General features: G+C 46.8%; 1 pseudogene; it reads left to right on the forward strand.

The window, feature by feature from the left end:
• Positions 1–1,690: 1,690 nt before the first annotated feature.
• On the forward strand, positions 1,691–41,443 carry LOC148161597 (acrosin-like; annotated as a pseudogene).
• Positions 41,444–72,089: the final 30,646 nt, after the last annotated feature.

The raw sequence follows: 72,089 nt of genomic DNA on the forward strand, positions 1-72,089 counted from the left end.
CGAGCCATCCCTATGGGGCCTGGTTCCGGGTCCTGCAGCCCCAAAGTGAAGAGAGGTGAGGCCAGGCAGGAGCGGGGAGAGGGCAGAGTGGACTCTCCCTGGGGACCATGGCTCCCTGGTCAGTGCCGACCCTGTTGTGTGCCGGCCCCTAGGGCACCCAGATTCCAGCTCCCAGTCAGGCTCCGGGAGGGAGACCAGAGCGTGGCTCCTGCTAGCTCAGACGTGTCACTCTGTCCTGTAGCTACAGCCTGTCCCACCAGCTGGACTCCCCTCCTAGTCGGCCAGCTCACCTTCACGGTCAAGAACAGGCCATCATGAAGCTCAGGGGCAGGTGCGTGGCTGGGCAGGCAGGGGAGGGCTCGCTCTGGGCTCAAGGGGTCTCTGGCTGGTCTAGCAGGGGTTCTGGAGGGCTGGCCTTCCAGATTCTCTGCTGACTAGCCCTGGGTTAGGGTGAGGGTTAGGGTTAGGTTGAGGGTGAGGGTGAGTTTTAGGTTTAGGGTTAGGGTTTATGGTGAGGGTGAGGGTGAGGGGTGAGGGTTAGGGTTAGGGCTAGGGTTAGGGGTAGGGGTTAGGTTTAGCGTTAGGAGATGATGGCTCCTGATACTCAGGTAAAGATATATAAGACCTACTGGATATTCAGTTGAAGGGCATGTGACCTCCTGAAAGTTATGTGAGCTGAGAAAGTGTGACATTCAGTTAGCGAAGTTAGTAGGAGAATAAAGCTCATTTGACAATCTGAAAACTCATAACACTCAGGAAGAAGCTATGAGGTGTCCTGACACACAGGTAGGCGAGGGACAACCTGTTGATGCTCAGATGGTCTGGTGGAGAACTTACACTCAGGGAGAGGAGGGCACACTGCCCTTCATGCAGGTGGAGGTGTGACCTCCTCACACTCCTACAGGAAGGTGAAACTTCTTAACATGCAGGTATGTGAGGTGAGCATTTGTCATGCTCCCGTCGGTGAGATGCCGTCCCCTGACAATCAGAAAATTGAAACCTCAGGATATTCAGGTTATTGTGGTGAGAATTCCTGACCCTCAGGTATAGGAGACACATCTTCCTGCATGTAGGTCCCAGAGAGGAGACCTGGAGACACTCAGGTAGGAAACCCCAGACCCTGTGATACTCAGCAGTGAATAGAAAGGTGGGCTTTGTAGTCCTAAATTAGAGAAATTCAAGGTGGCTCTTTGAAAAGTGTGCTGATAGTATGTACTTGGAAGAGGGAAAGACAATTTGCCCTACACAGGGTTAAGGATCGATTAATCTGGAGATCCCGACACCCTGTGACCATGACATGCTGCATCATCTTGACACAGAGGGACAGAGCTACCCCTCAACCCATGATTTGTAACAGGAACTGTGGTTGCAGCTTGCATGAGGGGCAGACCCTGACACTGCACAAAACTGGATCCTCAGATGATACAGAGCCTTCAAAGGGTAACTGGGAATGAAGATCCTGGCCTTGGGACAGAGGGAGGGGGTTGCACATGAGCCCCCATCCCCCGAGGGGTGCAGAGGAGCCTGTACAGAAAGCTGGCATCTTGTTTCAGCCTGGACCGGTTAAGCTAAACGGCTCCTGCCTGGCCTGACTATTGGGGTGGGGGAGGGTGGTAGCCATGCTGACTGGTCAGGAGGCCACAGAGGTTTGTGAGGTCACTGGGCTTCCAGGCCGGGCTGGGGCAGGAGTATGGTAGAGATGCTGCCAACTGCCCTTCTGCTGGCCTTGGCAGTGTCTGTGGTTGCCAAAGATAACGCCACGTGTGAGTATGTGTCAGGGACATGTCCGGGGGGTGGAAAGGGTGTTTTCTGAATACCAAACCCCACCCAGACGCCCTCTATCCAGGGCTAGGAAGGAGGCCAAGCTTGGGCCTTAGTAGTCCCCTGGGTCTCACGGGTGTGACCAACATCCCCAACTCAGACCATCCTTGCTCCCAGCTTCATCAGCCGAGAGACCCCAGGGCTGACCCCGGGCTCCTATGCCTCCCGTAGCACAGACGCTGGGGTCCTTCCCTCACCTAGAGACTGACCTCACTGCCTCTTGCACATCAAGTCCCAATTTTTAGAAACCCCTTTCTTCCCACGGATAGTGAGGTGCTCCTCCTGTGGCTGACCCCAAAGACCCCAGGGTATTTTCATGGCATTCTTCTAGGGTCGGGCCTCCACCTTAGACTCTGACAGACCCCAAGTTACCCCCAAACTCTTGTGGCCTCTCCCCAGTTCCCAGAACTTCCACCCCGGAACCCGCTGCTCCCCACACCTGGGATCACTGGAACTGCTGTGGCTACTCTCCCTCCTCCTGCCACCATCCAACCCCACATCGCAGCCCCAACAACCCTGTGGCTGTTTCCTAAGTCTCCCGCCCAGAATTGGCTCTAAAGACCTCAATCCATTACACCTCTCTCTCACCTCCTCTAGCCTCCCCCCTGCCTTGGGATCTCCCATATTTCTAAGGCCCTTATCATCCGTCTTGCTTCCTAGCGCGCCTTCTTTCCTTGACTTGGGGCTTCACCCACAAGACCCCAGAACTCATACTCCTCAAAACCAGTTCTGAAGTCTGCAGCTTCTGGCTTCCCTACCACCCTGACAGCACCTCTCCTCAGCAGCTCCCCCTCGGACCCTCCACACTCCCGGTTGCCCCATTTTGCCCAGCCCCCTAGCCCTGATTCCCCCATCGTGCAGCTGCGAGTACAGGCTGTGCCTCTTCTTGGTTTGAACTGTGCCCCTGGTCTCTCCCCAGTGCCCCCTGTGGGTTATGGTTCAGGCAGAACCCACCGGGAAGTGGAACCCTCGGGCCCTGGCCCTGGATGGTCAGCCTCCAGGTATTCATGTCCCATAATAACCGAATGTACCATGCGTGCAGAGGCACCTTGCTGAACTCCCATTGGCTGCTTACGGCTGCCCACTGCTTCGTCTCCAAAAAGTACGTGTGGGAGCACGTGGAGGGGGGTCTTCAGAAAGGCTCTTCCCAGAAAGGGACATTCTCCAGGGCTCCATGTGCACAGTCTCCCCGGGGCTCTGGGCTTTGTGGCAACCAGACCATGAGTGGGTGGTCCCAGGCCCTTGCTGAGGAGGGCTCTGAGGATCATGATCACCAGAGGTTTCTGTCAAGTCCGTCCTTTCTGAGGATGACCTGGCTTGCCTCTGTGCCCACAGAAAAGTATATGACTGGAGACTGATTTTTGGAACAAGGGAAATTGTGTATGGGAATGAAAAGCCAGTGAAGCTGCCTCAACAGGAGAGATATGTCGAGAAAATCATCATTCATGAGAAATACATCCCCAGTTTAGAGCACGATGACATCGCTCTCATGAAGATCACCCCTCCCGTTCCCTGTGGGCAATTCATTGGAAGGGGCTGCCTGCCCCAATTTAGCACAGGCCCACCTCGAGTTCCCTAGGCCTGCTGGGTGTCTGGCTGGGGATTCCTGAAAGAGAAAGGTGAGTATGGGAGGGGCTCTCACAGGGGTAGGGACACGGCAGGTCATTTCCTCAGTGGTCTCTGAAGTGCAGGGGACATATGTGGTGCCTAGTGGTAATGTCCACCAGAATGCGGGACACTGTCCCCTTTTAGAGCGAGAGAAACTGGCAGCCGAGTCCCCTGTCCACAACCTCACCACTGATGGCTCGTGCGGTCGCTGGGTGGAAGGGTGCATGCAGCCCCAGGAGAACCTGGGCATTTTTCGAATGGGGTATGGGCTGTGGCTCTATCTGGGGCCTGGAACCCCAGTTGCTACCTTCTGGAAATGGGGGATTGTCCCCTGAAACGGCACTTGGAGAAGAGCTCAAGATGGGGTTTTGTGGTTGCGGGCCAACTCCTCCCCTCTCTGGACATCCATTTCCCATCTGTGAGTTGAAGGGACATGTCATGTGCTCTCTGAGCTCTGAGACCCCAGAACCCAGCCCTCCAGACCTCAGTGAACCTCTGCTCCCCACCCTCGCTGGTCACAATGCGAGAATCCACCCCCCTCAATCCGAGTGACTTCGTTTTCTCTGGAGAGAGGGGACAGGGTTCTTGGCAGGCCAGCAGTGGGCAGCAAGGGTTTGACGAGTAGGTTAGGCCTTTCAGCTTTCCACAGGTGACCACATGGACTTTTTACCCAGTCACACTGGGGATGAGAAGAGAGACTGAAAGCTATTCTGTCCGTTGATAATGGAAAACTGAGGGCTCCTAATTCCTGAAATACTTTACCTGTTTTAAATATTTTCATTATTTCAAAAATATTGTTGGATATGAATTTGTGCTTAATATAATGCAAAATGTTATGGTTTAGAGAAGAAAGAATCAAAAATGTTTACTAGAAAAAAAAATGTTCACTAGCCCCATCAAGAATACAAGGATGTTCCAGGGTCATGCTTTCTTACATTAGAAGTACACACTGGTACCAGACTCTGGCCCTATCTCACTGTGACAAGGTGGTCTTCATCCCCTTTGTCTTTAAACCTGGGATGACTCATATGTGATATAAGACCAAATAAATCTCAAATACTTAACTCTATATTCTTTTCACATAAATCACTTAAGCAATATGATGATAACATAGCCACCTATGAAATACTCCCACTTGAGTAAATGCATGTCAGATGCATAATAGAATTCACACTACATAATCATCAAACTGAAATGTATCTCTTTAAATATAATTGCATATTTTCCTTTTCAATATATGTTGTAGGAAACTCATCAAAGCACTCTAATTTCTTTTTTTTATTATTAATTTAATTTTATTATGTTAGTCGCCATACATTATTACATCATTAGTTTTTGATATGGTGATCCATGATTCATTGTTTTTGTATAACACCCAGTGCTCCATGCAGTATGTGCCCTCCTTAATTCCCTCCACCGGGCTAACCCATCCCCCCTCCCCGCTCCCCTCTAAAACCCTGTTTGTTTCTCAGAGTCCATAGTCTCTCATGGTTCAACTCTCCCTCCGATTCTACTCCCCTCATCTTTCCCTTCCTTCTACTAATGTCCTCCCTACTATTCCTTTTGTTCCACAAATAAGTGAAACCATATGATAATTGACTTTCTCTGTTTGACTTATTTCACTTAGCAGAGTCTCCTCCAGTCCCATCCATGCTGATATAAAAGTTGGGTATTCATCCTTTCTGATGGCTGAGTAATATTCCGTTGTATATATGGACCACACCTTCTTTATCCATTCATCTGTTAAAGGGCATCTTGGCTCTTTCCACAGCTTGGCTATTACGGACATTGCTGCTTTGAACATTGGGGTGCACATGGCCCTTTTTTTCACTACATCTGAGTCTTTGCGGTAAATACCCAGGATGCAATTGCTGGGTCATAGGGTCGCTCTATTTTTAATTTTTTGAGACCCTCCACACTGTTTTCCAAAGTGGCTGTGCCAACTTGCATTTCCACCAACAGTGTAAGAGGGTTCCCCTTTCTCCACAACCTCTCCGACATTTGTTGTTTCTTGCCTTGTCCATTTTTGCCATTCTAACTTGTGTAACGTGGTATCTCAATGTGGTTTTGATTTGAATTTCCCTGATGGCTAATGATGATGAACATTTTTTCATGTGTCTGTTAGCCATTTGTATGTCTTCTTTGGAGAAGTGTCTGTTCATATCTTCTGCCCACTTTTTGACTTGATTATTTTTTATGGGTGTTGAGTTTGAGAAGTTCTTTATATATCTTGGATACCAGCCCTTTATCTATAGTGTCATTTGCAAATTTCTTTTCACTTACCTCAGAGGACTCAGCCGATTAAACACCTATCAGATAGCTGAGTGATTGTTACTGTGAAGATTCTTTTCCCTCCACCAAGACAAGACTCTGAAACTAAAGAAGGTATTTCCTACTATATACAGCAAATTTCTCCAACCACATATCCAGCCCAATGCAATCACATCACTGTTCATGGCTGACTTCCTCCCAGCTGGAGGGTAGACTCCCAACCTTACTTAACAAATGCCTGTTTTTCTACCACACGAGACACAGTTTGCATCCACACATTTGGGTGTCTGAGCCCAAAAACCATACCAAGGGAAAGTCAGGAGATCACTTTAGATACAGATGCCCCTTTAAATTCACACAAATAATGACAATATAGACATGGAACAGTATCTGGTTTCCTTTGATCACGTCCTAGGAAGGGAGTAAGAGCAGATGTGTCATGAGGAGAACAGATTAGATAAATCAGTATATCTGATGACATTCTTTCAGGCACACTAAAACCTTGCCGACACATCTGTCCCTTGAATCTTGGACAAAACATCAAGACGGTGGGCTAGAATGTGCCAGCCCTCATTTCCCACAGACACTCCATAAAGCACAACATATGGACAAACATAGTTTTGTCAGAACTCCAGAAACCAGCTAAAAAGGTGCAAAAGCCACGTGAATCCTTAACCAAGAAAAAGTCCTTACTCAAAATGTTGGGAAAGTTTGTGGAATTGTGCCTCCCCTTGCCATACCCCCAGCTGGAGCAGTGTGGTTTAGTCAGGAGGACACTTCTTAATTCTCAGTTCCATCATTTAGACAAAAGAAGAACATACTTGCTTATAAAGTACTGACTTGTGGAGGGATCTCCATATGATTTCTGTCTGTCCCTGGCTCAGAACAGTGATGGGTAAAGTGGCATAGTTGGAAGGCCTCTGATGGCAGGGACAGTTGCAGTGGATCATTAAAGCAACAGTGAGCTACAATTTGTGGGGGAAGCAAGACATTAACAAAGAGACATTTAATACAAATCCAAGAATTCTAGAAAAAAAAATGCAGGGATGAGAGTCTAAGGAAATTTAAAAGTGACTTGTGTGTGGAGAACTTGACCAAAACACACAGAAGTCCACCTTTACTTCTTTTATAAGATTTGAAAAACCAAACCTGAAAATTATTATAAATACATATTAATGGGCCCACACATACAAAAATCTCATCTATGATATCAGTAACGTAATGTATTGTAGAAGTCATTTTTTTGTAATCCACATGTGTTGTGGACTGAATTGGGTCCCCTCTTAATTCATATGTTGAAATCCTAACCTCCATTATTTTATAGTGTCTGTATTTGGAAATAGTACTTCCAATAGGCAATTAAGTCAACATGGATCATATGGGTCACCTTCATCCAATATACGTGATTTCATATAAGTGGAGTTTAAGATACAGACACTTTTAGACTTACAGCCGTGTAAAGACAGACAGAGAAGATGGATGTCTACAAGCCAAGGAAAGGGTTCCCAACAAAATTCAACTCTGCCAACCCCTTGACGTCCATCTTGTAGCCTCCAGAAAAGTGAGAAAATTAACTATTATTAATTACAACCCAGGTTGTGATACTTTGATATGGCAGCCCCAGCAAACAAATACACTATGGTAATGACAAATAAAGTATCAATAAACTACAGACAAAAGGAAATAGGAGGTAAATAAAAGCATCCCATTATTAAAAAAATCAACAAAATGAAGGCATTAAAAAAGGTAATGAGGGACAGCAATAGCTATAACAAGAAAACACTTAACAAAAAGGCATTGAGTTATTTTCCCACCAGTAATCCTATTAAATGTCCCATTCAAAAGATACAGATTGACAGAATGGAATGGATTTAAAAAGAGAAAATAACTATGCTGCCTACAGGATACTCTCCTTAGTTCTAAGGACAGACGTTGATAGATTGTTAATGAAACAATAAAAAAAAATAGACTGTGCTGAAGTAGAAACCGATTGAGATCAGTGGCATTTACACTAAATTCACACAAACATGAAACTGTAAGAAAGCAAAAGGACACATAACAATAATAATGACATTTCACAATTATAAATATATGTATACCAAACCCAGAGATATTAAATATATATAGAAATTTTGGCATGATTTCTAGGGGAACATGGAACATTTTCCAAGATAGACCTTATATAAGAACAATAAACATTTATTAACAACATTTTAAGAAGGGTAAAGTCATACAAACTAGCTTTCCTTATCATAATGAGATAGAATTAAAAATTGGGGCAAGGGCAGCCATAGCAGGTATGACTGCTATTACTGCCCACTTTGGGAGCCTCAAGGCACACGGCAAGGATATCATCCTTCAAGTAGCCCCTGCACATGAGCTTAAGGCAGGCATTTTCCTGACTGCTGTCACCTTCCAACTTCTAGCACATGTTGGAGCAGGCTGGTCCCTTCACAGCACAGGGTCAAAAACCTTCTTGGTGTAACAAGCACAGTTGTCAATTGCAGCCAAATGGACTGAAGGAAACTCTAGTCAGTCATGATAGTAAAGTGCACACAATCCACATAGAGACCTCCTTAGAGTACCTGGTTCTGGTGAACCGGGGCATTGTGCTGCTGGACAACACAGGACCTCTTCTTCAAAAAGCCATGACTGTTAAGGTCAAGAAATGTAGCTTATTTTCCAAATACATAGGAAACAAGCACAGAGGGTTACACATAATAATGAGATGGAGGAATATATCCCAAAAGAACAAGGGCAAAACTGCATCAAATTGCTAAATGAAGAGAAATAATCGATATGACTGTTATAAATTCAAAGTAATGGCTGTAAGATATTCATGGGATTTGAGAAAAGACTGTAGGCTCTCAGTCATACAAAGACAGAACATATTGAAAAGAGACCCAGACTTAGATAAAGAACTCAGGAACTGAAATAAAATACAGTAGAGGGAAGCAATAGCATATAAGATGAGGCAGAGGAATGGATCAGGGAGCTAAAGGAGGATTAATGGAAAACAACAAAGATGAACAGCAAAAAAGAAAGAAAATAAGAATAATAAAGTATGTGACAAGGTGAAGGGAACTCAGCGTATCATCAAGATTGATAACATTCACTTTATAAAGAATCCTGAAGGAGAGAGAGAAAGAGGGGCAGAAAATTTATTTGAAAAAATAATAGCTGAGAATTTCATTAATTTGGGGAAGGAAAGAGGTATCCAGATCCAGGAGGCACAAAGAAACCCTCCCCCCAAAAAATCAAAGCAAGGAGGTGCAAACAAAGACACCTCATGGCAAAATAGTATTGATAAAGTGAGAATTATCTTAAAAAGCACTAGAAAAGAAAACTTGCATATAAGGGAAATGACATAAAACTATCAATAAATTTCTTAGAAACTTTGCAGGCCAGAGAGGTGTGGCATGTTACATTAAAAGTGCTGAAAGATACAAGAAGACGTAAAACAATATATTTTTGCACACAATATAGGAGTACTGAAATACACAAAGCAACTCTTAAGAGCCATAAAGGAAGGTAATCACAGTAATACAATAGAGGACTTCAAGACCTCACTCACATCAATGGATAGATTATCTAGCCAGAAAATCAACAAGGAAACAATGACTTTGAATAACACGATGTACCAGATGGACCTACCGGATATATTCAGAACATTTCATTTAAAAAATATTGGAATACACAATATTTTCCAGTACATGAGGCATTCTCCAAAATGGATCCTATGTTAGGCCACAAAAAAGTCTCAAATGCAAAAAGATTGAAATTGTATCATGCATTTTTCTCACCACAATGGTATGAAACTAGGAAGCAATTGCAAGAAAAAAAGATGGAAAGAGCACAAATACATGGAGGCTAAATAACATTCTACCAAATATTGAATAGATGAAACAAGAACTAAAAAAGGAAATCAAAAAATATATGGAGAAAAATGAAAATAAACTACAATGATCCAAAATCTTTGGAATGCAGCAAAACTATTCTAAGAGGAGACATTATAACTGTACAGGAATACATCACAGAGCAAGACAAAGATCAAATAAAAAACATAATATTACACTTAAAGGAACTAGGAAAACAAAATAAAAACCAAGCCAGTAGAAAGAAAAAAAATAAAGATTAATCAAAAACAAATGAAATTTAAACTATAAACCAACCAAAACCCAAGAAGACCAAATTAATGAATCCAGGAGCTGTTTTTGTTTTGTTTTTTAAAATTTTTTATTGTTATGTTAATCACCATACATTATATCATTAGTTTTTAATGCAGTGTTCCATGATTCACTGTTTGTGCATAACACCCAGTGCTCCACGCAGAACGTGCCCTCTTTAATAGCCATCACCAGGCTACCCATCCCCCCACCCCCCTCCCCTCCAGAACCCTCAGTTTGTTTTTCGGAGTACACCCTCTCTCATGCTTGGTCTCCCCCTCCGATTTCCCCCCTTTCATTCTTCCCCTCCTGCTATCTTCTTCTTTTTATTTTTTCTTAACTTATATTGCATTATTTGTTTTAGAAGTACAGATCTGTGATTCAACAGTCTTGCACAATTCACGGCATTCACCATAGCACATACCCTATGGAATGTCTATCACCCAGCCACCCCATCCCCCCCACCACCCCCACTCCAGCAACCCTCAGTTTGTTTCGTGCGATTAAGAATTCCTCATATCAGTGAGGTCATATGATATATGTCTTTCCCTGATTGACTTATTTCACTCAGCGTAACACCCTCCAGTTCCATCCACGTCGTTGCAAAAGGCAAGATCGCATTCCTTTTGAAGGCTGCATAATATTCCATTGTGTATATATACCACATCTTCTTTATCCATTCATCTGTCGATGGTCGTCTTGGCTCTTTCCACAGTTTGGCTGTTGTGGACATTGCTGCTATAAACATTGGGGTGCACACCCCTTTGGATCCCTACATTTCTATCTTTGTGGTAAATACCCAGTAGTGCAATTGCTGGATCTCCCTTGGGTGGGCAGAGGGGCGGGCCCTGGTCCTGCTGGGCTTCACGCTGAGGATGCAGAGAGAGGACTGAGGGACCCTGGACCCCCGCCCAGCCTCAGTCTGGAAAGGTCCGGGGTGGCAGAGGGGGGGGGTGTTGGGAACACGTGGTGAGTCCTGACTTCCGCATCCGGGTCTCAAAGACCCTGGATGCCTTGGCAGAAGGAGAAGGGCCTCCCTCGTTGGGCAGAGGGGAGGCCTCATGTCCTGCTGGACTTTATGGTGAGGATGCAGAGGGAGGAGTGAAGGACCCTGGACCCCAGCACAGCGTCAGTCAGGGAAGGTCCATTGGGGGGAGGGGGGCTGATTGAAACACGGTGAGTCTGGACTTCTGAGTCCGTGTCTCAGAGAGACTGAGGTGAGGCCCTGATGAAAGGAGCAGATGCTCATGTGGGCAGAGGGGAGGGCCCTGGTCAACCATTGCTGGGGGGGTGGCTTGGGGAGGCCAGGGATAAACCCGGCAGGAGAACAGAGGGGAGCCCCGCAGAAGCCCACCCATGATGTCAGTCTAGGGAGCCCCCCCTGGGCGGGATGGGGACACGTGGCCAGTGCGGCGACTTCTGCATCTGGGTCTCCCGAGAACCTGGGGTCCTTGGTGGATCGAAGGAGCAGGGCCTCGCTCAGGGGGCAGAGGGGCAGGCCCAGGTCCTGTTGGGGTTTACGCTGAAGTTGCAGAGGGAGGACTGAGAGACCCTGGACCCCATCCCAGAGTCAGTCCCTAGAGGCCTGAGTGGAGGACGGGGACACCCCGATTGTGTTCGTGCGTGCGCTTGTGTGTCCCCCACTGGCCCATCCGGGTGTCCCAGACACGGGATGCTCCGGTGCCCAGGAGCCGATCCGCAGGCAGTAGGGACAGGCAGAGGCATAGGCACCCAGGGAGTCCTGGTGGAGATCAGAAGAAGGCCCGAGAGACCTAGACGCCCCAACTCAGCCTTGGGAAGCCCTGGGCTTCGTGGCCACACGTGTTAGCCACAGACTTACCCCGGTGGGCTCAGGGCAGGGAGGGCCTTGGTGATGGCAGACCAGCTTGGGGACAGCAGCCAGAGTGGCCTAGGACCTGCCAGGGCTCGAAGCGAGGACCCCCAGGGGACTCCCCAGGGAGCCCGCGGGACCGCGGCCCTGCTTCAGCTACGGGAGACTCCTGGGATGGAAGAGACCACACAGTGCGTGGCCACTTTGGCCTCAGGGCCTCCGAGAACCCCTGGCCGTTTGGATGGAGCACTGCCTCGAGTATGCGGGTGGGGGGCGGTGGCCCACGTGTTGCTGGGTGGCAAGGCAAGGACCGGAAGGAGGACTGCAGGATTGGGGACAGAGAACAGATTCGGTCCCGGGAGGCCCCGGGGCCAGATGGGCACCTAGGGCGTGCCCTGACTTCCCAGCCATGTCTCCTAGAGCCTGGGGTCTGGGTGGAAGGAGCAGGCTTCAGGGCCGCCCAGGCTGAGCCCGGTCCTGCGAGGATGGAAGGGGAGGACCAGAGGGAGGACTGATTGGGCCGCAGTACGGACAGGCCATGGAGGAGGACCCTTGTGGAGGAGGAGCCCACGCCTCCTGTCCGGGGGTCCACATCTGGCTGTTAGAGCCTGAGGGCCTGTGGTGAGAAGGAGCGGGCCTGGGGTGGGGCGGGCCTGTGTGTGTGTGAGGGTGGAGTGCGGGGTCGGGGGGGTGGGGCACAGGTCCGGTTGGGAGTCAGGGTGAGGACCCTGGGGGAGGACTGGCCATACCCCCTCCACCCCATCTCAGCAAAGAAGCCAGGGCACCGGAGTCTGGCTGTGCCCGAACCAGGGAGGATCGGTCAGCGGGGGCCCAACCTGGCACGCATGCTCACTTGTCTCATGGGCCAGAAGGCGGGAGTCCTCGGGGAGCTGAGGTCTTGGTCTGAGGGGCACATGCCTTCTATCTCACGTTGGGGACCTGGAAGAAGCGCAGGCCCTGGCAGGAAGAAAGAAGATTAGCGTCCTGGGGGCCTGAGGGCATCCCCACCCCAGGACAGAGTGGCCCGTCCCTACGACCAGCCCTTTGGGATCTTGCTGGGGGCTGAGGGGGTGGATGGAGACGTGGCCGTGGACGAGGACGTGCTGGCTCCTCACCCTCTTCTCGGAGCTCTCAGGGAGGTGAGGACCATGCTGGGAGAGGTCGGGGTCAGGTCATCTGGGGAAGCGCACCTGGGAGACACACAGGAGTCTCTGCTTCTGCCAAGAATCAGTGTGGGGACACCCGAGGGAGGAGTGAGTGACTCCCCACCCACCCCTCGGGACCAGGAAGGGATGGCCCAGAAGTCTGTGCAGCCCCTACCTGGAGGTCCTGGGAACCCTGGGTGGGGCCTGTCAGGCTGAGTCCCTCCTCCTCTCCAGATCCTTCCTCTCAGGATGGAGAGGGCCCGGGCCTGAGGGTCTGGACTCCGGTAGCAGAGGAGGCAGGTGCCCTGGCTCTGGGTCTGGCCCTGATGGTGGGGGGCAGATGAGAAATGAGGGGATGACTCCCACAGCAGGATCCTTAGGGCCCAGGCATACCCTGTGGCTGCTGCCAGCCATGGGGAGACGGGCGATCGGTGGGCCAAGTTATTTCAACTGACTTTTCCTTCTGGCGTCTCCCAGAGATGAGGCCTTGGCACCAGGAGGGTGGCCTCCGGTCAACACAGGGAGTATTCCCAGGCCTTCCGTGGGGTCAAGGTATAGACGGAGAGGTGCGCCCATCCCAGCACAGATGGCACCCGAGCTTGGCCATCCCTGGGATCCCGAGACGAGCCCTTAGACCTCTGGCAGGCGTGGGCAGAGGTGGGCCCCCTGGCTTACCTTCTGTGGGGTCTTAGGGCTGGGCGGTCTTGCTGTGACCCTGTGGCCTCAGGCTGCAGGGCTCCAGGCCCTGCCAGGGGAAATAGCAGTCCCCTGAGGGGCCAAGGAGGGGACCGCCCAGCTTGGATGGATGGGGACCTCACAGAATCCGAACCAGCCCTCCTGCCCCACTGGGGGCCGTGGGCCGTGCTCTGTGTCTGCACCCTGAAATGACTCCTTTTCTCCTCCAGGGGCTTCCAGAATTCAGAGTCGAGGCCTAGGTCTGAGGCAGGAGCCTCTAAGGTCCCAGAGCAGGGGAGGTGCAGGTGAGTGCCAGTGAACAAGGTGAGGTACTTGCTCTGAGCATGGAGCTAGGCGCTCGTCCATCCCACCCCAGAGGGGACCCCTCAGCACCCAAGTCCGACGCAGCGCACTGTCAGCTCCGGGACTTCAGGCCTCTGCTGCCTGGGCTGCACCCTGAGGAGCCATCCCACCTCTTTCTTCAGGTTCAGCTCGACACAAACACCATGCCCCTGGGTCAGAGGAGTGAGCTCTGGAAGCTGGAGGAAGACCCGGGCCCGGCCCAGGGCCTGGTGGAGGCACAGCTGTTGGGGGCTGGGGAGGAGAAGGTCCCCCGCACCCCCCCCTCCTTCTCCACCTTGGCCTCCTCCCAGTCCGCCGCCCCATCTGGCTCCTGCTCTGCCCTCTTTCTGGTCCCCTCGGAGGAGGGGTCTGCTGCTGGGTTCCAGAGTCGTCCCCAGAGCTCTCTGAGTGCCTGCCCCTCCCCCACTGCCCAAGCAGCCACTGCCTGCAGCCAGCCTGACCAGGGATCCAGCAGCTCCTGACCAGGGCTCCAGCAGCTCTGGTGAGGAGGGCGCCAGCCCCCGCGAGGAGCCCGAAGAAGCCCAGCCGGAGCTCCAAAACCTACTCCAGGGGAAGCTGGCCGAGCTGGTGGAGTTCTTGCTCCTCAAGTATCACATCAAGGAGCCGACCAGCCAGGCAGAGATGCTGGAGATCGTCGGCCAGGATGCTCTGGATGCCTTCCTTGTGATCTTGGGCCAGGCCTCTGAGTGCTTGCAGCTGGTCTTTGGTATGGATGTGAAGGAAGTGGACCCCAGCAACCACTCCTACATTCTGGTCCCCATCCTGGGCCTCACCTATGATGGGATGCTGAGCGGTGAGCATGGAGTGCCCAAGACTGGCATCCTGGTGGTGCTCCTGGGGGTGAGTCTCCTGCATGGCGACTGTGCCCCCGAGAAGGAGGTGTGGGAAATGCTAGGGGTCATGGGGGTGTATGCCGGCCAGAAGCACATCATCTACAGGGAGCCGAGGGAGCTCCTCACCAAGGTCTGGGTGCAAGAAGGGTACGTGGAGTACTGGCAGGTGCCCGGCAGTGACCTTCCTGCTATGAGGTCCCGTGGGGTTCCAGGGCCCACGCCGAAACCAGCAAGTTGCAAATGCTGGAGTATTTGCTACAAGTCAGGTGCGGGCAGCTGGCTTCCTCCCTGGCCCTGTCTGAAGGGACTGTGAGAGATGAGGAAGAGGGGGCCTGAGCCCTGGGGTCCGCCAGGCCCTTTCCAGACTTTGCTGGGTTCGGCAGCCTCTCCTGCAGGGTGCTGGGCATGAAGTGAGGCCACTTGCTGGTTCTTCCCTGTGTGTGTGTGTGTGTGTGCCCGTGAAGACAGAGCCCTGGGCGTTTTAAGGAGTGCAGGGCCACGGAGGGTTGGGAGAAGAAAGCAGGGCAAGGAGCCTCCTGCGGGTGGGGGGGTTGTTTCCTGGGATGACTCCCACATCCAGAGCTTGGTGTCCTTGAGGAAGCTCTCCTGTGGGGTTCCTTGCCATAGAAGGTTTCAGCTGCTTCAGGGGCTGATTGTGTGAGTACCATCCACTCTGCAGCATTTGTTCTTACCCAGTCCAAGAGTTAAGAGTTTTATCATGTTCTTGGGGTGCCTGGGTCCTCTGTTGGTTAAGCGTCTGCCATCGGCTCAGGTCAGGATCTCAGGATCCTGGGATCACACCCCACATGGGGCTCCCCGCTCAGTGGAGACTCTGCTTCTCTCTCTCCCCTGTGTGTGCTTTCTCTTTCTCAAATAAATAAATAGCTTTAAGAAAAAGTTTTTCTTCATGCCCTGGACACCAGCCTGGACACCTTGCCTACTTGCTTGGGCTCTCGACCGAAATCACAGGCCATTGGCCTAGGGATGGGTTGGAAAGGTGCAAGAACGGAAGAAGCAAGGGATGGGGGTCAGAAGCTGAAGAGATAGAAGTTTCCTGGTTCTTGCTTCTGATGCCTTCCCGACCATCGTTGTGCAAATGCCAAAGGCAAGCACGCGCACACAAGCGTGGGGACAGGGGGCAGGAGGGCCCAGGTTCTGTCAGGAGTCAAGGTGACGACCAGAGGGAGGAATGAAGGACCCTGGACCCAGTAGGGAATGTCCTGGGAGGCCTCTGGGTGAGACAACGGTGACATGAGGTGTCTCCTGAATTCTGCTCTGTGTCCCAGACACACTGAGCGCTTGTTGTGAGGAGTGGCCCTCAGGAGCAGGGATGAGGGCACCGGCCATCCAGGGAGTCCAGATGGGGAACAGAGGGTAGGGCTAAGGGACCTGAAGGACCCATCTTGGGGAATCCCTGGACTGTGTAGCCTGATGCGACGTCCACAGTCTTTGCCCGTGGCTCTCATGGCAGTGAGGGCTTTGGTCCGAGGGAAGAGGCCTGGAGACAGCAGAGACAGCATCACCAGTGGTGCTGCGGCTCATGCTGAGATCCCTGAGGGAGGGCTCAGGGAGGGACCTGGACTCCAGAACAGGGACAACGCACTGAAGCCTGCCCCTGCTGTCCGCCCTGGGAGGCCTGTTTGTGCCAAGTCCACAGGCGGTGTGTCAGCACGTCCGCATCCTGGTCTGACAGAGGCTGGGGGCCTGCTTTAAAAAACCGGGGGTCAGGACCTAATGGAGGAAGACCCAGGCCTGGCACAGGGCCTGGTGGAAGCACAGCTGTCGGGGGCTGGGGAAGAGGAGGTCCCAGCAGCTTAGATGAGGAGGGTTCGAGCACCTGGGAGGAGCCGGAAGTCACGCAACCCTCTCTCCAGGACAAACTCCACGTGAAAGTGGCTGCCCTGGTGGAGTTCCTGCTCCTCAAATACCGCAACAAGCAGCCGACCCGCCAGGCAGAGATGCTCGAGATCGTCAGCAAAGATTACCAGGATGACTTCCCAGTGATCTTGGGCCAAGCCTCCGAGTGCATGCGGCTGGTCTTTCTCATGGCCCTGAAGAAAATGGACCGTAGTGACCACTCCTACAACCTGGTCAATGTCCTGGGTCTCATCTGTGATGGGATGCTGAGCGGTGAGCATGGCATGCCCAAGACCGGCCTCCTGGTTTTGGTCCTGGGGGTGAGCCTCCTGCATGGCGACCGTGCCCCCGAGGAGGAGGTGTGGGAAACGCTGGGGGTCATGGGGGTGTATGCCGGTCAGGAGCACATCGTCTATGGGGAGCCGAGGGAGCTCTCACCAAAGTCTCGGTGCAGGAAGGGTACCTGGAGTACCGGCAGGTGCCTGGCAGCGACCCTGACCGCTACGAGTTCCCGTGGGGTCCCAGGGCCCATGCTGAACCAGCAAGGTTCAAGTGCTGGAGTATGTACTCCGGGTCAGGCGTGGGCAGCTGGCTTCCTCCCTGGCCCTGTCTGAAGGAGCTGTGAGAGATGAGGGAGAGGAGGCCTGAGTCCCAGTGGCGGCCAGGCCCTTTCCAGGCTTTGGTGGGGTCGGCAGCTTCTCCTGCGGGGTGCTGGGCATGAAGTGAGGCCACATTTTGGTTCTTCCCTGTGTGTGTGTGAAAAGAGAGAGCCCCGGGAGTTCTAAGTAAGGCAGGGCCAGGGAGGGTTGGGGGAAGAAAGCAGGGTGAAGAGCCAGCCTCTCTGGGGGCCTGTTCTCTGCGATGACTCTGACATCCAGAGCTTGGGTTTCTTGAGGAAGCTCTCAAAAGTTGTTCCTTGGAGTACAAGTTTTAACCAGCTTCGGCAGGTAAATGTGTGCGTGACATCCACCCCACAGCATTTGGACTTACCCAGTTCAAGAGTTTTAAGAGTTTTGTCATGTTCTGGAAATAAGGTGGGAGATCTTCCCTCCTTGTTTGGGTTCTGGAATGAAATCACGGGGCATTGGCATAGGAATTTGTTGGAAAGGTGGAAAAATTGAGCAGTCAAGTGACGGGGTCAGGAAATACGGAAATAAAAGATTATTCATTTTTGCTTCTTACTCCTTCTCGTCTGTCATTCTGCAAATTAACATAGATGCATGCGCCTTCACTCACTTAGTTCTTCAAGAAAGGAGGAGAAATGACATCTCAGCACAGAGGGAGCCCTGCTCACTGGCTCCTTGATTCCCAGACATGGGCTGAGCTCTGCTCTCTGGAAGGCCCTGTGTGTGAGCAGTGAGGACATTAGGAAAAGCAGCACACGTTCCACCCTTAGGGGACAGTCTAGCAGCTGCACTCATGGCAGGAAAGTGGGGAGAGGTGCCCTGAGACCTGCAGAAGAAGTGGAAGAAAGGTGAGGTGGTGCGTCTCCCGGGGCAAGCACTGCAGTGGAAGTGCCCCTGGCCTGGGTGGCTCAGGGTGTCGGGTCACCGTGCTCCCTTCTGTGCAGCTGATCACCGTGAACCCGGGGGGTGACAGTGGCCCTACTTGGAGACAGGGTACCTTAGAGGTGGGAGCAAAGTCTGAAATGGATAATTGCTCTGACATGTTCCTTCTGGATCATGGACAAACCAGGGAGAAATCTCCTCCTGGGGCAGGAAAAGAAGATATCCTGCACTCTCATCCCAAGGCCGTTTAACACAGTGCACAGACTAGGTGTTTTATATCCGTCATCTCCAAGTATTTCTGGAGAAATACAGTGATATTCCTTTGAAGTGGAGCCCAGAAGACTCTAGACTGGCACTCTTGTCCTGACCATGCAAAGCCAGAACCCACTGCTTAAAAAGTCATTTTAGTTTGATTATCTGGAGTGTAGTTTGGACAGCTATAAGTAAGCAAGGTCTAGGTTTTGGTGGGGGGAGAAATGAGTGAAAGGAGTGGTTTGGTGGAAGAGCAGCTGGGAGGGAGGGAAGGAGCTGGTCTTTGACTCACATTCTGGGAGCTTTGTATTGTGTCCAGCTGGGACAGTTCCCTCACACCTGAATGCCACACATATTCCCATATATCTCATATATATCCTCTGATTTAGAAAATGGATTGAGTTTTACTTATGAAGCACCCTCTTTGGCTGATTAGCTATTCCATGTCCTATTGAGCTGCACATTCTCTAACATGACCTCGGTAACAAAAAAAAAATAAATAAATAAAATAATACCCCAGAGGAGAGAGTGGAAGGCCCTGGGATCAAAACACACTTGAAATCACTGCCATTCATCAAAGTTCCAATATGTGCCAAGCACTGTGCAAGGTGCTTTCCATATATCACATGCATTCCTGCAGTCCTGCAAGACGGGGCTTATCAAACCCACTCACTTAACTCACTCACTTCAGAAAGAACCTGAGGCTCCTGGGACTTAGTCATTTTCCCAGGATCACATGGCTAGTGAGTGACAGGGCAGCGACTAGAACCCGAGTCTGAATTCATGTAGAGTCCACGCTGTTCCCACCCACTGCAGCCTGTGGCCAACCTTCCGAGTCCTACATCATTCCTGAGGACAGCATGGTGTCTTCCAGGTGACAAAAAGAAGGATGCTGTGGCTAAGGTACTAAAAAACCTGTTGCTAAGGAAGGAAGGTGACAATAAGAATCAAACAGGTTTTGGGTACTGTCTGTGGGCTTTATTAACCTAGAGTTCTTCTGCCTGAACCTCAGAGTTCTTTGAGAACTGACTGCCCAGGCGCTGGCATTTTTAGCAGACCTAGCACTTTCCCGAATTACAGCAGCCTTTCCCTGGTATTCCCCCGTGTGCTCTTCTGTCTCACTCTTGAACCTGGCCTGCTAAGGAGCTCATCACTGGTCCCCATGGAACAGCTAGGAATCACCTTCTCTCCCCCAACATAGAACCTTACTCTCTGTAGTAATCCTCTGGTCACTAAATGAAGAAGTGAATCCTCCCTGCTGGGATCACAGAATCGTTTGAAAATTAGATGTCATCCTGTACTTGAAAGTATCTGTCACACAGGAGGTGCTTGAAAATTTCAAAGAATTCCAAGGCAAACTGACCTCAAAAACTCCTCCCCTGGGATGCCTGGGTGGCTCAGTCAGTTAAGCATCTGCCTTTGGCTCAGGTCATGATCCCAGGGTCCTGGGCTCGAGTCCCACATCAGGCTCCCTGCTCAATGGGGAGCCTGCTTCCCTCTGCCCGCTGCTCCCCCTGCTTGTGCAATCTCTTTCTCCCTCTCTCTCACTGACAAATAAATAAGATCTAAAAAAAAAAACTCCTCCCAGCAATAAAGTCAGTCATAACAAATTATAAAGTTGCATTTTGTTAAGCCCCTACTGTGTAACAATACATGGGAGAAACTTTAATGTTCATCCATAGTGTGTCTTGCTTTCCTTCCAGAATACAGGGGACACCACCTTGCCAGTCCCCTTGTAGTTAGGGAGGGTTGTGTGATGACCCTTTGCCATGGAGATGTGAGCAGAAGCATTGTTTCTCACGTCCAGGCGTTTGCGAGCCAGTATGTCCACTCCATGCTGTCTCCCTTGATTCACCAGCAAACATGGTGACCCCGTGTTGAGATAGGGGAGCCACAAGATGAAAGCAACCTGGACCCAGGGTCTAGGAAAAGCAGAGGGCCCCTGCCAAACTGTATCAGAATTTGTGTGCACAAAGATGCACTTCTGTTGTGTTAGCCCTTCAAATGTCACAGTTTGTTGCATCAGTTAGCAGTTACTTTCATGCAGCCGCTTGTTTTGTTAGGCTTCTCTAGCAATTTTACTTAAGAAGGTACTAGTGCATATCTTCCTATTGCAAAAAAACTTCTAGAAATACAGATGAGTCACAATATCCCCTTTTCAAAGTTCCTCCACAATTCAGCCTCCTCCTCAGAAGTCACCATGACTAACAATCTAGTGTGTATTTTTATTTTTTTAATTTAAAATATTTTCTTTTCTTTGAGAGAGAGAAAGAGTGTGTGATGGAGGGAGGGGCAAATAGAGAGAGAGAGAGAGAGAGACCCTCAAGCCGGCCCCATGCAGAGCCCGATTCGGAGCTCGGTCTCAGGACTGAGATCATGACTTGAACCGAAATCAAGAGTCGGACGCTTAACCAGCTGAGCCACCCAGGCGCCCCTAGTGTGTGTTATTCTAAAGGTGACTATGGCTTTTTCATAGATATGCTCTACAAATATATTGTTTTTATTCAACCTAACCCGTAATACTGTGCATATTGATCTGCCACTACCTTTTGTCACTTAATAAAATGGATGCAGGATCTTCCAATAACAGCACATATACACCTACCTCACTTTTGAAAGTATTCCCTGGAATGTTAAAGTTTGTATATACCATAATTAATCACATACACAATTTTTTCCTGGTGGAAACAAGTTGTTTTCCCTTTATCCTATGACTAATAAAATGAAAACAACATCTTTGACCTGAATCCTTGGGTAGATATGAATGTTTTCTAATAAGATACACATACTAACACAGACATTGGGTTAGAGTGGAGAGGATGTGAATTGTTTAACATTTCATAAATGCGTCTGAAATTTTATTCCACAAGTGCTATACCAGTTTGCATTCCCATAATTAATTTCAATAGCTCCAAAATTGCAATACTTAGGTATAAATCTAATAAGATATGCACAGGATCTGTATGCTGAAAACACAGAATGCTGATAAAAGTAATCAAGACTTAAATAGTAAGTTCAGAGATATACTGTGTTCATGGACTGGTAGACTCACATAGTGAAGATGTCAATTCTCACTAAATTGATCTATACATTCAAAACAATCCAATCAAAATTCTACCAGGATGTTTTTGGATATAAACTAGCTGATTCAACAAGTTTATGGAAAGGCAAAGGAAATAGTATAGCGAAAACAACTATGAAAAAGTAGAATAAAGTCAGAAGAATCACACTACTTGATTTTAAGATAAAGCTATGATAATCCAGGTGGTGTGGTATTGGGGGGCGGAGCAAGATGGCGGAGGAGTAGGAGATCTAGATTTTGTCTGGTCTCAGGAATTCAGCTGAACAACGATCAAACCATTCTGAACACCTACGAACTCAACAGGAGATCGAAGAGGAGAGTAGCAACAACTCTCTGAACAAAGAAGCAACTACTTACTGGAAGGTAGGACCTGCGGAGAAGTGAATCCAAGGTGATATTCAGGAGGATAGACGGCGAGGGAGGGGCCTCCACTGGCCGCTTCTGGCAAGTGATAGAGCTGCGGAGCACAAAATCGGAACTTTTAGAAGTTGGCTCGGCGGAGGGACGTCGCTGCAGGGGCTAAGCAGGGGGTGGAACCCTCGCGGGACAGTGTGGTCTCAGGACCCTTGGGGTCAGAGAAAGACCGGGGGTGCCTGAGTGCGCCAGAGCTCCCAGGTATCGGAGCGGAGAAGCTGGCTGCAGAGACGGAGCTGAGGCGCGGGCTCTCAGCTCGGGGTTGCCATAAACTGTGATCCGCGGCCCAGTCAGGCCACTGCTCCTCCAGCAGGGACCCAAGAAGCGGCAGAGCTGGGGAGACTCCCCTTCCTTCCCGGGCAGGAGCGGCGCGGGAGCGCACCGCAGGGATCTGCTGGGTTTGGAAACTCCACACGGGGTCGGGTGCCAGAGATAGCAATGCTCGGTCACAGGCTGGATGAGCACGGAGTGCGGCCGGAGACCAGGGAGTTGGGAGTGACTGCTTTTCTCTGAGGGCACACTGAGGAGCGGGGCCCCGAGTTCTCAGCTCCTCCGGGTGGAGATTGGGAGGCCACCATTTTTGCCCTGGTCCTCCAAGGCTGTACGGAGAGCTTGCAGGGAACAAAAGCTCCTGAGAGCGAACCTGAGCAGCTTCCTTAGCCCGGACCGAAAAGGGTGGGGCAACTTAGCCTCCGGCAAAGACATTTGGAAACCACAGTAACAGGCCCCTCCCCCAGAAGACCAGCACAAACAGCCAGCAAGCCAAGACCAAGTTTACCGATCAAGGAGCACGGGAGAACTCCAGCGCTAGGGGAATACTGCACGTAGAATTCATAGCTATTTTTTACCATGATTCATTATTTCATCAAAGTTAAATTTTGTTAACTGTTTTTTTTTATTTTTCTTTTTCCCTTTTTCAACCAACATCTTATCAATCCCTTTTTAAAAAAAAAACATTTTTTATTTTTCATTTTTAGAGTCATATTTTGTCCTTTCATAGTAGTTACACTTATTTTTGGCATATATATGTAAGTTGTTCTCTCTTTAAAATTTTGAGATACAGTTTCTTCTAACAGATCAAAATATACCCTAAAACACTAGTGTATGGCTTTGTTCTAGTCTCCTGCCTGATCACGTTCTCTCCCTTTTTCTTTTTTTTTTCTTAAATCTTCTTTCTTTTTTCAAACAACTTCTTATCTATTCAAGTCCTTTTATAAAATCTTTTATAATTTTGATCTTTACAGTCATCTTCCATCCCTTCATTGTGTCAACCATTATTTTGTACATATGTCTTTCTTCCTTTAAAATTTTAGGAGGCACTTTTTTTTAACAGACCAAAATACTCCCAAAATCTAGTGTGTGGCACTGATCTATGCACTAGCCTGATCATATTTGATCATATTCTGCTTTTTTCGTATTGTTCTGTTTTTTGTTTTTATCTTTTTTTTTCTCTTTCTTTTTTCTTTCTTTCCCTTTCTTTTCCCCTGGTTTCAGGTATTTTCTGATTTGTATACAGTATATTTGCTGGGGACGTTGTAAACCTGTTAGCATTTTGTTCTCTCATTCATCTAGTCTCCTCTGGACAAAATGACAAGACGAAAAAAATCACCTCAGCAAAATGAACAAGAGGTAGTACCGTCAGCCAGGGACCTACTCAATACGGACATTAGTACGATGTCAGACCTAGAATTCAGAATCATGACTTTAAAGATACTACCTGGGCTTGAAAAAAGCGTGGAAGTTATGAGAGAAACCCTTTCGGGAGAAATAAAAGAACTAAAATCTAACCAAGTCGAAATCAAAAAGGCTATTGATGAGGTGCAATCAAAAATGGGGGCACTAAATGCTATGATAAATGAGGCAGAAGAGAGAATCAGTGATATAGAAGACCAAATGATGGACAATAAAGAGGCTGAGAAAAAGAGAGAGAAACAACTACAGGATCACGAGGGCAGAATTCGAGAGATAAGTGATATGATAAGACGAAACAACATTAGAATAATTGGGATCCCAGAAGAAGAAGAGAGAGAGAGGGGGGCAGAAGGTATATTGGAGCAAATAATAGCAGAGAACTTCCCTAATGTGAGGAAGGAAACAGGCATCAAAATCCAGGAGGCACAGAGAACCCCTCTCAAAATCAGTAATAATAGGTCAACACCCCGACATCTAATAGTAAAACTTATGAGTCTCAGGACAAAGAGAAAACCCTGAAAGCATCTCGGGAGAAGAGATATGTAACCTACAATGGTAGAAACATTACATTGGCAACAGACCTATCCACAGAGACCTGGCAGGCAGGAAAGGACTGGCAAGATATCTTCAGAGCACTAAACGAGAAAAATATGCAGCCAAGAATACTATATCCAGCTAGGCTGTCATCGAAAATAGAAGGAGAGATTAAAAGCTTCCAGAACAAACAAAAACTAAAGGAATTTAGAAACTAAAACAAAGACTGTAATAAGAGATGAGGAAGGACACTATATCCTACTTAAAGAGTCTATCCAACAAAAAGATCTAACAATTGTAAATATCTATGCCCCGAACATGGGAGCAGCCAATTATATAAGGCAATTAATAACAAAAGCAAAGAAACACATTGACAACAATACAATAATAGTGGGGGACTTTAACACCCCCCTGACTGAAATGGACAGCTCATCTAAGCAAAAGATCAACAAGGAAATAAAGACTTTAAATGACACACTGGACCAAATGGACTTCACAGACATATTCAGAACACTCCATCCCAAAGCAACGGAATACACATTCTTCTCTAGTGCCCATGGAATGTTCTCCAGAATTGATCACATCCTAGGTCACAAATCAGGTCTCAACCGGTACCAAAAGACTGGGATCATTCCCTGCATATTTTCAGACCACAATGCTTTGAAACTAGAACTCAATCACAAGAGGAAAGTCGGAAAGAACTCAAATACATGGAGGCTAAAGAGCATCCTACTAAAGAATGAATGGGTCAACCAGGAAATTAAAGAAGAATTAAAAAAATTCATGGAAACCAATGAAAATGAAAACACAACTGTTCAAAATCTTTGGGATACAGCACAGGCAGTCCTGAGAGGAAAGTATATAGCAATACAAGCCTTTCTCTAAATCCCGGAAACAAAAATATCCCTCAAAAGGGGAGCAGATGAACAAACTGTGGCATTTCCAAACTAGGGAGCCCAAAGCAGTGATAAAAAGTCATAAAGTTAGGATAACACCAAACGTGAATGGATTCCAGGCGTATTATCCCAAATGAAACCAAACAACATCACCGGTCACAGCTGTAGGAATTCCCTCATGTAACCAAATGCCAATATATCCAAAATGTAAAACACAGGAGTGAATGCCATGGGCAGGGATGGGTAGCATGAAGGAGATCTTTGGGCTGACAGAGTAGTTCCATATCTGGATTATGCTGTTGAATATATAAATGTCCATGACAAAGTGACAGACCTAGACATGTCCATCATACCACACTGTCAGTTTCCTGGTGCGAATAGTGTGCTGCAGTGATGTAGGATGTTACCTTGGGGCAAAATGTGCCAAGAGTGCCTCTGCGATGGGACATTTCTGTACTATCTGAATCTCTAAATGGACCTAAATCCCTCCCTACCTATAGGATCGCTCTACCTGTCAACACACCTCAGCATAGTTCCCTAAAGCTATCAGTCCCACCCTGGCTCCTGGAAGCTCCAAGCTTCCCCAGGACCCTAATGTGTGGGTGTCAAGCAGCAGTGTAGGAGGCAGGAGGAACCTGGTCTGGTCTGTGACTGGGCAGGTGCTGGGCTGTGATGTGCTGTACCTAAGGGGCAGAGAAGGCCAGGTGTGGGACAGGACAGAGGCAGGACACAGACTGCTCTCCTGAATCTGCTGTTCTGAGTTTGGGAAGGAATCGACGGGGCAAGGACCTGGCTCACAGCCTGCCCTCCCTCCTCTGGACAGCATCCGTCCCCTGGCCTTAGAGATCCCCTCCCCAACCCTGCCGTCTCCTGCATCCTGCTCACACAGCCACCCCCCCCAACGTTGCCGGCATTTTACAGGTGAAGAAATGGTGGATCAAGGAGTCAATTGCTCTGCTACAAACCCCCAAAGTGGGGTCCTAGCACCTCCAAGATCCTGCTGTGTCCAGAAACATGTGTCTGGTAAGTGGGGTCTGAGCAGGTAGCCACTAGAGGTTAGCAGCTCTGGGATCACACTGTGATCCACTTCCCCATCAAATCCAAGTGACCCGGACTGCAGCAGCCTCCCCACTGGCTCCTGAAAGCAGCAGCCCTCCTATAAGTTCAGACACCATCCATCTTAGAGATACTAACCTCTCTCATCCCAAGTCCCCCTCATTTTGACCTTCCCTAAAAGACAGCTTTTTCATGGCTCTAATCAGCTTACGCCCTGGTGCTATGAGCAGAGTGCCTTGAGCTCCACCTTGATTTCCAGAAACCAGGATGTCTAAAAGTGTTGATGGGGATAGGAAGGATGTGTTCAGGGTCAGCTCTGCATAATTCACTTACACTTTCTCAGAGCTGTGGAGGCCACTGCTCACCAACTGGAGAATGTGATGACTTAAAAGGCACAGTAGTGAGAATAATCCAGGCTATACATCACAGTCACACGGGCTGTTTCCTGTACTTATTCTGAAATAATGTTTTTATTTTTATTATTTTTTAAAGATTTTATTTATTTATTTGAGAGAGACTGAGAGATAGAGAGCACGAGAGGGAAGAGGGTCAGAGGGAGAAGCAGACTCCCTGCTGAGCAGGGAGCCCGATGTGGGACTCGATCCCGGGACTCCAGGATCATGACCTGAGCCGAAGGCAGTCGCTTAACCAACTGAGCCACCCAGGCGCCCTGAAATAATGTTTTTAAGTTATTTAGGCCTCTGAAAAATATTAAAACTCTCACTCCTGGAGATGACCAAACTTTTCCAAGCTCCGCATTTATGGCATCTTGGATGGGAGTGTGCAGGGACATCACCACTTGGATGCCGTTGCCTGGGAGGCAAAAGCTTCCAGCAAGTCCTTGATGTACCCAAACAATGTCTCTACCTCATAGACCTGAGCCTGCTTCTCACCCCACGACTTGATTTGTTTTTCTATGGTCTCCACCACTCCTTCCAGGATGGAGCACCTCTCCTTCATCTGGAGGACCTTTGCCAATGTGTCCTCTGTATTCAGGGCCTGGGGTCTCTTCTAGAATTCCCTCCAGTCCCCATCTCGTCTCCTGATATGAGTTCTGTTTCAACCCCCCACCTCATCTCCTGCTATGAGTTCTATTTCAAACTCTCCAAACTTTTGGTTTGACTCCACTTTTTGGCTTGGTATCCTTTCCTCTTGAGGGATATTCCCAAAAAGATGAGGGCTACCCAGGTGACAAGCCACAATGACCTTAAGCTGAAGTCTATCCCAGGGAACTGGTGACTCACTTGTCCTGGGGTCGCCTTAGTTAAAGGGCTTCCAGTCAGTTTAGTGTTCTAGGGACTTCTTGGCGCAGTGCAGAGCTGAGATGGAGGAGTCATGACCACAGGGCTCCCAGCCAACCTCTGTCCTGGGGACCCAATTGTCCTGTGCTCTATGGGGTGGAGGGTTTTGGGTCAGAGGTCTCCTGCTCAGGCTGATGTCCGAGAGACTCGGCACAGTGTCAAGCTGAATCAGAAGGCTTGGCGACCCAGATCTCCCAGTTGGCCTGGTGTTCTTGCGACTCAGTTGCCAGCTGTCTCCTCAGTTGAAGGGCCCCACTTGGAGGGAATCCAGTCATCCTGTTGTTCAAGTGAGTCCTTTGCCCACTGCCAACCTGAGTTGGAGTGTCTGAAGGTTCCTGTTTGGCCCAGTGTTGTGAGGACTCAATTGCCCTCTGCTTTCTTGGGCTGAAGAGCTGCCAGAGAGAGGACTCCCACTCAGCCCAGTGTCCAGGGCACTCCTTTGCCCAGTGTACAACTAGCTTGGTGGTGTCATAGTCTCAGGGCATCTATTGGGCCTGGTGTTCTGGGGAATTCGTTGCCGTTTTCTCAACAGCAGTAGAAGATTCCTCTTCTTTGTCCTAAGTTCCAGGTAGCTCCTTTCTCTGGTGCTGAGTTGGGTAGGGGGGCTTTTGGACTTAAGGCTCCTGCTGGGTCCACTGTCCAGATAATATATTTGTCCACCTCCAGGTCTGGTTGGAGGGGTTTTGGTCAGAGGGCTCCGCAAAATCCTGTGTTTGAGAACCTGATTGCCTTATGCTTTTCTGGGTTGGAGAGCTTTTCTTCTGAGGGCTCCTTTGCAGTCTAGAGTCCAGGTGATTCATTTGCCCGTGCCAGACTGTGTTGGAGAGCTCCTAGCCTAAGTGCTCCTGGTGTTCTGGGGACCTGAATACCCTGTGCTTGGCAGGGATGGTGTCCTCATGATCTCAGGGTGCTTGTGTTCAGCCTGGTGTCCAAGCGATTCTTGTGGCCAGTGCTTGGATATGTTGGAGGGCTCCTCTTCAGAGGACTCTCCCTCAGCCTGGTGTCACTGGTCCTCATTTGGGCAGTGCAGAGCTCGGTTGGAGGTTTCATATTCTTGAGACTCCCAGGAGGCCTGATTTTCTGAGGATTCAATTGCACTGTTCTTTGTTGCATTGGTGGGCATGCACTTGGCCCAGGGTCTTGATGATTCCTTTGCCTTGTACAAAGCTGAGATGGAGGGCCCATGGTCCTAAGGCTCCTGGTCACCCTTCTGTGCAGATGACTTGATTGCCTTGTGCCAAGCTTGGTCGGAGGGGGTTTGGTCCTGGCAAGTCTGGTTTTCTGGGGACTTGACTGCCCTATGTCTCTCCCACAAGTAGACAACAAAAAGAAATAAAAGGTATCTAGGAGGCCCTCCATGGGAGAGTCTGAGCTAACATCATCTTGTGCCTGATTTTTTGACTGCCTGTCTCCACAGGCAGCGCTGGCTTTGCGTTATTTCCCTGTTTTCCCATGCATCATAATGCAGGGCATAAAGTAGGCGCTCAACAAATATTTGTCACATGGTGGTCACTCTTCCCTCTCATAAAGGACATTTTTATTCCCCTTCCCAGCCCAGCCTTCTGTGGGCCACACAGATGCAGTATCTGCCTTGTGGGATGCCTGTCAATGGCTTCCCACCTGACCCAAGCTAAGAGCACTGCCTGTGACTTTCAAGAATAAAAACAACATCCTCACAATGCAGCAGCTGGACTACAGCTGAGTCTGGGAAACCTTGTTTGTCTCAGTGTGAAATAGTCCAAGCAGGTCCAAGAGAGCTCTAGAAAAAGACTTGATAAGACCCTGTGTGAAGTAATGAATGTGCTCTGTGTATGTGTTTTGGGGTGGGGACAATGGTGCGCAGAGCAGAAGAGAAGAAATGCCTGAATTCTAAATGAATGGGAAGGTCAGTCAGAAGAAGGGTGACCCGTCCCTGTACTGTCAAGTAGAGGAATCGTGGTTTGGTAGACAGCTTTGACCCAGGCCATGCACGGCTGCAGGCCATAAGGTGCGTTCGCCTGCAGAGTGAAGAGTCTCTTCGGCTCTGTCCCTTACTAGGATGAGACGCAGGGTAGGGAGGCACCGTGTGGTTGGGGATGCATGCTGTGCACCCAGAGTTCTAACCCTGGTTTCCCCACTGAGTGAGTGGGCAGACAAGCCCGTCAAGCTTACCATCTTTAGAATGGGGGTGATCAAAGCATTATAATGTGCTTAAACAGTGTCTGGTAGGGACACATGGGTGGCTCCATTGGTTAAGCGTCTGCCTTTGGCCCAGGTCATAATCCCAGGATTCTGGGATCGAGTCCCACATCGGGCTCCCTGCTCAGCAGGGAGTCTGCTTCTCCCTCTGCCTCTGCCACTCCCCCCACCCGCGCTCATGCATTTTTGCACTCTCTCTCTCAAGTAAATGAAGTCTTTAAAAAAAAAAAAACAGCATCTGGTATATAGTAAGTGCTCAATAAATGTTAGCTATTCTTCTGTGATTCTATGACAGAGAGAGAGGGATTTTCCTACAAGTAAGAGATAGAAAGGATCGAGTTTTAATTTTTTTGCAATCATTTAAGGAAAAATATCCAATGAAGTTATCTTCAGGGTACTTTGGCACTCAAAAGTTATCACCAGGAAGAAAAATTACAATTATAATTCTGTACTATTTTAACAGTATAATTGTGTATTTTTTTTGAAAAAATGTTTTGTGGAAGTGCCAAGTCAATAAGCCATGAACTCAACTTGAGTTCAAGGGTACCCTAGCTTTCATTATGGGTTCCTCAGAAAAACTACAGAAAACGTCATTGGGGTTCAGTCCCCTAGGGCAACACGCTGGGTAATAGAGTGAGCATTTAGTTCTCAAACTGGTATTTGTGCGTCCAGAGACTGCGATCTCCTGAGACCCCGGCCCAGAGGGTCTTGGTGGCCAGCGATGTGGGCAGAATACAACCTCTCCCCAAAGCACAATGTTTAAGTAAGCACTGGTGGGGTGGGGCTACGGCAACGAACAAGGGAAACAGATACTAGCAGAGTTTCTCAAAAGCTCTGGAATTTTTTTTAAGAGTTATTCTTTTGAGAGAGAGAGAGAATGTAAGAGCTCAAGCAGAGGGAGGGACAGAGGGAGAGAATCTCCAGCAGACCCTCCCTGGGGCACGGAGCTCCACACGGGGCTTGGCTCTATCCCACAACCCCAAGAACGTGACCTAAGCCGAAACCAAGAGTTGGACGCTCAGCCAACTGAGCCACCCAGGAGCCCCTGGAACTAATTGTTTTAAAATAATATTTTGAGGTGAAATTCACATACAATAAACCGTTTCAGAGCAAACAATTCAGTGGCATTTAGTATAATTCCCAGTGTTGTGCAACCACCAGCTCTGCGTAGTTCCAGAACCTCTCTGTGCCCCACAGTAAAATCCCACACCCATGTAACAGCTTCTCCCAATTCCACCCTCTCCCAGCCCCTGGAACCACCAGTCTGCTGTCTTTATGGATTTGTGTGCTCTGAATATTCCACGTAAGTGGAACCACACGGTGTGTGACTGTTTTATTGTGCTGAAATACATACAACATACATTTTATTCGTTCAAACCATTCATCCTTACAGCCCCTTCCATCCTGTGACTCTGAAACTCTGTCGCTATTACACAGTGACTCCGACTCTCCCCCTAGCCCCTGACTGCCAACTTTACGTCCTGTCCTCATGGGTGTGACTACACCAAGGGCCTCATATAGTTAGAATCACACAGTATTTGTCTTTTTGGGATTGGTTTATTTAACTTACCGTAAAGTCCTCAAGATTTTATCCATGTTGTAGTATGTGTCAAAAATTTCTTCCTTTTTAAGGCCAAATATTATTCCATTGCATGGATATACCACTATTTGTGTATCCATTTTTCTGTTGATGGACATTTGTACTGTTTCCATCTTTTGGCTTTTGCAAATAGTGCTGCTATGAGCATGTGTTTACACGTTTTTGTGTGTGCAATATTTTCATTTCTTTGAGTATATACCTAAGAGTAGAATTTCAGGTTCATATGGTAATTCTATGTTTAACTGTTTAATCAGCCACCAAACTGTTTTCCACAGTAGCTGAACCATTTTACATTCCCACCGGTAATGTACGAGGGTTCCAATTTTTCCACACCCTTACCAAGAGTTGTTATTTTCTTTTTTTAAATTATTGTAGTCATTCTAATGAGTATGAAGTGATATTTCATTGTAGTTTTGGTGTGCATTTCCCTAATGACTACTGATGCTGGGTATCTTTTTGCATATTTGTTGGAAAAAAAAGTCTATTCAAGTTCTTTGCCCATCTTTAAATTGGGCTGTTTATATTTTTGTTGTTGTGTCCTAAGAGTTCTTTATATATTCTGGATATTAGACTCCTCAGATATATGATTTGCAAATATTTTGTTCCTTTCGCTTTCTTGATAGTGTCCTTTGATGCACAAAATTTTTATTTTTAATGAACTTAAATTTATATATTTTTTGTTGTTCATGCTTTTGGTATCATATCTAAGAAATTGTTCCATCTGCAAGATCGTGAAGGTTTACCTTTATGTTTTCTTCTAAGAGTTTTATTTTAGTACTTATATTCATATCATTGATCCACTGTAGTTAATTTTTGTGTATGATATGAGATAGGGAGCCAACTTTCTTCTTTGTATGGGGATATCCACTTTTACCAGCACCATTTGTTGAAAAAAATCATTTTTTCCTTATTGAATAGTCTTGGAACCCAGGTTGAAAGCCAATTGGCTGTAGTTGTAGAGGTTTATTTCCAGATCTTCAATCCTTTTGTTGGTCTGTATGTCTGTCTTTATGCTAGAATCACACGGTTTTAATTACTGTAGTTTTGTAGTGGGTTTTGAAATCAGGAAGTGTGAGTCCTCCAACTTTGTTCTTCTTCTTTAAATTTTTTTATTCTTATGTTAGTCACCACACATCATTATTTTTAATTTAAATTTTTTGTTATGTTAATCACCATACATCATTAGTTGGATGTAGTGTTCCATGATTCATTGTTTGTGCATAACACCCACTGCTCCACGCAGAACGTGCCCTCTTTAATACCCATCAACAGGATATCCCCTCCCCTCTAGAACCCTCAGTTTGTTTTTGAGAGTCCATCATATCTCATGGTTCATCTCCCCCTCCGATTTACTCCCCTTTATTCTTCCCCTCCTGCTATCTTCTTCTTTTTTTTTTCCTTAACATATATTGCATTATTTGTTTCAGAGGTACAGATCTGTTGACTGCTTTGGGAATTATGGACACTTTCACAGTATTAATTATTCCAGTCCATGAGCATAGTATGTATTTCCATTTGCTTGTGTCATCTTTAGTTTGTTTGTTTGTTTGTTTTAATCAAGGTCTGATAGTTTTCAGAGTACAAGTCTTTCATTTCCTTGGTTAAATTGATCCCTAAAGTATTTTATTATTTTTGGTACATCCGTAAATGGGATTTTTTTTCTAAATTTCTCTTGCTGCCACTTTGTTATGGGTGTTCATATTCTTAAACTACTTCTTGCTTCAGTTTTGGAAGGTTGGGTGTTTTGAGTATTTTGTCTATTTCATATAAGTTGTCCCATTTATTAGTGTAAAGTTGGGTATGATATCCCCTAAAAGGCTTTCCAGGGGATCTATGGTGATGCCTCCCTTTTTATTCCTGATATTGATAATGTGCATTTTCTTTGCTTTATTCTTTTTTTTTTAAGATTTTATTTATTTATTTGACAGAGAGCGAGAGGGCACAAGCAGGGGGAGCAGGAGAGGGAGAGGGAGAAGCAGCCTCCCCACAGAGCAGGGAGCCTGATGCGGGGGATCCGTGGGATCATGACCTGAGCCAAAGGCAGACGCTTAACCGACTGAACCACCCAGGCACCCTTCTTTGTTTTATTCTCGTTCATGTCTTGTAAGGGTTTAATATTTAAAAATGACTTCAAAGAACCAACGTTTGGCTTTGTTAATATTTTCTTTTCTTCTGTTTTCAGTTTCATTGATTTCTGCTTTTCCGTTCTTCTACTCTGGTTTTAATTTATAACTTTTCACAACAGAAGCTTAAATCACTGATTATAAACCTTTCTGAGAAGTTTTCAAATACATGCTTTGAGAAGTATAAATTTTCCTCGTGACTGCTCTATTTGCATCCTGCCATTTCCTGCATATTGTCTTGTTTCATTCACTTCCGATATTGTCCAATTCCCTTTATTTAGAATTGTACTTAATCTCCAAATATTTGAGAACTTTCTATTAGTCTTTTGTCATTAATTTCAGATTTCATTTCTTTGGGGACAGATGGTATACTTGAAATTTATTGAGACGTGTTATACTCTTTTCTTAAAGTCCTGAATATACTTTAAAAGAGTGTGCATTCAGCGGTTGGATGATGTTTCCATAAATATCAGTCAGGTTGAGTGGATTAAATAGTGTTTATATTCTTACTCATCATTTTTGTCTTCTTGCTGTGTTAATTATGGAGAGAAATTTGTTGAAATCTACAACTGTGACTGTCTATTTCTCCTTTTAGTTTTGTTAAATTTTGCTTAATGAATTTTGAAATTGTGTTAGATATACATGTTTAGTATTAAGTCTTTTTGTCAAATTGACTCTCTTATTATTATGTATTGTCTGTCTTTATCCCTGGTAACACTCCCTGTCTTAGAGTTTATTTTCGGCACAATATGTCTTTTTTCCAGTCCCTTTGCTTTTGATGTTTGTGTCCTTATATTTCAGGGTCTCTTATAAACAAGACATAGCTGTGTCTTGGTGGTTTTTTCTTTAATCCAGGCTGACAGTCTGCCTTTAAATTAGAGGATTTAGTCTATTTACATTTAGTATAATTACTAATATGGTTGAGTCTAACTCCACCATCTTGATATTTTTTTTTTAGAGATTTTATTTATTTATTAGAGAGAGAGAATGAGAGATAGAAAGCACGAGAGGGAAGAGGATCAGAGGGAGAAGCAGACTCCCTGCTGAGCAGGAAGCCTGATATGGCACTCAATCCCGGGACTCCAGGATCATGACCTGAGCCAAAGGCAGTTGCTTAACCAACTGAGCCACACAGGTGCCCTTGATATTTATTTTCTGTTGATAGCATTTGATCTTTGTTCCTTTGCTTTTCTTTTCCTGCTTCCTTTTTTTTTTTTTTTTTTTTTTTTTTGCTACAAGGTAGATCTCTTTGTATTCATGGGTACGTTACAGTGGTGCCATCCACTGTGGTAGCCACTAGTCACATGTAGTTAAGTTGAAAATTCAGTCCCTCGTTATATCAGCCACACTCTGGATGCCCAGTAGCCACACATGCTTGTTACCACGTTGGAAAGGAGAGATTACGGCAGAAAGTTCCAGATTGAGGTCAGGATTTATTTTGAGTCAGAATTACCCAGGGTCCAATGTGAAAAGGGCATCGTTCTAGTCAGGAGACATGTGTTCATGTTTTGTGTTTACTACTGATGGGCTTTGTGTCCGTAGGCCTACGAGACGCTGCTCTTAGCCTCAGTTTTCTTTTCTAAAACACACGGATAGTAATTCCTGCTCTTCCACTTCACGGAGTGCTTGTGGAAAAGAACACTACAAAATGGTTAACAGTTTTCAGGAAAACATTAAAACTCAGTTGACTGTGTTTCTGTGTTTTGTTTGGTCTTTTAGGTTACTGACGGAGCTGGAGTCCCCTTCTTGGTGGCCCTTTAGCTCCAAGCTTTGGAAGATGCCAGCAGAAACAACGCCCAAGGGGGGCACCTCAACGGCTAGTCCCAAAGCTCTTGGAAAAGAAGGGGTAGTGGTCCGAATTCCTGCTGTTATCTCCCAGGGAACAGCATCTCATGTTAAAGCAGGAAGTCTTACCATCCTTGTGTCCAGGTTGGAAATCCATGACTCGAGTTCTTTACTCATGCACAGATTTGAAAGAGAAGATATAGACGACATTACGGTTCACACACCTTATGAATTTAGAATCCAGAAACAGCCTCACAGAAGTAGGGCCAACTGATTTTTAACAAAGGTGCAAAAGCAATTCAATGGAGGAATGACAGCCTTTTCAACAAATGGTGCCAATGGAATATCTTTAAGGAAGAAAATAACCCTTTACTCTACACCCTCACAACTTAAACAAAAGTTAGTTCAAAACTAATCACAGACTTAAGTATAAAATGTAAAAATGTAAAACTTTTAGAAGAAAACAGGAAAAAGAAGCTTTGGAGCCAGGGCTTGGCGAAGACCAGAGTCCATGATTTTGTTAACACCAAAAGCATGATCCGTAAAAGAAACAAGTGGCAAACTGGACTTCATGGAAAGTAAAACCTTCTGCTTTATGAGAAACCCTGTTATAACAGTGGGAAGACAACTCTAGATGGGAAGAACATGTCTGCAAATAGCACATCGAACAAAGACCAGTTCCTGGGAAAGTAAACAATTACCAATACTCTACAGTTAAAAAAAAAGCTCATTTAGAAAATGTGCAGACACGAAGAGACATTTAACCAAAGAGGAATGTACACGTGGCAAATAAGCCTAGGAGAAGGTGTTCCACGCCACCAAGCACCAGGGAAATAGAAACTGAGACCACAATGAGCTATGATTACACGCCTGTCACAACGGCTAGGATAAAAAATAGCAACAACACTAAACGTTGGCAGGGGTGTAGGAAAACCATGCCTTTCATACATTGCTGGTGGGAAAACAGACATTCTGGAAAAAAATCTGAGTTTCTTAACAAATGAAACATAAACTCACTGTATGACTAAGCCATGAAATGAAAACTCATGTCCATACAAAAATCTACACACCTGTTCGCAGCAGTTTCTTTGTAATAGCCAAGACCCAGAATCAACCGAACTGTCACTTAACAGGTGACTGGAACAGTCTAGAAAACCATACTGTGGCCGTCTACACCATGGACTACTACTCAGCAACAAAAAGGAACAAAGTATTGATAGCGCAACAACCTGGATGGGTCTTAAGGGTATTACTCTGTGGAGTTTTGTATAATTCCATTTATACAATGTTGCCAAGATGACATGATTATAGAGATGCCGAACAGATTGGTGGTTACAGGGGTCAGTGGTGGTGGGAAATGAGGTGGGGTGGGTGTGACTAGAAGCAGGTAGCATGACCAAAGTTTTGTATCTTGATTCCAACGATGGTTACAGAAAACTGCACATGTGATAAAATGACAGAATTATACATGCACTAAGCCAATGCCAATGTCCTGATTTTGATGTTCTACAGTTACCTAAGATATTATCACTGGGGCAGCTCGTGAGGGGTGCACAAGCCCTCTGTACTCTATTTGCAACATCCTGTGAATCTCTATTATTTCAAAATGAAAAGTTAAGAAAAAAAAAGCAAACAAAAACCACACAGACAGGGAGAAGATATATGCAATGCGGACAACTGACAAGAATTAATATACAGAAAATATAAATGGCTCTGAGAAGAGAACACACAAACAACCTGTGTACTTAGAATATGAACAGATGAATGGATAACAAATATATAAAAAGATGCTCAATGGGGCGCCTGGGTGGCTCAGATGGTTGAGCCATCTGCCTTTGGCTCAGGTCATGGTCCTGGGGTCCTGGGATCAAGTCCCGCATTGGGTTCCCTGCTCCTTGGGAGCCTACTTCTGCCTCTCTCTCTCTCTCTCTTTCTCTCATGAATAAATAAAAATCTAAAAAAAAAAGATGCTCAATGTTTTAATGTAACAATTTAATCATTTTATTACAAATTAAAACAGAATGAAGTAGCACTCACAGCCCTATATAGACTGGCAAAATTCAGAAAGTCACATGACATCAAACGTTGGGGATTTTATGGAGCAACAGAAACTCTTATACCATCCTGGCAGGAGTGCACACGTAACATAACTATTTTGGTGAGCAATACGGGTATCTTAAAGTTTGAGCTAACCCTAAAACTAGGCAATTTCCCCGCAGGCCTAGGTGTGTACCCAACATGGTAAGCACAAAAATATTCACTGTGGCATTGTTTTTAATATCATAAAAATAACATCATAAATGTTCTTCAGAAGAATAGACAAGTCATTTTAGTATAAACTAGTTAAATTTACTGAGCGCTTACCACGTGCCAGACACTATGCTAGGTGCCATGACATAACACTGAACTAAATAGATGAAGATCCCTATCTTCACGGAGCTTACATTGTAGCAGATGAAGACAGACACTAAATAAGCCCTTAAAATATATGCAGCCAACGTGTGGTCATGGCATTTAGAACAAAGGCATCACTATGATTCAATGGGGTCGAGAACTGTTTCATCAATTAATGGTGTCCAAGAAACTGAATATGCTTGGGAAAAAAATGAACCTTGAGGCCGTTAACCAAATGGTGGAGTAGGAAGTTCTGGAGGTCAACCCCCAACTGATATAGCCAGTAAACCAGAAAAAATTGATCAGAATCAACTGTTTCCACACTCTGGAACCTGACTGGACACACAGCAAGCAGAAGAGCACTAAGTGAAAGCGGAGAGCTGGTCCCAGGTGGAAGAGTGACACAGGCAAGCAGCTGCCACCACCCATCCCTCGGGCCTGCTGTGCTGACCTCGTGACCTGGGCTCCAGAACCAGGCTAGGGCCAGGGGTGGCGGTAGAAAGACTGCCCTCAAAAAGTCTGGGTTGCATATTTTGCACATTTAGGTCTCAGCTCTCTCAGGCTTCAGGGTTGCCTTGCTGGCATCTGTCAGTGATTTCAAGAGCTAGGAACACCTTTGCTTTTCCTTCCATTTTTGGAGCCAGAAACTTAAGGAAATCTCTGTCAGTTCACTGTGGTCTGACCACATATAACAGAACAGAAACATCAGCGACCACACACAACAAGGGTTATACACTTTGCAAAAACAGTTCGGAAAAGTTACAGACAGATGACTGTAGCCCCAAACAAGCACAAACCAGCAATCCCTGAGGAGTGGGAGAACCTGATTTCTAAAGTTACCACATTAAGATACTCAGAATGCCTAATTCTCATTAAAAAAAAAAAAAGCCAAAGCAAACAAAGAAATGAGAAGATATGGCCCATTCTCATGAAACAAAGAATTGGACAGAAACAATCCCAGAAGAAATACAGACATTGGAATTATCTTAAATGTGTTCAAAGAGCTAAAGGAATTTATGGACAATAATTAAAGGAAATCAGGAAATGATATATGAACAAAATGAGATTAATAAAAAGACGGAAATTATGAAAAGGAACCCACAAAACTTCTGGAGCTGAAAAGCAAGTTAAAAAAAAAAAAACCTCACTAGAGGTTTCCAACAACATACTTAAGCAGGCGGAAGACAGGATCAACAAACTTGAGATAAGGCAATTGAAATTACCCAGTTGGAGAGGGGAAAAAAAAAAGAGAATGAAAATGAACAGGGCCGGGGCACCTGGGTCGTTCAGTCATTAAGCATCTGCCTTCGGCTCAGGTCATGATCCCAGGGTCCTGGGATTGAGCCCCGCATCGAGCTCCCTCCTCCGTGGGAAGCCTGTTTCTCCCTCTCCCAATCCCCCTGCTTGTGTTCCCTCCTTGGCTGTGTCTCTGTCAACCAAATAAATAAAATCTTAAAAAAAAAAAAGAAAAACTTAAAAAAGAAAAAAAGAAAATGAACAGGGCCTAAGGAACGTGTGGGACAACATAAAGCATACCGATATATGCATCGTAAAGAGAAGAGAGAGATTTGAAAAAATAATGCCTAAAAACTTCCCAAACCTGCGGTATCTGGATGGCTCAGTCGATTGGGAATCCAACTCTTGATTTCAGCTCAGGTCATGATCTCAGTGTTATGAGATCCAGCCCCACATCAGACTCTGTGCTCAGCACGGAGTCTGCTGTGCCTCTCCCGGTGCACACACACACACACGTCTGCATAGGCTCTCTCAAATAAATCTTTAAAAACAAAAAAATAAAAAAAAACCCAAAACACTTCCCAAACTTGATGCAAGGCATGAGTACACACACCTAGCAAGCTTAATAAACTCCAAGCAGGATAAACCCAGAGGTCAACACTGAGACAGATTATAGGCAAACTGGTGAAACTTAAAGATAAAATCTTTGATAAGACAAACAGCCACTTTCTCATCAGACACCCCTAACGTCAGAAGGCAGTGGGATGACATTTAAAAAGCTGTCAACCAGGATTTCTACATCCAGGAAATGATCCTTCAAGAATGAAGTTAAGACTCCTCCTTCTTTATAACTTCAAAACAGATGGGAGGCACGTGGGGAGGGACTCATCTGCCCAACTCCAGCAGATCCTGTCCAGAACTGAGCTGAGGGGTTTAACGGGGGACAATGAGGGGGACTTAGAGCCGTACTGTGGGGAAATGAAATGTGTGTCCTGGATTTGAGTGTAGAGAGGAAAACCTTGGTCCAAATCCAGGACACACCATATCCCTACCATCATGTTTGGGCAAGTGGTGCTCCAGGCTCTTGATTGGAGGCAAGGTGAGTCACAGCGCTTAACACAGGGGGTCACTGTGGGGTGTAAATGAGGTGACACATACTGGCTGTAGCTGTGAATAATCATCTGGCATCAACACACATTCCTGTAGCCACATCTGTTCATCCTCCATGCACTGCCCCTCCTCTTCACCTGCATATGCCTCCAACACCCCACATCCTTCACATGTGTCTGAGGAGAGGCCAGGGGCATTGACTTTCATGGATTTTAGGTTGAAGTAGAGCATTTCAGGATGATGGGGGTTCCGTGGAGGGAGGAGGCAGGGCTTTCCCGAAACGTGTCTTCTGTGATCGATGACCACCGAGCCGCCTGGCTGTAGCCTACAGGATCGCACCTACACTGCAGGAGGCCCGTGTGAACCTCATCGACCTCAAATTATGTAACTCCACCCAGTGGTACAACGGGTGCATTCGTTCAATGTGTGTGTGCAGGGTACCCTGAAGGCAAGATCGACACCTGCCAGGTAACTTCCCTTGGGCGCCCCTTTCCCTGCCAACACCTCTTTTGTGAATCCCTGAACTCCTCTCCCTCCAGGGCCTTGCTTCAGTGACCCTTTCCCTGGTCCCATCTTTTTTTTTTCTTAAAGATTTTATTTATTTGAGAGAGAGAATGAGATAGAGAGCATGAGAGGGGAGAGGGTCAGAGTGAGCAGACTCCCCGCTGAGCAGGGAGCCCAATGTGGGACTCGATCCCGGGACTCCAGGATCATGACCTGAGGCGAAGGCAGTCGCTTAACCAACTGAGCCACCCAGGTGCCCACCCTGGTCCCATCTTGTAGCAGTGAGGATGGGAGGTGATACCTGGGGCCCCTACAAAGAACCAGTCACCACACAGAGAGCTTTATCCCACCGTGACACAGAGATCATATCACCCGAACACAACCCTTGAAGAGAATGCTTACCTCTCCTCACCAGAATACAAAACCTTTCAATCCACTTGTGCACACATGCCCATGCATGCATACAGCCTCATACATGGACACATGGGTCACTTATCTTCCCTCCTCACTGCAAGGAGACCCGTGACAATCCATCCCCTTCTCACATCCACCTGAAGCTGTTGATACCAACTCAAAGTTTACCACCACCACTTGTGTTCATGGCAGCAAGAAGACATGTGACTGAACAAACTGTCCTTCCAGAGCCTATGGCCCTCCTGAGCAGGGGAAAAGTGGCCCAGAGAGTGACTTCTGTGTCCTTCTGGGCAGGGGGACAGCGGCGGGCCTCTCATGTGCAGAGACAACGCGGCCAACACCTATGTAGTCGTGGGAGTCACAAGCTGGGGGGTACGCTGTGCCCGAACTAAGCGCCCCGGAGTCTACATGGCCACCTGGCCCTATCTGAACTGGACTGCTTCCAAGATCGGTTCTAATGCCTTGCACATGGCTCAATCACCCACCCCTCCCCATCCGACTTCTCAAGCAATCCCGGCTAGACAACCCTCTGCCCGCCCTTCTGCTCGCCCTCCTTGGTACTTCCAATGCCCTCCTTGACCTCCTCCCAGCCCCCCTGCATCTCGACCTCGACCCAAACCCCTGGCCCCAACCCCACCCCTCCCGCACCTATCACTAAAGCTCCCCAAGTACTTTCTTTTGCCAAGGGACTACAGCAACTCACAGAGATCTTGAAGGGGAAGACCTTTTCTAATGCAAAGGGGTATTAGGAAATGGAGACCACAGATCTCCCAGAACTGACTGCCGCCTCCTGATCCAACCCCACTCCCAACAGACCCAGTGAGCCCTTTACTCCCAAGAAAACAAAGATGAAATAAATACATATAAATATAGGTATATAATTCTTTCTGGACTTCTTCCTACCTGCCCTCCCCAACTCAATCCAAACCCTCCCCCAGCAAATCTGTCCTCCCTCTGTCACCCTCCAACAAGGTGGAATTGCTCGTATGTCAGTGGCTATTGTGGTTTCCTAAATCTTGATTTTTGAAGTTGGAACAAGGCGATCTGGGGTGACAGGCCAGGTATGGTCTGGATCTCACACTCAGAGTCTCTGCTTATTAAATCAGTGCAGGTGGGCCCTGGAGCACTTCTGTGAGGTGAGCTGACTCAGAAGGAGGGGTATGGGTCTGAGTGCATTGGAAGAATGACCCCAGTCTGAAGTTTTGTAGCGTGGCCCTCTGATGCTCAGTCCACATGGCCAACCCCAGGCAGGAGTCTGCCCTCAACCAGAATTGCTTATGTCCATCTGTGAATTCCTGAGAAAGAGATTTCGATGACCTCAGGTCAACTGCCCACTCTGGTCAGGGCCCAGATCAAGCCTAAATGCTGGATTAGCCACTTGAGAATTAAAGATGGCAGGCTCCAGAAAGAAACCCCCGGGCTCCTGGCTGGGCCGTTGCTGCAACAAGCAACAGTCTCATACCTGTTCACCTGTTCACTGTGTGCACGTTTCAAGTGCAAGATGGTCCTATGTTCTGGTTGCAAAGACAGATGGCAGAGGGTACAGGAGCATGAGGGAGGAACTTTGGGTGAGGAAGACCAAGGACGCTGTCTTTTCCTGCTGGGGTTGCAACAGGGGCTGATGAAGCAGGCATGAGTATTTTCAGGATTCGTCAGTCTGTCTGGGTTCAAACACACCCCCTGCTTTACCCTCATCAGCTATGTGGCCACAGGACCCAGAGTTCCCTGACGGTACCGCTGCTCAGGTAGGGCTGAGCCTTGTTGACCCAGGTACCCTCATCTCATGACCCGTGCATGGCAAGCGGTAGGTGGTTGGTGAGCATAGCGAGGGGCTGCCCCTTCCATCTCCCCCTGGAGCAGAGGGACCTGCTCCAAAGCCAAACCCAGACCTAAACTCCAGGCTCGAAGACCGTCAACAGCTGGCGCTCCGCCATCCACCTCGCAAGGCCTCTCTCATTCGACCAACATCTTTTGGGCACCCGACACATCTGGGAACCAACCTTCCCCGTCAGGCTGGACTGCCCTCGCCCCCACACCGCGGAATGAACCCAGGGATCCGTGCTTCTCCCGCCCGGGGCCCAAGGACGGTGCATCCCAAGGCTGGGCCTGCCACCTGAGGGAAACGAGGTGCGACCCCGGACTCCCCCGGTGGGCCCGCCGGCGGCCAGCCATGTCCCCGTCGGCGCCCGTCCCCCGCCCCACCCCGCCCCGGTCCGCCCCGTCCCGGTCCCGCTCCGCCCCGGTCCCGCCCCGGAGCCCTCCGCCCAGCCGGGTTCTCTGGGCGCCGCACTCCGCTTCCGGCTCCGTTCGCGTCCTCGCAGCTGCTAGGCAACCGCACAAGGACCCGCAGGAGGGCTGCCCGGCCCGAGGCCTGAAGGACCCCTCCGCGGTACGGGCTGGCTAGCGCGGTGCCGGGAGGGAGGGCGGGAGGTGCCCGGGATGGCCGGGCCGGGGTAGGGCTTGTTGGCCGCTGGGTCGGCGGGCGGCGGGCGGGCCTCCTGCGGTGCTGAGGGGCGGGGACACGGGTAAATGCAGCTGGGCCGTGTTTCCCTCTTTGGTGTAGGCATTTGTAGTTTGTGGCCTTTTCGTGTCTTCTTTAGTAAAATACTTAGAAATCCCAGGGCGCCTGGGTGGCTCAGTCTGTTAAGCCTCGGACTTCAGCTCAGGTCAGGATCTCCAGGTCCAGGGCCGGAGCCCCGCCGGGCTCCCAGGTCAGTGGAGAGCCTGCTTCTCCCTCTCCCCCGCCCCTCCCCCTGCTCACTCTCTATTCCAAATACATAAAAATCTTTAAAAAATATTTAGACATCCTGCACTTGAAAGTTTCCTCAGTTATCAGTGGCTGTATGAAGCAAAGACTAAAAGTACACATGAAAATTGTAAAAACAAATTTGCATTTGGTTTGGTTGAATAACTTGCTCCTGATTATGTCCTCATCAAGGACGCGCAAGTCCTGTGCTGCATTATTTGGTTGTCACTTTCGGTTTTGTTAAATAGCCGAGGCCCTTGTAACTCTTACCACGTGCTGTCGGGCTGGGTCACTGTGTCTATGTCTGAAAATCTCTATATGAAGCACTAAAGTAGGATAAGAAATTACAGCAGCACCATTTTGATGAGTCCAAATGTACATATTCCCCCTAAAGGCCCAGCTGGAGGAAGCTGCACATCCTTGCCATTATGGGGCTCCACAGACTCGCTGGGGTACCCTTCAATGAAACAGCTGGGAGCACTGATTGCTGTGCAACTCAGCATCCCCAGTGTGCAATCAGTCCAAACGTGGAAATCTACCACCACACAACGATTTTCAGGGGTGTGCCCCCTCCTTTCAGAAGGTCAATTTGTTGTGGAGGTCGGAACTCCACTGGCTTGTAGGGTCCTGGACACACAAAACTGGTTGATCACTGCATACTGCACACACACGTCCCACACAGGGATGTACCCAGGGATCTGTACAGCGAGAAGTTCAGAAGAAGCCTGGTTTCAGGAGCGGGCTGTTGGGGGTATGTGGAATCTATCCATTTCCAAGCCTGTACTAACTCAAATGTACCTATTTCCTTTGAAGGCTGAGCTGGAGGAGAGTGGGCTTCCTTGGCCGGTGCAGCGGATTAAATGTTAGATAACATGTTATCTCCGTATAGTAGACACCTGTGAGGACTGACGAAGCTGGGGATCGAACAGGCAGACGGTCCTGGGGCTGATAGTCACATTAAAACTGCTGCCAAAGAAATAGTTGTGGGGCTTTGATCCCAACAGCCAGGTGACCAGCAGATGGGTTGGGACCAGGTTGTCCTCCACAGGCCTGAGAGACCCCAGCTGACATTGGCAGGCTGGGGAGGTACCTACTGCTTATGCACAAAATATGGAGGTCCAGATAGGCAGGAACCTGGAACAGGGCAAGAATCTTGAAAGGCTGGGTCTTGGGAGGGGGCTCTTGGGCCCACAAGAACTTACCCTATCCAACAAAAATGTGCTTTGAGACTGAAGGAGAGTGGACTGCCTTTCCAGGACCGAGACGACTTGGGCTGCAGGAGTAATCCTCATGGGTACACCTGGGAGCTTTAATTACAGGTAAGCCCTAGAACCTAAGGCAACCATTCTGAATGGGACTGAGCTGTGCAGATTTAAAACTGAGACTCAGAAATATTTTAGGGGGATGAACTTTCCATGGAACGGAGACTATGCACATGGTTGGGAACAAGGAAACTCCAGGCCAGGGAAAAAGAAGAAAGGGGTTAAAGTTCAGGGTTTTGGTTACAGTTTTGGATAGCATCAGGGATAGGATTTATGGTTTGGGGGTAGGATTTAATGTTAGGGTACGGGTTAGGGTATGGTTTAGGGTACGGGTTAGGGTTAGGCTACAGGATAGTGTACGGGTTAGGATTAGGGTATGGGTTAGGGTTAAGGTACGGGTTAGGGTACGGGTTGGGGTACGGGTTAGGGGTTAGGGTTTAGGTGACGGGTACGGGTTAGCGTTAGGGTATGGGTTAGCGTTAGGTTACGAGTTAGGGTTAGGGTATGGGTTAGGGTTACAGTATGGGTTAGGGTTAGGGTACGGGTTAGTCTCTGGACCGAGACTTGTGGGAATAAAGCAGTCAGGAGCCCACCTAGGGTTGGGGTTAGGGCCTAGGGGCATGGCAGGTAGAGCTCTCCTGCTCTCAATGCTTTCAGAAGTGTCAAATGGTGCATTTTGCTTTATGGTGTCAGTCTGTGTCCTCCTGTAATGCTCAGGTGGCCCAAATCCCTGGGGCATGGAGCCAGGGACCTAGGGAGAGACCTCTCAGAAGCCACGTGATGGTTAGGGTTAGGGCCCAGGTGCACGGCACCCCTGGTCTGTGGGAACTGTGGCGAGCTTGGGATGGGCAGTGTGTCTTGAGGGCGGGAGTCAGGTTGAGTGTCAGGCTCAGGGTTTGCCTCCAGGCGGTGCAGAAAGTTCAGTTTCGCCGGGATGGGCATTCAGAGTTCTGCTCTGAGCGTTTCCCAGAGTTCCCAGTGGTGTGGTTTCCTTCTGGGTGGCAGCCCGAATCCCTTGATAATGCTCGGCTGTCCCGAATACCTGGTGCTATGGAGCAAGGCTCTGGGGAGAGACGCTCAGAAGCCAACCTAGGGTTAGGCTTAGGGCTTAGGGGCATGACAGGCCTTATGTGCTGGTGCTGTGAATGGCCTCAGTGGTCTGAGTTGAGGCCATGGGTCGGGGGGGACTGTCAGGCTCAAGGACTGCGGCCTGGGCACGCTGAAGTCGGGGTTCATTGGGATGGACCGGCGCAGTTCTCCTGCTTGGAATGCTTACTGGAGTTCCCCATGGCACGTTTTCCTTTTTAGTGGCAGGCTGAGTCCTCTGGCCCTGGTCAGGTGTCTGAAGTCCCTGGGGCTTTGGAGCCAGGCTCTGGAGACAGACCGCTCAGAAGCCAACCTAGGGTGAGCCTTAGGGCTGAGGGGCATGACAGGCCTGATGTGCCGGCGCTGTGATGAGCTTCCCTGGTCTGGCTGAGGCTGTGGGTCGGGGGGAGTGTCAGGCTCAGGGATTGCAGTGTGGGCACGTTGAACTTGGGTTTTGTTGGGATGGACCAGCACAGTTCTCCTGCTCGGAATGCTTACCGGAGTTCCCAATGGCACGTTTTCCTTTGAGGTGGCAGGTTGAGTCCTCTGATACTTGTCAGGTGTCCCAAATCCCTGTGGCTTTGGAGCTAGTTCTAGGGACAGAGCGCTCAGAAGCCAACCTAGGGTGAGGCTTAGGGCTTAGGGGCATGACAGGCCTGATGTGCCAACACTGTGATGAGCTTCCTGGGGACTGAGTTGAGGCTGTGGGTCAGGGGGGAGTATCAGGCTAAGGGATTGCGGCCTGGGAACATTGAGATCGGGGTTCGTTGGGATGGACCGGCACAGTTCTCCTGCTCGGAATGCTTACCGGAGTTTCCAATGGCATGTTTTCCATTTTAGTGTCAGGTTGTGTCCTCTGGCACTGGTCAGGTGTCCCCAGTCCCTAGGGCTTTGGAGCCAGGCCCCTTGGGGGACAGACCCTTCAGAAACATCCATAGGGTCACCATTAGGGCCTAGGGGCATGGCAGGCCTGACGTGCAAGGTTGTAGCCAGCTCTGGGAGGTTTATTTTGAGGGCGAGGGTCAGGTTGAGCATCAGATTCAGGGTTCGCCGCCAGAGGGCGCCAAATTTGTGCATTCGCTAGGTTGGGCATTCGGATTTCTCCGGTTCTGAATGCTTTCCGAAATTGAAAGTAGTGTGTTTGAATTCTTTTTGACGTTTGAGTCCTCTAGTGTTGCTCAGTTACAGCCACCCCTGGGACTCCGTAGCCAGGGTCCGAGGACAGTCCACTCCGTTGCCAAGCTAGGGTGAGGCTTAGGGCCTAGGGATGTGACAGGCCTGATGTGCCGGCACTGTGATGAGCTTCCTGGGGTCTGAGTTGAGGCCGTGGGTCAGTGGGGAGTGTCAGGCTCAGGGATTGTGGCCTGGGCACGTTGAACTCGGGGTTCGTTGGGATGGACCGACACAGTTCTCCTGCTCAGAAAGCTTTCCGGAGTTCCCAATGGCACTTTTTCCTGTTTATTGGCAGGCTTAGTCCTCTGGCCCTGGTCAGGTCTCCCCAGTCCCTGGGGCTTTGGAGCCAGGCCCCTGGGGACAGACCCTTCAGAAGCCTCTGTAGGGTCACGGATAGGGCCCAGGGGCATGGCAGGCCTGACGTGCAAGCACCGTAGCCTGCTCTGGGGGGTCTGTCTTGAGGGAGTGGGCCAGGTTTAGTATCAGGCTGAGGGTTGGCCACCTGAGGGCACCAAATTTGTGCGTTGGCTGGGATGTGCATTCTGAATTCTCTTATTCGGAACACTCTCCGGAGTTGCAAGTAGTGCGTTTGAATTCTTTTTGGCATTTGAGTCCTCTGATGTCGCTCACTTACTGCCATCCCTGGGGCTTTGGAGGCAGGCTTCTGGATACAGAAACTTAGAAGCCACACTAGGGATAGACTTAGGGCCTAGGGTCATTGGAGTCCTGATTTGGCCACTCTGGGGCAAGCTTTGGGGTACGGGGGATCCAAGTTGGGGGTGTGGGTCAGGATGAGTTTCAGGCTCAGGGTTTGTGGGCAGGGGGCCTTTGAAAGTGGCATTTCGCTGCGATGGGCACGCAGGATTCTCCTACTCGGAAAGCTTTGCCCTGAGTTCCCAATGGTGCGTTTTCCTTCTGGGAGACAGGCTGCATCCTCTGGTATTCCTCAGGTGCCTCCGATCCCTGTGGCTTTAGAGCCAGGCCTCTGGGGCCATAGCCCTCAGAAGCCAGCGAGGGATAGGGTGCGGGCCTAGGGGCACGGCAGGCCCGACGTGCCAGCACTGTGGCTTGCTTCTCGGGGGTTTGTCTTGAGGGCGTGGGTCAGGTTGAGTGTCAGGCTCAGAGTTGGCTGCCAGAAGGTGCAAAATTTGTGCGTTCCTTGGGCTGGGCATTCAGAGTTCTGTTCCGAATGCTTTCCCGAGTTCCCAATGGCGCGTTTTCCTTCCGGGTGGCAGCCTGAGTCCCTCGATATTGCTCAGGTGTCCCGAATCTTTGGGACTTTGGAGACAGGTTCTGGGGACTGACCCCTGAGCAGCCAACCCAGGGTGAGGGTTAGGACATAGGGGCACGGGACGTCTGATGTGCCAGCGCTGCGTTGAGGTTCCCGGAGGTGAGGGTCGAGGGTGTGGGTCAGCGTGAGTGTCTTTAGTCAGCGTGAGTGTCTTGCTCTTCTTTTCGGCCAGGGGACCGCTGAAAGTGTGGGTTCGCTGGGGTGGGCATGCAGCGCTCTCCTGCTGTGAATCCTTTCCGGGGTTCCAACCAGCGGGGTTTCTTTCTTGGTGGCAAGCTGAGTCCTCTGGTATTGCTCAGGTGTGCCCTGTCCGTGGGGCTCTGGAGCGAGACCTGCGGAAACAAGGCACTCAGGAGCCCACCTAGGGTCGGGGTTAGGGCCCAGGGGTACGGCAGGCATAGCTCTCCTGCTCTCAGCGCTTTCAGAAGTGCCAAATGGTGCATTTTGCTTTGTGGTGTCAGTCTGTGTCCTCCAGTATTGCTTAGGTGGCGCAAATCCCTGGGGCATGGAGCCAGGGACCTAGGGAGAGACCTCTCAGAAGCCACGTGAGGTTTAGGGTTAGGGTTAGGGTTAGGGCCCAGGTGCACGGCACTCCTGGTCTGTGGGAACTGTGGCGAGCTGGGATGGGCAGTGTGTCTTGAGGGTGGGATCAGGTTGGGAGTCAGGCTCAGGGTTTGCCGCCAGGCGGCACAGAAAGTGCAGTTTCGCAGGGATGGGCGTTCGGAGTTCTGCTCTGAGTGCTTTCCAGAGTTCACATTGGTGCGGTTTCCTTCCAGGTGGCAGCCCGAATCCCTTGATACTGCTCGGGTGTCCCGGATACCTGGTGCTTTGGAGCAAGGCTCTGGGAAGAGATGCTCAATAGCCAACCTGGGGTTAGGCTTAGAGCTTAGGGGCATGACAGGCCTGATGTGCTGGTGCTGTGAATGGCCTCAGTGGTCTGAGTTGAGGCCGTGGGTCAGGGGGGAGTGTCAGGTTCAAGGACTGCGGCCTGGGCACGGTGAAGTCTGGGTCCCAGATGTGTACTATTTCATGCAGATGAGTGTGCTCCTGGATGCCTGGGCCTGTTCTGGGTGCTGGAGATGTGGTCATCAAGAGACAAGTTGCGTCCTGTCCAGATGCAGTACTTGTCCCAGTGTGAGAGCACGGCAGCCAATCAGAGGGCAACAGCACCCGAGGGCGAGTGTTGTCTCTTAAATGAGGTGGTCAGAGAAAGCTTCTCTCAAACGTGGCCACTGGCAAACAACAAAGACAAAAATTACCCAAAATACCATCAATTGCTAAGCATGGGCCATGCTCTGGAGTCTTCTTCCTAAAACCATCAACCCAGGACCATGAGACAACATGAGACAAGAGTGCAATCACGACACGGTGTACAAAACCTCAGCACGCCTCCTACGCGCCGTCGAGACCTTCAGAGTAAGGAGAGCCCAGGGAGACACCACCCGTCGTGGGGGACTCCAGACGGTGTCCTGCAACGGCAAGCACGAGGGGATCTAGACAGAGCTCAGACAGGCTCGTCAGCTGTGACAGTGAGGATGGCAGCCACGGGGGACTCTCCTCCCAGCTCTTCCTCAAGTCTGAATCCACGCTAAGATGTAAAGGGTATCCTAAAGATGCTGTGCAAGAAAACAGCCATTTTCCACTGCTCTTCCCCAGGGTGAACGCAGGCCACCTGTGTCATTCCCAGCCCCTGAAGCCCAGGAGACCCCTGGGGCCAGTCGCTGCCCGGGCCACCTACACTGCACAGGACTGCAGAGGTCTCTGGAAAGTTCTTCCCCACACTGACGCAAGGCAAACCCGGTCCTGTGGTGACACTGCCCCCCGCTGGCCACACAGCTACCAACACGGCTTCTGGAGGACGGGGTAAATTTCTGAGATGTCAAGTCATGATTTCCACCCCCACCGCTTCTGCATTTTCCACTGTGGGACAGTGAAAACACAGGTGCTGGAAACAACATCAGAGGTGACAGAGAGGGCCCGCCCAGGCCTCCCGTGAAGTCCCCAGCAAGCCAGACGCAGTCCTGCTATTCTGCTCCCAAGCCCACGTGCTGGCCTCTCCCCTGCCTCCCCTCCTCATCACCTGCGCCCTCATCCACTCCCGGGGCAGGGTGGCCTCACCGAGGGAGCATGGCACCTCTTGCTCCATGCAGATGCAGACATGCTGTGGGAACCCCTCCACCCCAGAGGCTAAAGTGAGCACCAGGATGAAAACCCATCTGTCATCGTGGAGGTGGTCCCACTCCTTCCACACACACACCGTCTGTGACTGACAGGCGAGGCCACACATCCTGAATCTAGGTGCTGCTGAGAACGTGTCTCTGGATGTGGCGAAGGCCCAGCACCAGCTGACTTTATGTGAGGCTTCCCTGAGGAGGAAGACGTGCAGCCTGTGGTCAACAGCCTTGGCCTGTGCCCTTCCTGATGGCGGGCCCTGTGGAATCCACACTCACCTAGGCTCCTGCTGCTGGACCACGGCCACAGAGGCCCTGGCACGCACTTCCTGCTCCTCTCCAGCCCTGTCTGCACCTGGACATTCGGGGTCAGAGCAGGCCCAGCAAGCCTCTTATCCCCTGCATAGAGTGTGCTGGCATCCCGCAACTGGCACGCAACACTCTCTCCAAAACCACCAGGTACACAGAAAACCCACGAATGTCGTGGAGCTCCATGACAAGAGGGACTGTGGGGGCCCGGCACTGTGCCTGGCACGGGGAGTTCTCCATCAGCAGAATCAATGGCTGAAGGCGTTCTGTGTCAGGCCTAACAGCCCCAGGTCCCCTCACTGACCAGCCCCAGCCCCCCAGGGGCAAACCGCAGGGTGGGGGCACCGACGGCCTGGCCTGACGCCTCCCTCATCAGGGTCTTGGGCTCCCTTCTACTGCCCACCCTTCTCGGCCCCTTTACGGGCTTCCCAGTCCTGCCTTGAGAAGGGCCAAAGAAAAATCTGGAAATGCCAAAAAATTACCTGTTTACATTAACACTTCCAAAATTTTGGTGCTTATGGGACAGATCTATTTTCAGGTAAATTTCTTTTGAAACGTGAAGCCATGTAGAATAACATCAAAATATTCTTGTGTTAGGGAACCAGGTTACATATTAGCACTGAAATCAATCACTTCAGAACAAAAAGAAGCAAACATATCTCTTATTGTAACAGACATCCAGCAATCAAAGTCAATAAGGAAAGCCTACTAGCCTGTTAGAAAAATCACAGTAACACAGACATAAGATCACCTATGGGAAAATAAGGTATTTTATGACTTTGGGATTTCTTAAGATGGGTGCAGAAACAAACTCAAGGGGAATTTACCCAATTAAGGATTTCTGTAACGGACAATGACAGTCTGGCAGAGGTGGTAGCTTCTAAAGCCAACAGGGATGCATACCTACAACATGGACTAAACAAACAGCACAGCAGAATAAAAAAACAAAAACCACAGAATAGGCAATCCACAGAGAAACATGTGAAGCCCAAAAGCAATAAGGAGCGTCAGATGCTCCACGTCAGACATGAAAATAAAGACACCAGCAAGATGCCACCGGATACCATCAGGACGGCAAATCTGAGAAGTCAGATGACCCCAGGCTGCTGTGGGCGAGGCTGGGGCTGGGCCTGCGACCTGGGACCCTTGCGACCCCTGGCCATGCCCAGCTCCGTGCTCCCCAGAGACACTCGGAGGACAGCACACCTCACCGACGGTGGAGGCCTGCAAACCCACAAAAACTATGCTGCAGTTTTCAGAGATTCTGATTCCTAAACATGTCCCTGGAAGGTGGGCTGGGATGTCCCAGACTGATGCCAAGGTCAGGGGTGGAGGGACTGGACACCCACCAGGGTGGGCAGCTAGGTGCCCTGAGTCACACAGAGGAAAGGGGGAATCGCCTACCTTGGAGCCTTCCTCTGTTCTGAAAGTGCCACTGAGCCTTGCTGAGCTCAGGGGAAACCCACACAGCCGTCCAGTGTGTGATACACCCGCGCTCCGGGACTCACACAGTCTGAGGTTGCAGGTATTGAGGAAAACGGTCTGAAGTGTTCTCATTTACAAACAAATGGACAGTCTGCAGTGGTGCACAGAACCAGCAGATGCTCTCAGTGACACAGCACGTTAACGGTGTACCACAGGCCGTGCCCCTGAAGACCGACGCGCACTCACCCACCTGCCAGACATAGCAGCCCTTCTCTGCTGGGGAAGATGTGCTGGCACTTCCGGGTGTCAAGCCACCTTCTAACAACTCCATCTTCTTGCTGAACTGCACCTCCAAAATGGGGACAGCCTCGGGCATCTTGGCGGATATCAGGTGATAAGCTATGTCTGGCTTCCCGATGAACCATTGGAGGATGCTAATTTCATAAGGTGTGTGAACCTTAATGTCGTCTATATCTTCTCTTTCAAATCTGTGCATGAGCAAAGAACTCGAGTCATGGATTTCCAACCCGGACACAAGGATGGTAGGACTTCCTGCTTTAACATGAGATGCTGTTCCCTGGGAGATAACAGCAGGAATTTGGACCACTACCCCTTCTTTTTCAAGAGCTTTGGGACTAGCCGTTGAGGTGCCCCCCTTGGGCGTTGTTTCTGCTGGCATCTTCCAAAGCTTGGAGCTAAAGGGCCACCAAGGGGACTCCAGCTCTGTCAGCAACCTAAAAGACCAAACAAAACACAGAAACACAGTCAACTGAGTTTTAATGTTTTCCTGAAAACTGTTAACCATTTTGTAGTGTTCTTTTCCACAAGCACTGCGTGAAGCGGAAGAGCAGGAATTACTATCCGTGTGTTTTAGAAAAGAAAACTGAGGCTAAGAGCAGGATCTCGTAGGCCTACGGACACAAAGCCCATCAGTAGTAAACACAAAACATGAACACACGTCTTCTGACTAGAACGATGCCCTTTTCACATTGGACCCTGGGTAATTCTGACTCAAAATAAATCCTGACCTCAATCTGGAACTTTCTGCAGTAATCTCTCCTTTCCAATGTGGTAACAAGCATGTGTGGCTACTGGGCATCCAGAGTGTGGCTGATATCACGAGGGACTGAATTTTCAACTTAAGTACATGTGGCTAGTGGCTACCACAGTGGATGGCACCACTGTAAAATACCCACAAATACAAACAGATTGACCTTGTAGCAAAAGTAAAAAAGGAAGCAGGAAAGAAAAGCAAAGGAACAAAGATCAAATGGTATCAACAGAAAATAAATATCAAGATGGTGGAGTTAGACTCAACCATATTAGTAATTATACTAAATGTAAATAGACTAAATCCTCTAATTTAAAGGCAGACTGTCAGCCTGGATTAAAGAAAAAACCACCAAGACACAGCTATGTCTTGTTTATAAGAAACACTGAAATATAAGGACACAGAAACATCAAAAGCAAAGGGACTGGAAAAAAGACATATTGTGCCGAAAATAAACTCTAAGTCAGGGAGTGTTACCAGGGATAAAGACAGAGAATACATAATAATAAGAGAGTCAATTTGACAAAAAGACTTAATACTAAACATGTATATCTAACACAATTTCAAAATTCATTAAGCAAAAATTAACAAAACTAAAAGGAGAAATAGACAATCACAGTTGTAGATTTCAACAAATTTCACTCCATAATTAACACAGCAAGAAGACAAAAATGATGAGTAAGAATATAAACACTATTTAATCCACTCTGGCTGACTGGTATTTATGGAAACATCATCCAACCGCTGAATACACACTCTTTTAAAGTATATTCAGAACTTTAAGAAAAGAGTATAACACGTCTCAATAAATTTCAAGTATACCATCTGTCCCCAAAGAAATGAAATCTGAAATTAATGACAAAAGACTAATAGAAAGTTCTCAAATATTTGGAGATTAAGTACAATTCTAAATAAAGGGAATTGGACAATATCGGAAGTGAATGAAACAAAACAATATGCAGGAAATGGCAGGATGCAAATAGAGCAGTCACGAGGAAAATTTATAGTTCTCAATGTGTGTATTTGAAAACTTCTCAGAAAGGTTTATAATCAGTGATTTAAGCTTCTGTTGTGAAAAGTTATAAATTAAACCCAGAGTAGAAGAACGGAAAAGCAGAAATCAATGAAACTGAAAACAGAAGAAAAGAAAATATTAACAAAGCCAAAAGTTGGTTCTTTGAAGTAATTTTTAAAAATTAAACCCTTACAAGACATGAACAAGAATAAAACAAAGAGGGCTGCCTAGGTGGTTCAGTCGGTTAAGCATCTGCCTTTGGCTCAGGTCATGATCCCACGGTCCTGGGATCCCCCGCATCAGGCTCCCTGCTCTGTGGGGAGGCTGCTTCTCCCTCTCCCTCTGCTGCTCCCCCTGCTTGTGCTCTCTCGCTCTCTGTCAAATAAATAAATAAAATCTTAAAAAAAAGAATAAAGCAAAGAAAATGCACATTACCAAGATCAGGAATAAAAAGGGAGGCATCACCATAGATTCTTTTAGCCCTGGAAAGCCTTCTAGGGGATATCATACCCAACTTTACACCAATAAATGGGACAACTTATATGAAATAGACAAAATACTCAAAACACCCAACATTCCAAAACTGAAGCAAGAAGTAGTTTAAGAATATGAACACCCATAACAAAGTGGCAACAAGAGAAATTTAGAAAAGAAAATCCCATTTACGAATGTACCAAAAATAATAAAATACCTTAGGGATAAATTTAACCAAGGAAATGAAAGACTTCTACTCTGAAAACTATCAGACCTTGATTAAAAACAAACAAACAAACAAAGATGACACAAGCAAATTGAAATACATACTATGCTCATGGACCAGAATAATTTATACTGTGAAAATGTCCATAATTCCCAGAGCAATCAACCGATTTAACGCAATCCCTATCAAAATACCAAGAGCATTTTCCACAGAACTAGAATAATACTAAAATTTGTATGGAACCACAAAAGACCTCAACTAGCCAAAGTGATCTTGAGAAAGAAGAACAAAGCTGGAGGTAGAGGTATCAGAATCCCAGATTTCAGGATATACTACCAAGTTGTAGTAATCATAACAGTACGCAGTACTGACACAAAAGCAGACACACCGATCAAAGGAATACAACAGAGAGCCCAGAAATACACCCACACTTACACTGTCAATTAATCTATGACGAAGGAGGCAAGAATATACAACAGGGAAAGGACAGTCTCTTCAACAAATGGTGGTGTGAAAACTAGACAGCCACATGCAAAAGAATGAAATAGGACTCTTTCTTACACCATACACAAAAATTAGCTCAAAATGGATTAAAGGATTAAATGTGCGACTTGAATCCATAAAACTCCTAAAAGAAAACATATACAGTAAAATCGCCTTGACATCCGCCTTGGTAACATATTTATGGATATGTCTCTTTAGGCAATGGAAAGAAAAGTGAAAACAAACTGTTGGGACTACATCAAAATAAAAAGCTTCTGCACGGCAAAGGAAATCATTGACAAAACAAAAAGGCAATCTACTGAATGGGAAACGTTATTGGCAAACGATATATCTGATAAGAGGTTAATATCCAAAATATATAAAGAACTTATACAATTCATCACCAAAACAAATGGACAATCCAATTAAAAAATGGGCAGAGGATCTGAATAGGCCTTTTCCCATAGAACACATCCATGTGGCCAAAAGACACATGAAAAGATCTCAACATCACTCATCATCAGGGAAATACAAATGAAAACCACATTGAGATATCACCTCACACCGGTCTGAATGGCTAAAATTAACAACACAGGAGACAACAGGTGTTGGTGAGAATGCAGAGAAAGGTGAACCCTCTTGCACTGCTGATGGGAATGCAAACTGGTACAGTCACTCTGGAAAACAGTAAGGAGGTTCCTCAAAAATTAAAAACAGAATTACCATATGATCCAATAATTCCACTCCTGGGTATTTACCCAAAGAAAATAAAAACACTAGTGATAAATATATCTACACCCCTATCTCTACTGCAGCATTATTTACAATATCCAAAATACGGAGGTAACCCAAGGGTCTCCCTAGATGGATAATGAAGATGTCACACACACACACACACACACACACACACACACACACACACACACACAGTGGAATATTACTCAGCCACAAAAAAGAATGAAGTCTTGCCTTTTGCAAGCATGTGGATGGAGCTAGAGGGTATTAATGGTAAGTGAAATAAGACAGAGAAAGACAAACACTACATGACTTCACTTATATGTAGAACCTAAAAAACTAAGCAAACGAACAAACAAAAAGCAGAAACAGACCCATAAATACAGAGAACTGATGGCTGCCAGAGGGGAGAGGGTTGGGGGAGGGGCAAAATGGATGAAGGGGAGTGGGTGATATAGGCTTCCAGTATGGAACAAATAAATCATGGAGAGAAAAGGTACAGCATAGGGAACATGGTCAACGGTATTTTAATACCAACACAGATGGAAGCTACACTTGTGTTGAGTATATCATTAATTTGTCAAATCACTATGTTGTACATCTGAAATTAACAGAGCATTGTGTATCAACTATACTTCGACTAAAAAAAGGGTGGCATGGATGTCCACCCTCAGTCAGCTATACTGTGGTGTGCTTTCCCCAACTGGAGCAGTGTCAGAAAAAGTACCTGAGGAGCCTCGACATCCACCCTTACCTGGCTGCAGGAGCACTCCTTCCCCTAAGTGGGATGGTGGTAGCGAAGGCCACATGAAGAGCCATCAGTAACAAGGGAAACCTTACTGGCTCAGTGGAGGGGGATGGTAACAAGACCCCCCCAATTCTCCCAGCTAGGGCACAGTTATGAGGAAGCTTGAAATCCCACTCCCAGCCAGCAGCAACAGGTGTCTGTTCCTATCCCAAGGCACAAAGAAGGGCCACGTGGGGAATTGGGGCTCTCATCCTCACACGGCAGTAAGAGGAATCAGCTTCCCTTCTCCTTCCCTTCTTTCCCTCTTTCCTTTGAGAGAGAGAGAGAGAGAGTGGGGGAGGGAGAGAGAGAATCTCAAGCAGTCTCATCGCCCAGCATGGAGCGCAACGTGGGGCTTCATCGCACCACCCTGAGATCATGGCCTGAGCCGAATTAAGAGTCAGATGGTTAACCCACTGAGCCACCCAGGCGCCCCAATAGGAAACAGCTTCTTACTCCTGGGGCACCATGTCGGGGAAAGCTCTGCTGAAACAGAAAAACAAGATTCAGAGTCTTAATACCCAAAATGTCCAGGATACAATGAATCACCATGCCAAGAAGCAGGAAAATCTCTTCTTAAATAAAAAATAGAAGCAAATGCCAAAACCAGGATGAAACTGATGGAATTACTGGACAAGAATTCTAAAGCACCATCATAAAAGTATTTCCACAAGCAATTATGGACATGCTGGAAATAAATTAAAAACCACAAAGTCTTAGCAGAGAAACAGAAGACACAATAAAGTATCCGGAAATTTTTGAACTTAGAAATACAATATACGATAAAAAAAAATGGGTAGATGTAGACTGCAGCCTGAGATGACAGATAAAAGAATCTGTGAAATTAAAGATCAAATAACAGAAATTACCCAATCTGAACAACAGAGAGAAAATACTAAAAACAACAATGACAACAAACCCAAGGGTCCAAAACAAAAGACTGAACACTCATCACCACCACTCCAGCAGGAGAAGAGAAAGAGCGTGGGGCTGGAAAAGGACGCAAACAAATAATGGCCGAACATTTCCCAATTTAGGCAAAAAGACATAAATAAGCCCATAGAGTTAAAAAAAAAAAAAAAAAAACTAATCAGACCCGCACAGCATAAAACCAAAGAAATTACCGTGAAGTTATGTTAAACAAAGAAAAGATCTTGACAGTGGCACGAGAGACCTCACCTACAGGAGAAAATCAATTTGAATGGCAGCGCACTTCTCGTCAGAAAGCATGGAGCCAGAAAGAAGTGGCGCAATGGTTTTCAGTGCTCAAAGAAAAGAACTGTCGGTTCAAAATTCCACAATGAGTGAAACTTTTCTTCAGGAATAAAGAAGAAATTGAGTTATTCTCAGAGGAAGTAAACCCACAAAGAAATTGCTGCCCTAAAAGAATGTCTTGAAGAAGTCGATGGATCAGAAAGGAACTGATAAGGGCAGGAATCCTAGAACATGAGGAAGGAGGGTAGAGAAACAGAAAGAGTACAAATATAGGGAAATAAAATGCACTTGCTTTTTTCTTTTGAGCTGGCTAAAATATGTATGGCACTTGAAGTAAAAATTACAAAATTGCTGTGGTTCTCAAATAGGAAAATGAAGTTAAGATAATTAACTTACAGAGGATTTATATGAATCTGGTAGGGTAAACAGACATAAAGACAGTGGTTAGGTTTCTACACACCGCTCAATTGGGTAAAATGTCAACACCAGGGGTGCCTGGGTGGCTCAGTCATTAAGCGGCTGCCTTTGGCTCAGGTCATGATCCCAGGGTCCTGGGATCAAGCCCCGTATCGGGCTCCCTGCTCTGTGGGAAGCCTGCTTTTCCCTCCCCCACTCCCCTGCTTGTGTTCCCTCTCTCGCTGTGTCTCTCTGTCAAATAAACAAATAAAATCTTTTAAAAAAATGTCAACACCAGCACACTGTGACCAATTATGCATATACAACGTAATACCTAGAGTGTCCGGTGAAGAATATATGTAAGGACATACATTCACAACAGTGTAGGTAAGTCACAATGGAATTATGAATTAATATTCAGGTAACCTACAGGAGGCAGGGGGGAAAAAAGAAATGAGCAACAGAGGTAACAAGTAGCACAAAAATAAAACAGCAGATTTAAGTGTTTTTACACCACACTAATAATTACATTGCTAGGATGGCAAAACTGCTCCAGGTTCAGTCCAATTTCTATCAAAATCCCAGCTGGCTCTTGTGCACAAACCGGCCAGTTAATCCTGAAATTCATATAGAAATGCAAGGGACCCAGGTTAGCCAACAATCTTGAAAAACAAGAATAAATTTGGTTGACTCCCACTACCTGAGTGCAAAGCTTACTACAAAGCTATGGAAATGAGGATGGTGTGGTACTGTCATAGGGTCCACACGTGGATCAATGATAGAACTCAGTCTAGAAACAAGCCTTTACGTGCAGGGTCAGCTGGTCTCCAGCAAGGACAACAAAACAATTCAATGGGAAAACACTGAATTGAAATATTGCTGAGACCACTGGATACCCACATAAAAAGAAAAGAAGTTGGGCCCATTTCTCATACCATGAACTGCAAGTGGATCACAGACCTAAACAGAAAGACTAAAAAAGAGTTAACCTCTGTGACTTTGGATTTGACAATGAATCAGATATGACACCAAAGGCAAATGATGAAAGAAAAACAGATACACTTTAAATCTTTTAGGCCTGCATCGAGCCAGGTCTGGGCCACAGGCATGAGAGATGCAGTCAGGCTCTGGGATGCTGGTATCTGGAGGAGGAGTCGAGGGTGTGGCCACGAAGTGGGCCCGGGTGCACGTGTGCCATAGTCGTCTCCCACGGTCAGACTACATGCTCCAGGGAGGGAAGTCTGCTTGGCAGTGTCTGAAGAAGGGAAACTGCAAAGCTCTGGAAAGCTCATTTTTTTGAATATAAAAGATCAATGTTGGATGCTGGATCAAGATCGGGGGGAAGAAAAGGACATTTGGTACTGTTATGTTGAAACCACAAGGAAAACAACAAAGGATTTTCTCTGGTCCCTTAAAACAAAGAAGCCAAAACAGGACACAGATGTTTTGCTACATCTGTTGGGTTGCACTAGTTTTTCCCACCATGAACATGGGAGAAACTGGATAAGTTCTGTTTTTGAATATATATATACATATATATATATGTATATATATATTACATAAGTAAATGAATCTCTTGCTCTAAGCTATTTTGAGAAGAAAAAAATAATTGAAGAGTTATGAGCTGGGAGCATCATAATGTGTTTTGAGAATTGTTCTAAAGCACAAAAGTGGGGCACCTGGATGGTTCAGTCCATAGAGCATGTGGCTCTTGATCCTGGTGTCATGAGTTCAAACCCTACATTTCGCACAGAGATTAGTGTAAAAAAAATTCTAAAGCACAAAAAGTGGAAAGATTGTTATTTTCAAACTTGAATCTTCAACCAAATGACACAATTTGGACATCCTTTGTGAATATTATGAAGGCCACTGATGGGACTTAAAATTGATAACGTGCAGTCTGAGGAGAAAATGTCTATTGGGAAAGTTGAGGTAAAACTTTCTTTTACTCAATCTTTTTTTAAAAATATTTTATTTATTTATTTGACAGAGAGAGACACAGCGAGAGCAGGAACACAAGCAGGGGGAGTGGGAGAGGGAGAAGCAGGCTTCCCGCCAAGCAGGGAGCCCAATGCAGGCTCGATCCCAGGACCCTGGGACCATGACCTGAACCGAAGGCAAGCGCTTAGCCAACTGAGCCACCCAGGTGCCCCTCAATCTGTCTTATTTAATTCGAAAATAAATTGTGTTTGATTCCTTGGAGAAAAAAAAATTATCTGCTTTAAAAAATATCTTCAAAGAAGTAAAATGGGGGCACCTGGGTGGCACAGTTGGTTAAGCGTCTAATTCTTGATTTTGGCTCTTGTTCATGATCTCAGGATTGTGGGATTGAGCCCCCTGGGCTCATGCCTTTGTGCTCAGTGCGGAGTTTGCTTGAGATTCTCTCTCTCCCTCCCCACTCCATATCTAAAATAAATAAATAAATCTTAAAAAAAAAGAAAAGAAAATGACAATCCACAGAAAAGGAGCAAATATTTTAACATCATGTACCTGATAAAGGGACTTCTATCCAGAACTCTGTAAGAATTCTTATCAACTTCTATAAAGAACTCTTATAAACTCCATAATAAAAACACAACCACATAAAAAATGCTCAAAGAATCTGAAAACAAAATAGACATATGGAAAAAAAGCATATGAAAAGATGCTCATTATCACTAGGAAAATGAAAGTCAACCACCCAGTGAGACACCACCTCACACCCACTAGGAGAGTTATAATGAAAAAGATAGATAACAAGTGTTGTGAGGTTTTGGAGAAACTGGAGCCCCTCATACATTACTGGTGGGGATGTAAAATGGTGCAGCCACTTTGGAAAACAATTGGTCAGTTTCTCAAAATGTTAAAGAGACCCAGCAACTTCCCTTCCAAGAGAAAGGAAAACAAACGTCCAAAGCAGCACTATTCATAATAGTAACAAAGCAGAAACAAGAAAATGCCCGTCAAAACTGGTCGAGGGATAAACAAAATATGATAGATCATACAACAGAATATTAGCCAGAAATATAAAGCAACAGGGCGCCTGGCTGGCTCAGTCAGTAGAGCATGGGACTCTTGCTCTGAGGGTTGTGAGTTCAAGCCCCATGTTGGGCATGGAGCCTACTTTAAAAAAAAAAAAAAAGAACAAATAAGTAGTAAAAAAGTACTGATCTATCCTACAACCAGGATGAACCTCAAAAACATGATGCATATGTGACCTCTCTAGAAGAGACAAATCTACACAGAAAGAGTAGATCAGTGGTGACCTGGGCAGGGCAAGAACACAGTGACTGCCAAAGGGCTTGAGGCAACTTCTGGGAGTGACGGAACTGACCTAAAATTGGACTATAGTGATGTCTGCACAACTCTGTAAATCTACCAAAAATCATTGAATTGTTACATACAATGAGTAAATTTTATGGTATGTAAATGAGAAGACTGTTTTAAAAAAATCTACAAAGACACCTCAGAATAAAACATCAGAATATCTAGGATAGGGGGAAAACAGTAGCCACAATCCTACACAACTTAGCAATAACATACACTAGGAAGACAATGGAAAACATCCTCAAAGTCCTGAGCTACATAGGGCTCAACTGTGAAGAGCCAAACTGTCATTCAAGAGTGCCATTTTCCAACACGTCAACACCAAGGCCACACTATTTACTCACAGATGCCAATGGAAATACAACCAAACTACTTACAACTAGATTCCAGCAAACTCCTGATATCAAAACCAGGTTGCCAATTTGTCTTCATTTCATTTAAAGAGAGATACGGAATTCCAGGAAGTAGGAAGCGTATAATCCAGATTTTTAGTATACACACACACACACACACACACACACACACACACACATTTGTTTTCTTCGAGTTCTATGGGGCCCTTTTGCTGCTTTTGATCGCAGAGAGGCTAGCATAGGGGTTTCAACCACCATGAACTGAAGCAGCTTTCCAGCTAGAGAATTCAAAGAGACAAGCCCTATTTCCTTTTCCCTTCATGGGAGCCAGATATCTAAGAATGGAGACACAAGGGAAGAGAAATTTCAATGAACACACACAACAAGAAAGACATGGTTCACAAAAATAGTTTGGAAAAGACTCAAAGCTCAACAACTCCCCCAGAAGGATAAACTTATAAAGATCCACACGGAGATACATCATAGTTAAAGTGTTGAAACCCAAAGACAAAAACAGAGTTTTGAAAGCAAGAAGAGACAAGCGACCTGCCACATTCAAGAGATTCACAGTAAGAAGCAGTCCAATGTAATCAATCACCAACCACCAAGTAGCTGGCTGAGGAGCCTAGACAACACAGCCATACTGGAGACTCAGTGTTGGTCTCCAGTTTGGGTGTGCAGCAGCGGCCGTGGCCAGGCTGGCCTTGGTGAGTTGAAGTCCATGTTGCTGAGACCCATCATGACTTCCATCTCTGTCACCGTGGTCACTTTGCTCATGGGCCTACTGGGCAACTGCAGGAGATGCTGGGGAAACAGGCTGGCTGGGATCCAGAGAAAAGGTCATCCTAGCCACTTGATTATCACAATCGTCCTCTGCTGAAGAGACTCTGGTGAGCGTTCACATGGGACACATCTTGGCCTTTTGACCCACTCAGAGAAGTCTATCCATATACTTCTACCCCAGACCTCCCTGTCATGAAGTTTCCAATCATGTTTCTTCCATTCCCCAAACATCCAGCCAAACCACTGGCCACAGCCAATCAGTAAGCCGTTGAGCCTCTAGCCGTTCCTCCTTCCAAGGAAACTGTTGAGCAGAGTAGCACACAACGGTCACCAATCTCAGGGGCCTCCAAACACGTCTGCCCACAGCCATCTTGGAGTTACCACAGAACACAACATGGTCAAGCACTGGATGGAGCAATGCCTTACCCAGCTTTACTCACATGGAGAAGAGACGGAACAAAATCAGGTCCAATGTAGGCACTGGTACCTCAGAGACATCAGGTGCCCCTGGCAGCCGATGCAGGACAAACGGCTTATGTATATCCCTCTAACGCTTCAGCTCAAGGACCAACCCCCCACCCCCCAACTATGGAGTCTGAAATACAGAAGACTGGGGGTGTGCCTGAGAGCCACCCGCATGCATGCTTCTGTAGAACAAAAGAGCACTGGTAGAGCTTGTAACAGGGAAAGCCATTCCCCTACTAGGGGATAAGTCTGGCACAGGCTATGTGTTCCAGGCCTAAAACCCATTCTTATGAGGCTGAGAGTGCGTCAAAAGACTTTATGCACAAGACTGCCTTTCCAACACAATGAATTTTCAGGTGCATGGCTTGAAGTTCAGCCCACTCGGGGAATTTCTGAGTCATGCCTGCATATTGCACAAAACCATCTGTAAACCAGGCTCCACAATTTTCCTCCTCAGTCAACTGACTGTAGGGTGTTCCCCAGGTAGGGAATGTGCCCTCGGTGCAGGCTGGGAGAGAAAAGGCGGTATGGCAAGAGTCGGGGCCATGTGACATAGCCTATGCTTTCAGGGCCTGCTAGAGCCTGATCTTCTGTAGCAGGGCTCTGTTCTGAAATCCTACACTGTGACTCCCTATAAAGGTCCGCAAAGGCTCCAAAGAACACCTTTGTCTACCGCAGATACTTGGAGCGCCACTGGATCTGCTGGATCATGTGGCCCAGGTGGTACCTGGACCTGCTACAGAGCCTTCTTATTCCGGACCCCACTCAAAACTAGCAACTTTTCAAGTCACTTGGTAACTGGCCAGAGTAGCACACCCAAATGAAGAGTATGTCGCTTCCAAAATGCTAAGGGGCTCACTAGGCGCCATGTCTCCTTTTAGTTTTGTTTTTTCTTTTGTAAATTTTATTTATTTGAGACAGAGAGAGAGAACATGCACAAGCATGTGTGTGAGTGGGGGGGAAGAGGAGAGGGGGGAGGGAGAGGGAAAGAACCTCAAGCAGACTTCCAACTGGGTATAGAGCATGATGTGGGGCTCAATCTCATGACCCTGAGATCATGACCTGAGCTGAAACCAAGAGTTGGACGCTTAAGCGACTGAGCCACCCAGACACCCCAAGTGTGTCTTCCTTTTGGTTGTAGGAAGAGCCAGATGCAAAATCTATCCTTCACCATAAAAAGATACCTCAATAAGCCCCACTCCACTGGATCCCTAGAAATTTCAATGAGGATGAAAGTATCTAATTTCTGTCAGATTTATTTCCCACCTCTGACAAGCAAACATCTTTCCAGTGCATCTAGAGTAGCTGCTACTTCTTACTTGAGCCAGTCCGCACGGTATCCCCCATGTAATGGGCCAGCATGCTATCCTGTGAAGGGAGAGACAGTCAAGGGCCCTGTGACATAAAGCATGACACAGGGCTGGAGAGCTGGTATACCCCTGAGGTGGGACGATACAATGCACTGCTGGCGGCTGAAAGCAAGCTGATCTGGTGGTCCTCCCTAAGAGCATTTGCCAGACAGACCACTGCAGAGCACGTTCCAGAGGATGTGTTCATTTGCTCAAGCATCGGGAACAGCAACTGCAATGAAGAGTACCACCTGGTAAGTTTAAGACAATCCATCTTTGTTCTGCACCGTCGAGTGAGTGAGCTGAGTGCAGATGATGCAGGCTCACTATCCATGCACCCTTCCAGTCCTTGATGGGGGCACTGATCTCAGAAATCCCTCCAAGAAGAGGTTACTATTCTAGGCAGTCCAGAGGCTGCCACTTGGCTTGGCCACCAGAACAGGCCTCACTACACAGGTCAGGGAACCGGTGTGCGATTCTGCCTGCTGCTGGATGATGTGCTCCAGGACTGGGATGGGTTCGGGGCCTACTGGGCCCACTGTGACACTACGAGGCAGATCTCAGTTAGAGCTCCACTGATCCCTTGACCCCCAGAAGCCCCTACTCTGGCCTGCTGCCATCGGGTCAGTTCCAGCATCCAGGGGTCCCAAAATGTCTGGTGGCTTCTGGCTCCCCAGTGCACGGCCACCCTGGTTAAATGCCACAAGTCCCGTGGGGGAAGGCTGGGAGAAAGAACAAAGGTGTAAACTTTAATTAATTAATTAATTAATAAAGCTTTCATTTATTTATTTGAGAGAGTGAGAAGGACAGACAGTGAGAGAGTACAAGTGGGGAGGAGAGGGAGAAGCGGGCTCCCCACAGAGCAAGGAGCCTGATGTGGGGCTTGATCGCAGGACCCTGGGATCATGACCGAAGCCAAAGGCAGATGCTTAGCCAACTGAGCCACCCAGGGGCTCCCAAAGTGTAAACTTTTAGGAGCAAACTGGGGTCCTTCCAGCTTCCCCATCATTCAATTCTTTGAAGCAATAATGTAACATTAGTCTGTCTTGTGGCAAAATGCAAGCTCCTTAAGAGCAGAAATACTGTTTCATCTATTTTATTTATCTTTGCATCCCCTACAGCTTCACTGCTCAAAGTGTGGTCCATGGGTCACAACATCAGGCATTGTCTGGGTGCTTGTTAGAAATGTACCAGCACCCCACATTTTGTGAGTCTACACATACATTTAATAACACACCTGGGTGATTCACATGCACTTTATAAAGTTTGAGAAGGACTGTTCTACAGCACCTAACTCAGAAATATCAGAGAATATTAAAGTTTGGCTGTTGTTCATGGATTAGAATCTTCTATTGATAGCTGCATTTAACTTCTTTGCTCTAGGATTGCTGTGAACTTTAGATTTCACCAATACACATATGCTAGAAATAAACAGTGAGCCAAGATTTACATAAATTTAAAGTGGGATTTTTAATCACCTTCTATCTGATTCTCCATCCTGCACTTGGAACAAAACATAACTTGAAGATGGAACCATCTCTGCCACCCTCCCATTTTCTGTGACCATGTAATGACCTCTATGTGGCAGTATAACTCTGAGAAAAGTGTGGAAAAGTCCGCATTTAGACTCCAGTTACCATTTCTCAGCTCTGAGGTGTCTGTCCCACACCCACGTTTGGGGAAAAGACCATGGGTGAGACCTTTGATTATAGTTGGCAGAGACCCTCAAAGCTTTTCCGTCCTCCTCCCTTCTTCTTCTCTCATCATTCAACTTCACAGGCCAAGCTTTTGCCAGATCTGGCCATATCACAGTCCTATGTGCCCAACCAACTCCTCTACCTCAACCTAGGATGCTTAACTAGAAAGGAACCAAGTTCAAATCCAGGACTCTTAGCTCCTCCTCCTAGGACAGCACCTAGCTCGGGTCTGAGGGAGATGGTGGATGAATAGCCCTCACATGGAATCCTTCAGCAAGACTTCTCTTGAGCAACCCCCTCATGGTGTTTCCTGGGACTCATATACACTCCAGATATCACAATATTGAGAGTGGCGGATCTAGGCAGGAATGATGTGTATCCATGGATACATGTCCCATGGTTGGAGAAGTCAACAATTAGTACATCCTCTGCATGTTAAACATGCTCTACTATCACACAGAGCTTTTGTAGCTCTGGGCTAGGGAAAATAGTCATTGCATGTGCTGACAGGACAACAGGACATGGTAATTCAATGCTACAGTGGCTGGAAAAAGAATTAGTGTCTTGTATGTTATTGGACCTACACTTGTCAAAGCATTTTACATTATCTCATTTGATCCTCAAAAGACTTTGCAACATCAAATAGGACAGGCATGATTAGCCCCATTATATAGAAAACTAACCCAAGTCTTGGCAAGGTTAGAGTTTGTAGCAGTAGTTGACAGCTGGGGCTTAAATTCACTCACTTCACTCATTCCTTGACCATGAGCAAGTAACCCAATGTCTCTGGGATGCAGTTTCCTCATCTGCAAATGGGAAGGAAAATAATTGTGTCTCGCCCACGAGGTAGATGGTGCATGTGAAGACTAGAGCATAGTGGCTTCCTGAACACAATAAGAGGTGACACCTTCTAGCTACTATGATTACTGACAGATCACACAGCTAATGGGTGATCACAATAGACCTAAGACTCAAACCATCTTCTTCAGGTTCTGAGTCCAATGGTCTTTTCACGTTGCAGCAGTGTGTGTGATTTTAGACACATTTCCAGCATCATCTCCTTCAGGAAGCATTTTCTGATCCCATCCTATTCCTGGCCGAGTGCCCCAACGCTCTTCCTAGTTGCATTCTGTACATCATTAGCTCTCCACACTGTGTATGAATCCACTGATTATAAGCTCCCTCAGAGCTGGGATCATGCCTCCTTATTGGTCTTGGTATCACCAGAGCTAGATCATCGCCAGCACAGAGTAAGCACAGTGTTTGTTAACCTGGACTCCATTATGGCTTAGTGATGTGGATTTTGATAGGAAACAGTCTTGCATTCAATCTTTGCAGGCGAGATCACACTGTATCCCACTCTGCCTGTGTTTCTTTGCCCTTTTGTCTTTTTTAGCTCTTCTGCTAGAGGCCTATTTATTATCTCTGTCTATAATTCTCCAATTCTCATGCAGAGTTTGAATAAAATCACAGTTTAGCACCAGCTGTGTAGATTTCTACAAAACAATATGAAGCTTCCACTTGCTGCTGAGAAAACACACAGATGCAATTTATAATCAGATTTCAGGGGAATGTGGCACGTTGTTAAGGTTTCATTTCTGGCCACATAGGAGGGAGGAACTAAAAATGGGACTGCTAGAACAAAATGAAAATGTCAGGTGCTTAAAAGGAATCACGAAACTCAGACTTCAAACAACTAGATGATGCCACAATGGCCTTTTATTTATTTTTGCTTTGTCTGTCTAATTTGGGGGAAGCGAATTATGTTTGAGCAAATCAAATTCACTACAGATTATACGTATATGAATACACAAAGATATACACACACATATGGCTATAGATGTACGTATGCCTTTGTTTTCTAGAATTAGAAATGTTCATCCTATGTAGCAAAGCCTCGACGTACAAGCCCGTCGTGTCATTTAATCAGTGTTATTACTACAAATGAATTACTCAGATTTCTTACTGTGATATAGTAAAGGTCATAATCACAGCCCATCGTCAAGCATTAGCTACTGCTGTTGTATACAACACACTGAAGGATGTGACCATTAGTCATTTATGAAATGGATCGCCATTCTAATAAATTCAGCAATTTTAAGGAGGAATTTTGTAAGTTTAGGGCAGTATTTCAGGGCAACAATTCATTAAACAAGTATCAGCAATCTTTTTCTTCCATACTAGAAATCTTGTTGCTTTGGACAATATATTGAAAAAATAGCTTCTACTATTTTTGCAAGTCATCCATGAGAAGAAAAAACAAACAAACAAACAGTGATTGCTCAATTTGAAACTTCTAAAAGGATGGAATATATTATTTAGAGCTAAATTAATATATGAAATACAAATAAAGGCTTTCTGGATTGGTACAACTATTTTTAAATTCTTCTATCCTTATGAGAATGATAATCTTGCTTAATTTAAAACATCACACCCCCTGCATTTCCTTAGTTTGAGAAAAGATAAGCAGTTTGACTTCACATTATTTGGCAAAAGCATGGTTAGCTGATGAAAGGTGTGATGTGACATGTTAGTCAATGACAGCCCAAGATAACCATGAGATCATCAGAGTAGTTTTAAAATCAATTGGTAACACAGTCCCATGGCGAAGACAAGGGATAATTTTCTCAGACACCTAATGTTTCAAAAAATGTTACGCTATTAATTTTGATTATGGTCGTAATTTAACCTGGCCTCCAATTTAAAAATGTTTACATAAAAGCATTGATTTGGTATCTGAGACTCATTTCCTCAGAAAGCACACTGAGGTGAAATGAGCAGTTTTTAAATGTGCAGTGTACATTGTCTTCACTTTAGAAAACAAGTAGGTAATACATTCTTCTCTTATGGATGCTAGCAACCCAAAGCTTTATTACGTTTGTCTTTACGTTACTATTATTATCACCTAATTTCTGATACTGGATTAGCTGCAGTATGATAAAAAAGAAAAGAAAGTTGTCTATTTTCTGTGAGTGACTCCAACAACCCTCAGTCTCAAGAAGAGAAATGCTGAAAACATTAACACCCGAGTTCTGCCATCGGGCCTTGAACATGCCCTTCTTTGAGTGTGTGGTTAGATAAATTTGCAATGAGAACAAGAACTGCTTGACATCCTTCTGGTGGTCTTTTACCTAATGTTTGCCCAGAGGCCAGATTTAATTTGAGTGATAGCTTCTGGGGTCTCCGTTTATGTAATTTTGATTGAGGTAAGAGCAAGATGGAGGAAGCACTCCAGGTTTAAGAGATGTCCAAGCTTTTAAGTCACGTGGGAGACTATCAAAAGAGTTCCATGTTTCAGGGGTTCTGGAAGGCAGGATTCTAGTCCAATTTGGAGAAAGGAGAACAAAGAATGAAAAAAAAAAAAGAATTCCAAATGAAAATAATCGAAGCTAAAACTCTGTTGGGAATTCAACAGTACAGTTCAGGAAATCTGTTTGAAGTATGAATAATAGGTTGTTGTTATGCGTAGTCTTAAAGACTCTCAGCGGAGCCCCGATCCAAGCTTCATTTTAGACTCGACTTGTCCCTGGTCTCCTAACTTGTTGTCACTGTAGATTACCAGACTGATAATTGCTGGGATTTTCCCACTATTTCTTAGGAGACGTAAGAATGTGAGGAGGTGAAAAAAGGACCTTAGTCAGTGATGTGCTACTAAGTGTTTAACAACTGGCTCCGTGGGGTGGGGTTGGGGGGTGGGGGAGTATGCCTCTATTTACAGACATAAGTTTATTATAAACCATACTGGTGTAAAGGATATGTAGCACACAATTTATTAATAATAATAAAATACATAATACTCTTTGTTGTAAATCAATTGATTCTTACAGAATGTTTTTGTTAATTTGTGCCAAACTCTTATACCTATAGCCAATCTACAGTTGCCACTGAGAAACAGATGTGGTTCTTACATGAATGTTAGTGAATGTTTTCCTTTAAGTCAGTGAGTGAGACTAAGTAAAACAAGAAAGACATATATCTCGGAACTTACTTGTCAATGATTTGAGTACTGGAGGAAAACTGGAAGAATATCTCCTCAATTTTTTATTCACAATGTAATAACCAGACACGACATGTTTAAAAAATTTAATCTGTATTAGTTAAATTTCCTCTACCACTTTCTGAAGTCCAAACCAGGGATTGGCCAACGTTTTCTGCAAAGGGCCAGATAGTAACATTTTCGGTTTTTTAGTTCATAAGGTCTCTATCTTAACTATCTCTATTTGTACAACCCGGCCATCACAGTATGAAAGCAGCCAGAAGCTGCATGTAAGCAGATAAGTGTGGCTGTATTCCAGCCAAACTTTATTTGTGGACTCTAAACTTTGAATTCAATGTAATTTTTATATATCTGGAAATATTTTTCTTCTTTTGTTTTTTTTTTCAACAGTTAAAAATATAAAAACCATTTTTAGCTCATAAGCCATACAAAAACAGGCAGTGGGCTAGATTTGGTTTATGAGCTGTAGTTTGTCATTCCCTTAATTTTGTCTGGCCACAGAATAGTAAATTAAGCTCTGATTTGCAGCATTTGCCAATCCTGTGGTATAAAGATTATCACTATGGCTGATTTCAAGCTACCAATGTGGCACCACTGAATGTTGGGAAGAGATGAGGAGTAGCACGACATTATATTGTATTTCCACCCCAAAGATAAAACAGGTAAGAATAACCTCAAGAGCATACATAATAGTAAAATAATTTGAAATGCTGAGTTTTAAGTATTTATTACCTTACTTTTATATTATTCACTTATTTGTATGATTATATGATTTCATTTTTAATAATGGCAACAACCAACTTGCAAAATTCTCAAAAACTTAACAATCGGCTTCTGCAAGTTGGTACAAGCTGGTTTCCCAAGCACTTATTCTAGCGATACTGCAGCTCTTGACTCTGATATTCCCCCACCAACACTGATTCTTCTTCTTTTTTTTTTTAAAGATTTTATTTGAGAGGGACAGACAGACAGAGAGAGACAACAAGCAGGGAGAGGAGCAGAGGGACAAGCAGACTCCCTCCTGAGCAGGGAGCCTGATGTGGGACTCAATCCCAGGACCCTGAGATCAGGACGTGAGCTGGAGGCAGACGCTTAACCAACTGAGCCACCCAGGCGCCTCAACACTGATTCTTCTACCATAGAAACGGAATTACCTCTTAGAAGTGTCCGCAAACTAGAGAGAGTGTAGGGAATCCTAGGCCGTGAGTCCATCTAAGAAGCTCTTGCTGATTCTGCCTTCCACGGAGAAATGAAATGATGGAAACCTTCACTGCCACAGGTGCAGTGGGTCTTGACTTATCTCCCAAATGGAAGAATTGTTATAATAGTCATAATAGTTGACATTTCTTGAGTATTTACTGTGGACCACGCACTGTTCTCAACTTTTACCTGTCCCAACTCATTGGGTTGTCACTCAACGCCAAGACGGAGTTTCCATCATCATCATTTACATTCGAGGATAATGAGACACACAAACGTGAGGCTCCTTGCTGAGGGTACAGATGTGGAAAATTAAAAGTTCCTACTTCCCTAAACGCTAGCTCATTTCCTCTCTAAGTTGCGCTTGCAGAGATCAAGTATCTGTTTTTTATTATTTACTTATTTATCAATCCAATAAAAGGTTATCAGTAAAATTCAGTAGGTC

Source organism: Eumetopias jubatus, unplaced genomic scaffold (assembly GCF_037043125.1).
Source record: "Eumetopias jubatus isolate StellerSeaLion01/CBP00866 unplaced genomic scaffold, mEumJub1_p1.0 scaffold_119, whole genome shotgun sequence".
Classification (NCBI taxonomy): domain Eukaryota; kingdom Metazoa; phylum Chordata; class Mammalia; order Carnivora; family Otariidae; genus Eumetopias; species Eumetopias jubatus.